General features: G+C 46.7%; 1 protein-coding gene across 3 annotated transcripts; it reads right to left on the reverse strand.

Annotated features, from left to right (window-relative positions):
* Positions 1–9,132: 9,132 nt before the first annotated feature.
* On the reverse strand, positions 9,133–45,272 carry GPATCH1 (G-patch domain containing 1). 3 transcript variants are annotated; one of them, XM_045531896.1, is made up of 20 exons: positions 45,129–45,272; positions 39,503–39,637; positions 36,894–36,979; positions 35,163–35,323; positions 34,419–34,516; positions 33,856–33,914; positions 33,235–33,477; positions 31,358–31,505; positions 28,185–28,264; positions 25,026–25,230; positions 22,629–22,925; positions 21,502–21,680; positions 21,103–21,230; positions 19,936–20,072; positions 19,445–19,611; positions 18,310–18,526; positions 16,871–16,978; positions 14,671–14,768; positions 13,103–13,251; positions 9,133–9,412 (listed from the first exon to the last, which is right to left on the reverse strand). In XM_045531896.1, the coding sequence occupies exons 1-20, from the start codon at positions 45,199–45,201 to the stop codon at positions 9,382–9,384; spliced, it is 2,799 nt and encodes a 932-aa protein (XP_045387852.1). In that variant the 5' UTR covers positions 45,202–45,272; the 3' UTR covers positions 9,133–9,381. The 3 variants fall into 3 exon arrangements, with proteins under 3 accessions (XP_045387852.1, XP_045387853.1, XP_045387851.1); XM_045531897.1 differs by lacking the exon at positions 45,129–45,272 and adding an exon at positions 44,737–45,108; XM_045531895.1 differs by lacking the exons at positions 9,133–9,412; positions 13,103–13,251 and having other exon boundaries at positions 13,602–14,768.
* Between the last annotated feature and the right edge of the window lie 15,676 nt (positions 45,273–60,948).

Below are 60,948 nucleotides of genomic sequence, written 5' to 3' on the forward strand. Positions count from 1 at the left end.
CACACGTACCAGCAGCTTGCCGGTCTCGAGGTCCCAGGCCTGCAACACTTTGTCATAGGATGCTGCAACGATTCTGGAGAAAAAATGACAAACATGGGGTGTTAACGACAGGGACAATCATGCCTACGGTTTCTACAAGGACTTTCTCTTCTTTTTATAATTCAGGACCGAGGTTGCAAGTGATAAAACAGCCTTCAAGAGATGTTCCGTGAGCTGCTGGGAGCATCCTTTGAAAACAGAGAGAACCTAACACACGAGACGCCACAGCACAGTTATCTCCGTGATCCTGCAGCCGCCCAGATATGCTGTTACACTCAGGACTTTAACAGTATCATTTTTGTTGTTGTTGTTCTGTAATTTACTTTTTTCTGCTAAGGGGATCTCTGCAACTCACAAGGATCAATCGCTTCCCTCTCTGCTCACAGGTCTGTGTTTATAGGAAGAGGCTTTAATAGACTGCTCATTTTGTTCTGAAGGATTTTCTTACACATTTAGCAAAAAGATACAAATGTACTTTTGTCTTCTTACATTGTATGTTTCTGTGGAAAGTTTGTCCTGTATATAAGTGGTCTCAACAGCTCCATGAAAGTTAAATTCCCATGCTAGTTGTTTGGGAGTTTTTTTGTTTGTTTGATTTTTGGTTTTTTTTATGGACAGGGTCTCACTCCGTTGCCCTGGCTGGAGTACAGTGGTGCGATCATAGCTCACTGCAGCCTCAAACTCTTGGGCTCAAGCAACCCTCCTGCCTCAGCCTCCCCAGTAGCTAGGACTATAGATATGTGCCACTGAGCCCAGCTAATTTTTCTATTTTATGTAAAGATGGGGTCTTCCTATGATGCCCAGGCTGCTCTTGAACTCCTGATCTCAAGGCATCTTCCCACCTCAGCCTCCCAAAGTGCTGGGATTACAGGTGGGAGCCACTGTGCCCAGTCCCCATGCTAGTTTTCTGCTAACTAGTTTTGCAGCTGCTGTTGACGGTAAAAGTAAATCCATTTTAAAGCAAATTCCCTTGCCTGTTAAAGGCCAATCTCACGTCTGTGTGAGTGGATTGGAGCAAACGCACCCTAGAGGCCCTTCTCTGTGGGCTGTTGCCCCTGAGCCCTAACCCCTCCCAGCCGGCAGCCCGGGCCTGCCGCTGCCTCCCCAGGCCTCACCTTCCCCCCAGAAATGAAGGCTGCAATTGCTAAGGACTAAATTGCTAAATCCTTTGCAGGTGCACCTGTCTACATGCGACTATGGAAAAGAAACTTTGTAAAGAAAATTCAGACTGGCTTTTTATGAGCCACAACAAATTTTCTCTTTTAAGCACTTTATGTTTGCAAAGTGTTGCCACATCTGCTTGATTCTCACAGCGAAAAATGGAAACCAATTTTAGGCCAATATATTGTATATTTGCTTTAAAAACAAAAAGAAACCCCTGCAAAACCAGAAACCACCCCTGACCCGCCTGTAACCGGCCTGCCTGCTCACTCTCACTTTCCCCACTCGGGTTCCTCGAGGGCAAGATCACCTTCTGCTGTCGGCCGTGAGGCTGCACTCTAAAACCGGAGCCTTGGGCTTGGGCTCAAAGTTGCGCACCAGAGATCCATCAACAGCATCCTCAAATCAATGGGAGAGAGAGGGAGAGAGAGAGGTCACTGCCGCGTTTGCAGAAGTCGTGAGCCAAGGTCGACATCAGCCCTTAGCCAGCCTCCAGCAGCGAAGTACAAGAATCCCAAGGTCTTATGACTCACTCCCACTCCAGAGGGGGAAAGGGTTTCCAACGTCTCTCCCCCCACAGGAAGGATGCACCCTCACACGCACAGCCTCCACAGAGAGCTCTCCCACAGTTCCACGGGCACCAGACGGAAACTGGCCACTCTGGGAGCAGAGCTGCAAACAGATACTTTTATGGAGTTTTTTTGTTTGCTTTTTTTTTTTTTTTTTTTAAGAGACAGGGTTTTGCTATGTTTCCCAGGCTGGATTCAAACTCCTGGGTTCAAGGGATCCTCCCACCACAGCCTCCCAAGTAGCTGGGACTACAGGCATGAGTCACTGTGTCCCAAACACATCATTTTTTCATCCTCTACTGGCCAAAGAAGGTTTTCAGAATCTAGCACTATCTTTCAAGAACTTTTTAAAAGTTCACACCCTTTGACCCAACAGTTCTACTCTGATGAGTCTCTCCTAAATAAATAACCAGAACTGCAGTCAAAGACTTATGCACGAAAAGGTTCCTTATGCGTTATGGGTGATGGCAAGACCGTTGGCAACAGTCTAGGTGTTGCCAGTGTTCTAAAGGGGAACGGCTAAAACCAACTGTAGCACACCCGACAGTGGGCACTGGCCCCTGCCAACACTCACGCTGAAGGTCTACAGCGAGGGAATGAGATGAGAGCAAAGCCGGGTGCCAAGGCACAAGGGTGTCTGTGGTAGCAAAGAGAAAATATTTTTAGTAAGAAATGTGCCAAGAGCTTTTCAGGATAGGCAGAGGTGGAAAGTCCTCTTAAAGCAAATGTTATTGGCAAGACAACGAATTACTAGACAGTTTTGCGTTGCTCCAGTGCAAGGGAGATTTTTGGCCTGACAAGGGTAGGCCTGTGACAACAGTCCCTGATATGCAGAAACTACTCTGCATTAGGACCTCAGGATTTTCTGGGAGGCAAAGGACCCTGTGTCCAGGTCCCTACGATCACCCCCAGGTTTGGTGATTCTCCAGGATGCACTGGACACCCCATATAGTGGGCTGTCACGGCTAAGCATTAGTGCAGTGAGAGGACACAAAGTAAAACTGGCAAAGGGAACGGCACCTGGGGTAAAGTCCCGAGGAAACCAGGCGCAGGTTTCCAAGAGTCTTCTCCCATGGAGTCCCTCTGCACCAAAGTTCCAAACTCCCAGAAGGAAAGCAGTTTGCATAAATAGTTGAGGCAGAGTGAGCCTCCCTTATCACCTAGGGAAAATCTCACAGGATTGTTAGGAACTGTTCACCAGTCACTTCCCAGATGCAAGCCAAGGGCAGCCCGGCCAGCAGGCCTTTCTAAAGATAGCAGTCCCAGGCCCGCTATGTGAACTCTCTTGTGCACAGACTCAGAACCCTAACCCCTACTCCTGGCACTTGAAACAATGGGGTTATGTTTGGGTGAACTCAGCAGGCCCTGCTCAAAGCCTAGTGGCTGGAAAGTTCAGCAGGGATCCCAAAGAGGAACTCACCAGGGGAAGACACGTCTAGGCTGCTGGCCTGGGCTCAAGAATCCACCTGTTTCAAGAAGCTACACTAACTTCACCTAGGGTGGGCCCTTAATTTCTCCTCTTTTTTGCACTTTGCTCAAAATGCCTTTACAAACCTTTGGGGTCTGTGAGTCTCTGGGAACTCAGGGGGAACTCTTCACAAGAGGTGTCTAGGCTTACGAGATGTTTTAGTTCCGGGAGAACCTAACACCAGGCCACCTACCCACAGTTTCACGGTGCTGTCATAGGAGCCACTGAGGAGCTTTGTGTCATCCACACAGAAATGGCAGGAACTCACAAAGTGCTCATGCCCACGCAGAATTTTAAATGGGATCTGAAAAAAGGATAGACCAGATGAGTTCAACAAGGTTACAGGATACAAGATCAATATACAAAAACCAATTTGATTTCTAAACACTTGCAATGAACAACTGGAAAAAAATGAATTTAAAAATTCCATTTATAAAAGCATCATAAAGACTAGGTAGGAATAAATTGAACAAGGAAAGTGTAAAACTTATACTCTAAAAATTACAAAATGTTGTTGAAGGAAATTAAAGACCTACATAACTGGAAAGGCATCCCATGTTCATAGATGAGCAGACTTAATTAGTTAAAATGACAATACTCTTCAGATTCAACACCATGCTACCAAAATCCAAGCTGACTTCTTTGTAGAAATTGACAAGCTAATCCTAAAACATATATGAAAATCCAAGATGACTCAAACAGCCAAAACAATGTGAAAAAGAAAAACAAAGACGGAGGACTCACACGTCCTGATTTTGAAACTTTCTACAAAGCAACTAATCAAGACAGTGTAGCAATGGCATAAACGGAGACCTACAGGGTTGTACACCCCTGTGAATACGCTAAAAACCCCGGCGTTGTACACCTACGTGGTTCAATTACGTGGTATGTGAATTACATCTCAGTAAACTGGGGTGGGGGGAGGATAGAGGGAGCAAGTGTGAAAATGTCCCGCTCCCCTTCCTCCCACGGCGACGTTGCGGGGACGTGAGGATGCTGAGCTGCGGGGCCGGGAGAGCAGCGAGGGACCTGGGATGCGGGGACCGCGACCGGCTTGGGCATCGCTTCCGGGCAGCGCCGGTGCGGGGCGCACCAAGACTGCGGGAGGCGCGGGGATGAGGGGATGCCGGCGTGCAGGGCGGGGGCCTGCGGGGTGCGGGTCAGGCGGGGTGTCTGGAGTCACGCAGAGAGGACACCTCGCCTCTAGGGGGAGCGGGGCCACGGGACGTGGGGACATGGGGACGCGGAGCCACGGGGAAGCAGGCTGGCCACCAGGAGACACGGGGACGAGGGGACGCGCGCTTGGCCGCCAGGGGCAGCAGGGAAACGGGCGGGCGGAGGGCGCGGGGAGCACGGGCCGGGGGTCCGGCGTCCGGGGAGCAGCTGCCAAGGGACCGCCCCGGGCCCGGGACGGGACGCCCCAGTCCGCGGCTCCCGGGCCCCGACCCCCGCCCCGGCGGCCCCGGCCCCGCCTGTTCAGCGGGCCCTGGCCGGACGCAGCACCGTCGGATTTGGTTCTTTTCTCTCCTTACAAAGCCAGAATTCCGTCCTGGAAAAGCACAGCAGCAAGAGGGGGACAATCCCGCTGCCCCCGGCGCGGGCCTTTTGGGGACCACCTTTCAGATTTGTTTCTGTGTCCCATGGTCGGCATCCGTTCTGCAGGGGGGACTCAAGCGGCTGCGGAGAGAGGTTCCAAACGCGCATACGTTCCAGAGGCGCTCGAGAAACCTGCGCAGAGGAGCGTCCGATTTGCGTAAAACAAAAACGTTGGTTCTTTCCTCATTAAGCGCAGCGCGCGTTCCTTTACTCAACAAGTGGGTCTTGAGCGCCCCCGCGTGTCGGGCCTGGTCCCAGCGGGCACCAAGCAAGCCCCACCGAGCGCGAGGAGGTGGCCGGCGTGGGGGTGGGGCGCCTGGCAGGGGCTTCTGGCCAGGACAAGAGCTGAGGAAGAGACCAGTGACCCGGGCTTTCTAGAGGGGGGTCAGGGAAGGCTTGCCCAGAGGTGACGTCCCCTGGAGGGAGGCTCTGAACAGAGCCTGACAACGAGGACCCCTGAGGCCGGGTTTGCTCCACCAGTCAGCAAGACAGAGGGAAGCAGGGGACAGGGAGATGCACCTGCCAGATTCGGAACAGTCTGTAAGGCCATCCTAAATGGGGGGAGGTTTTCAATTATTAAAAACACATGTGATTCATCTGTATGTGAGTGTGCATTAAATCAAGACCAAGAATGAAACACTATATATCTGTATGTGATTTTTTAAACTCAACACTAACGAGGAAGGAATGAAACACTATTGAGAATGTTCTTTAACAAATCATCTCAGAGATGTCGATGAAGTTATCTGGAATATTAGTCTTGGAACATTATTCTTTTTGCATTGTGCACCTTTGTTTTAAAGGATCATTTGTTAGCTGGGTGCAGTGGCTCACGCCTGTGATCTCAGCACTTCAGGAGGTGGAGGTGGGAGGATCCCTTCAGCCCAGGAGACAAGCCCAAGCAACATAGAAAAGCAGCCTCTACAAAAATAAAAATAAAAAAGCTAGCAGGGGGTGATAGCACTGCCTGTAGTCTCAGCTACTTGAGAGGCTGAGGCGGGAGGATCACTTGAGCCCAGGAGTTTGAGGCTGCAGTGAGCTACGATGACATCACTGCACTCCAGCCTGGGTGACAGAGTGAGACCCTGTCTCTAAAAGAAAAGTAAAAAAATAAAATAGAAAGGATCGCTTGTTTACATTTCCATTGAGCTATACAACCACATTAACCGCAGTACATAAACATCTGTTTTCAGTCATTGCTTCCCTCTCTTTATTCTAAAGCACTTTCTTTTACTTGTGTTCTTAATTCTGATTTTTCAGTCTTTGCTGGAGTGCTCCCATGAGTAGTTCTTTCCTCAAAGAGAGGCATTTTTTCTGAGTCTTTGCAGCTCTGAAGAAAATGTCTTTCTGTTGCCTTTATTAGGAATCAGCAGTCTGGCCAGGTAGAAGACTCTAGTTCACAAACCTTCCTCTTAGAATTCCCAATTGAATGTGCATTCATAGCAGACTGGTTAAATAAATCAAGGGATGGCTATCCCATGTAATACTATATATTTATCAAAAAAAAGAAGAAGAACAAGGAATCTGTTATGTACTGGTAGGGAAAGATCTCTAAAATACACTAAGTAAAAAAATTAAAAGGTGCAGAATGGGTGTAAGATATGCTTCCACTTATGTTAAAAAAAAAGTGGTGGGAAATATTTCCCCAAGTGTTCAAGTACACCTGCTGCTATGTGCAAAAAATACTTCTGTAAGGATACAGAAGAAACTAGAAACATTTGTTGCCTTTATAGAAAAATGGGAGAGTTGGGGGACAAGAGTGCTGGGGATACTTTTCGTTGTAAAAAACTTTTATACCTATTGAATTTGAGCCTTGGGGATGTATTAAAAATATAAACAAGCAAAATACAATTTCTGCACTCTTCTTTCATCTTACTTGAAAACCAGAATATCACAACTAGAAGCCCAGCAAAGCACTGAAACACAGCCTTCCCCGTGGAGGACCCCCAATACTCTGCTCTAGAGCAGGGAGCTGTCAGCCCATTGACAACTCCTGCTGACTCCGACCTACCGGGTCTTCCGACGGCTGGAGAAGCTGGAGAAGCTGGAGAAGCCCGGCATCTCAGTGCAACCCCAGCTCTTCCGTCTGCCCCTCATCCTTGCAGTCCAGGCACCTGCCAGCTGCGGGTTTCTATTTCCTGCCAGCCCTGCACTGCTCTCTCCGGGAGAGCACCCCAGTCTTTCCTCAGCTCACTGTCTCCTTCCTGTGTTGCTCTTCCTCCTCCCACTCCCCGGCTCTCCAACACCTCTGATGTGCATACTGGCTCTTCTAGAACTTTCCTCTACGCCTGTCCGCTTCTCTCTCTTAGCCCCTGTTTCTTTACATGTTTTCTCTGCCTCTGAGATAATCCATGAGCTTCTTTTCTAATGTTCTGTTTCAGTTTTCTGCTCTGATTTGAAAGCCTTCATGCAGGAGTTGAGTTTGGAAATCCTCTTGCGTTCCCGAGCATTCTCTCTGTTCAGATTATTTTCCTCTCCCAGCCACCAGCCTTGGTTTTACGGACTAATGTCTCGAACATCGCCGGGAATACAAGGTCGTGAGGTTAGGTTTGTGTTTATTTATTTACTTTGACTATTCTAAGTTTTGTTTCTTCTTCGGCTGACTCTATCTCACGGACGGGGGACGGAGCCCCGTCGCCGCCCCTGGGCCTGCCTTTAGGAGCGTCGCGGGGGGCAGCTGGGCCGAGACCGCAGGGTCCGGGTTCAGTTCGGGTTGGGTCTCGATGCGCTGCCCCGCGGAAGGTCCTCATCCCCCAGGGCAGCAGCGCGGGCAGCCGGCCCTGCCCACTGTATGTGCTACCCAGGGGGGCCCAGGGGTTCACGGGGGGGCCTGGTGAAGCCAGGTGGGCCCGCAGTGGGTCCCCTGCCAGCCGGAGCACCCTCCCCACGTGTGGGGAACGGCGCACTTGGCCCCCACCCCACGGGCGGCTCTGACCTTGGAGAGGGGCTCCTGATCGCCCCAGGACGTCTCCACCGGTATCTGGTGTTTCTTGGGCAGCGGGCAGCAACTGCTTGTCCAAGGCCAGGGGGGTCGACGGTGGGCAGCAGCAGGTTTCGGTTCCCTGTCGGGGACCGACAGCTTGAAGCAGCCCACGTCTCTCACCACGACGCTCCAGGACAGCCTGCGGGAAGCCTGCGCTCTGGCCCGGGCCCGAAAGCGGCGGGCCCGCGCTCCTGCTCCGGGGCTGTCCCCGGACACGGCGGCCGGGAGGCCATCTCGGAGCCCCGGTCGGGGGGCTGCCCGCAGGCCTGGCCGGAACGGTGGCTCCGCGCGCCGGCACCGCGCACCGGGCCCTCGGCCCGCGCAAACTGGCTTCGCGTTCTGGACGCGAGCAGTGAGGCACGAGCGGGCAAAACCAGGGCCCTACCCTCCTGCTCTCCCTTCGGGTTTTCCCAGCTCCCTGGCACAGGGTGATTTCTGTGTCCTTTGCCGTGTTGGGGCTCCTGGCCAACCCCCTCCTGTCAACGACAGACAGACGGCCAGTAAGTTGTGGAATGACCCCTGCACAAAACAGGATGCAGCTATAGGGGGTGGGTTCACCCCCCTCATAAGAGCGTGAGGAAACTTTCACGATGCCCGTGGAAGTAACCGAGATCAAAATGTCACCACTAGTCAGATAATAGTCCCATGGCTAGAAAAAGGCCAGACTGGACCCATGGTGACAGCTCAGGCCTGTAACCCCAGCGCTCTGGGAGGCCAAGGCAGGAGGATCCCTTGAGCTCAGGAGTTTGAGATCAGCCTGAGCAAGAGCAAGACCCCATCTCTACTACAATAAAAAAAATTAGCCAATTAGCCAGACAGTGAGAGTGAGACTCTGTCTCAAAAAGAAAAAAATAAAAGAAAGAAAAAGACTAAATGGAATTATTCAAAAATATTGAGGGCTTGTCACCTCTGGGGTGGTAAAACTAGAAGTGATTTTCTTCCTTCTTCTTTCTCCTTTTAAAATTGTTCTCATCTGTGAAGTGACTTTCCTAATGTAAAGACCCTCTACACTTTACTTTTTGAAAAGGTCTCCTCAGTGCACATGGGGTGGTCCCAGAGTTGGGACCTAGAGCCATGTGACCCAGCAGTGTGTGATTCCCGCACTTGGTCTCCAGGCCTACCCCAGACGCTTCAGGGACATCTACCCTGAGAGCCTGAGGCAGCAGGAAGGAAACCGCCCACCTCCCTCTCCCAGGTGTCCTCCAGAGAGTCTGGGCTGTCCTTATCTGGACTCAGCTCCCTTCATCACAAAACCAGAGAAAAGCCTTCACTTTTCATTTACTTTTAAAGTTTCTGGAAATTAAAAAATCAAGAAGAAAATAGAAAAATTCCATTTTAATTAAACTGTTCAGTCTGGATTTTTCCCCTGACACTAAGTGAACTTAAAAATAGAAATCAATTTCTGCAACCTTTCAAGGCAGTCTTTGAAATGTCAAGGTTTTAAAAATTATTTTACAGCAGGAATTTACATATAAATACAATCTGTACAATGTATTAACTGAACAATCAACGAGCTTCCATCATGGAAGAGATGTGATTCTGGGACAAGGCTAGGCAGAATTCAATTACTGCCTCCTTAGTGGGAGACATTTCAGCCTGGAAAAGAAAACAGAAAAGAGAAAGAAAGTTAGACATGAACTGAAAAACCAAACAGCTTCCCGAGGGCTGAGAGTGCGAGAGCTCCCCAAGTCAGAGTGGCACTTCTGCACCGATAAATACAGAGGATGACCACCCATGCTGAAGCATCGTTTAATCTGTATTCTGAAAATGTGGCTTCTGTTACCCCAGAACACACACAGCCTCACTCACCCACATCTCCCATCAGGACTGTGTATAAAAGCAACTTCTAATCCCGGTTTCACTAACCTACCTCATCCGCTGTAAGACCTTGGGAGGAACTAAAACATGTCCACTCCAGGGCCCAGCGCCCCCAAGCTGTCAGTCTTAGATCCCAACTTCATAAACGCAAGAATGTCTGTGGCGGCTGTACTCGAAGTCGAGCTGGGTCCATTGGTTGTAGGTCCCTGCTCCACAGCCCCAAAGTAGAAAGCTAAATGCCCGCAAGCTAGATAAATACACTGTGGTGTATTCACAGAAAGGAACATTCCACAGCTCTGACAACGAGCCAGGAGCTGTTGCTTAAGATGATACAGAGGCATTTCGTAAACTGGACACACGAGAGTTCATACAACACGATTCCTCTCAGTAAAGACTGGCCAGAGTAACCAATGGTGACAGAAGCCAGAAGAACAGCTACCTTTGGGGAGGAGAGTGGGAAAGGTAAGTAGGAGACAGGAGGGGCTTCTAGGGAGCTCATTTACACCCTGCTCTGGGGATGCATCCTCCATGAGTGTAGCCAGGGAGTGGAGATGTGTGGAGCTGTGAGCTTCTGCTCTCTGCAATAAAAAGTTTACGTAACTGTCGGATTCCATTTTTATCACATTCCACACAATGGGCAAAACTAACCTACAGCGAGCGACAGGACCAGGGTCTCCTGGGCAGGGGGTGGAGGGGGCAGACTGCGGTTCCAACCAGACCGGGTTGTGCTGCCACTGAGGTCCAGTATCAGGGGCCCTCGCCAGGTGAGAGACCCCGTGCCAGGTGCAGGGAGTGCAGATAAGACCCATGTGGTTGAGGCCACCAAACACCCATTCCAGGAGGCAGACGCAGATAGTGGTGCACGGAGTGGAGCAAGGTGCTTCTTTGGTTATGGCACCTCCCCCAGCTTTCTTGGGGACAACTGGGAGGCTTGGGGGTGAGGGGCTGTGGGAACTACACCTTTAGCGACCACAAGAGTAATATTCAAATACACTTCACACCTCAGACCCTCCCTTCCACCATCCCAGGCCCTTCCTCCAAAATAAGTGCTCTCATGTGCAGTGAGAATCCCGCCAGCCGTCTTCCTATGCAAGAGTGTACATACATGCACGTGTGCGCGCAGGGAAATCCAAAGGCCTCGGGGCGACTTCCTAACGTCAGCAGTACTGACTGTATACACTGTTCTTCAACTTTTGGTCTCTTAACAATAAGTTTTAGACGCTAATCAGCACACGGCTATCTGGCCATGTTTCCTGACAACGCTCCAACCCGACCCCCCCACCCTCCTGGGGGGACACTGACAGGCTTCTGCCTGCGTGTCCCAGGTGTGCAGGTGCAAGTTGTCCTGTAGGAATGACTCCTCCGATGGCCAAAACTGGTCACAAGTGATAAAATCAGGTGTTGGTGAGGTTACGCAGGCTTGAGCAAGTGACCTTACCTCCTGTGCCTTGCGTTCCCTGTCTGTGAGATGGAGTGACCCAAGTGTGGGCCTTACAGGGTGGTGTGCAGATCAAATGAGCAAGTGCCGGCAGTGCCCTCCACAGCCCTCCATCCCTGTCACCACTCGCACACCAGGACGGGGACATGTGAACCAGCACAACTACTTCAGGGGACTCTGGATGAAATCTACATGCTCACATCCTTTCCACTTTTGAATCATGAGAATATACTGTCCATTGTAAAGAAATAAATGAAAAAGAACAAGGGATGACACTTGTCTTTCCAAACAGCAAAATGTACTATAAAGCCACAGTATTAAAACAAACTGGGCAGAAAGATACAAAATGGCTGAGAAATGAGAACAGAGACTCCAGGAACAGACCCATATGGGCACCAGGATTGAGAACACGATCAAGTCACACTTCCCTGAAGGAGCCACGAAACTGGGTAGGGCCAGGGGAACTGGGTTTACCCCGATGTTTCCCCCTTCATCCTGGGCCACAGCTGGGCTCGCCCCTTCCCAGTCCCACGGTGGCTGGGCGGGACCACGCAGCTGGCTCCAGCCCATGGGCTGTGGGTGGAAACAAAGACTGCGGTTTCCAGGCAGGACTGTGGCAAATGCCATCCTCCAACCGGGCCCCTCCTGTGAAGACCACATACTCAAGTGGAAGCAAACTGGGATCCACACTGACTTCCTCAATTATAGTGATGCTTCATGTGCTAAGCCACTGGGATTTGGGGTTCTTTTCAACTGCAGCTGGCTACTTACGCTAATACAACTGGCTACCCACTTGGAGAAAAACAAGTTAGAACCTCACTCTGTTCACAAAAAGCAAAACCAAACAATCCAAATAGATTAAACAAAAACAGAACTATGAAAAGCATTAGGGAAGCATATGTGTGTGTGTGTGTGTATGTGTGTGGGGTGTGTACATGTATATACATGTGTATGTGTGTGTGTGTATACATACATATACACACAAATAAAACCTTGGGGGCCGGGCACAGTAGCTCACGCCTGTAATCCTAGCAGTCTGGGAGGCCGAAGCAGGAGGATCAATTGAGCCTGAGCAAGAGTGAGACCCGGTCTCTACTAAAAATAGAAAAGTTAGCCAGGCGCAGTGGTACGAGCCTGTAGTCCCAGCTACTCAGGAGGATCGCCTGGCCCAGGGGTTTGAGGTTGCAGTGAGCTGTCCTGACGCCACTGCACTCTAGCTGGGGCGACAGAGCAAGAATGTCTCAAAAAAAAACAAAAAAAAACAAAAAAAGCCATATGATAGGTAAGACACTAAAACACAAAGAATCAATATTCAGAAATATTTTTTAATTTCTAAAATCAGTAAAGCAGTACCTAACTATCAGTGAAACAAACACCGCCACGGAAACCAGAACAGCGAGCGGAAGGCACTCGAGGGCCGTCCACAGAAGGGCCGGCAGCAAAGACTGGGCAACGTGAAACGATGCTCAACCTCATTAACAACCGAGCCAATGTAAATTAAAGCGTGATACCATTTTTCACCCATCGTAATGGCAAATACTTCTGTAATTTTTATAAATGATACAATAACCAGGAACTTTCATAATTTAAATGGATACAGCTACTTTGGGAAGCAATTTGGCACTATTTATTCATTATTAATGTTCCTACCCTATAAATTTATGCTATAAAAATTATTTATATGAAAAGTGTGCACAAAATTGTGTGTATAACATATGTCCACGCATCGTGTGTGTGTGGCTGCACAAAACAGTCCTGAAGGTGACGCGTGAAACTGAGGGCAGAAGTTACCGTGGAGAAAGAGGAGGTTTGGAGAAGTGACCAAGAACCACGTTAAGCTTTATCTGTAGGGTCTGAATTTTCATAACGATAATATACCCACGTATTACTTATGTAATTAAATATTAAAACTTTTTAAAAAGCCTAGTTAATGTACAAATTTCTCACTTCTGACATTTGCCCCTAAGCGAGTACATTAAGGATTCAGAAGGCCTTTAGAGGCTGCTGAAACCCCAGCTCCCACCGCCTACCGTCTCAGCAGCTCCCGCGGTGACACGTCTTTGGTTCCTTCTTCATCGCTCTGGCTGTCACTGCTCTCGGTACTTTCAGAACTACTGCTTTTCTCGGATTTTTTATTCTTTTGCTTGCTTTTGTGTTTGTGCTTCCTGTGTTTCTTTTTCTGTAAGACAAAAAAGTGGGGTGGGGGGACAAATGGGTGTTTTCCTCCCTAATCCTGCACAATGAAAGGCTAATGAGGCATTTGGTTGATGGAGTCATTCAAAAACAAAATTACTGTTATTATTATTTTTAGAGACAGGGTCTTGTTCTGTCTCCCAGGCTGCGGTGCAGTGGTGTAATCATAGCTCACTGTAACCTCAACCTCCTGGGCTCAAGCGATCCTCCTTCCTCAGCCTCCCCAGTAGCTGAAACTACGGGTGCATGCCCCTTCACCGGGCTAATTGTTTTTTTTGCAGAGACCAGGTCTCATTATGTTGCCCGGGCTGGTGTTGAACTTCCAGCCTCAAGCAATCCTCCCACCTTGGCCTCGCAAAATGCTGAGATTACAGGCATGAGTCACTGTGCCCAGCCAAATCCAAAATTTTTTAACCTCATTTAGAGCAAGCGTTAGCCTAACAAGGGCAGACCAGGGGCGGACGGCTGTGCACACTCTCAACTCTGCGCACTGAGCCGACCCGTCCTCTAGCGACAGACACAACAGAACCAAGCAGGCACGGGCAGGACCCCACCTTGACCTTGAGCTGCCTGTGCTACCTCCCATGAACACGACTGGTTTATTTGGTTAGGCGTCTGAGGAACTACACATCAGGATGGCACGCAGCCTGGAAAAGCACACATTAGACACTGGCAGATGGTTCGCACGCAGAAGGTACACGGGTGAGAACAAAAGGATTCGGTGTTTAAGCCTTTTAACTTCAGTCACCCTCCGTGCTCGGGAATCCTTTTTCCTGGCAGCCAATAGTGGCGCTGTTTCCATCTTTTTCCCCACCAGCGCAGACCACTGCGGGTACCCAACAATGACATTAACCTACTGAGAAGCCCGTGCCAAACCCCAGAAGACCTGGATGATGAGGTAAGAGAGGCAGGCAGTGAAAGCACAGGCTACTCCTTCTATCCAAGTTTCCTTTTACTTCAAATGGCAAGTGACAGGCTAAAGTCTCAAATTGTAATAATGACAAAGAAGTTGAGAAATGTTCAAAATAATACTTGCATTTAACATGGAATGAATAATCAATAAATACTGCTTTATTATTTGGTACCCAACCGTTGCTCTAAGATCCTTAAATGCCCTTTCTCCTACTTTTTAAGGTTCACAAAAAAATTTTTTTGAAGTACAACTGCACAAATTAAAATATTCTGCTCTGAAAGAAAAACAAGGTTTCTGAAAAATCAAACATTTGTACTGAATGTCAACATTTTTGTTAAGGCCCAGAGAGACCTGTGTAGCATCATCTTGGTCACAAGATACTGTCTTCGACTGGAGACTGGCGTTCTGTGCCACCCCCGGGGGCTCATCTGGCCAGCAGAAGCAGGAGCATCGGACCCTAAACTGACCCTGGCACACCCAGAAGTCTCTCACCTTCTCTTTCTTTCGTTTGTGCTCTTTCTTGGTCTTGTGTTTTTCTTTGGTTTTTTTATGTTTGTCTTTTTGAGGTTCCTCAAGTTTCTGACGAGCATCTGAAATACAAATGTAATAAACACAGGACCTACAGGAGAAAAATAAAGACTATAAAAAAAAGTAAGTTCCTAAATTACTGAATCAGAGCCTGATGTACGAGAGATGTGTATCGCTGAGGAAGAACTCTTGCCCTTTGATTTGCATCTGCCTGATCTGCAAACAGATGAGCACACGCTTTGCAGCTGTATTTAGAAAGCAGCCAGACACTTCAACAAAGCTGATGCAATCAGCATCCAGTCACAGCCTCATCTGCCAGGTGAAGGTAAGTCAGACCAGAATGCCCACAAGCCTTCTGTAACTGAACATCCTCAGGTAAGCTCAGACACAGGCTGGACGTGGACACAGCGCTGTCTCAGCTCTGTGATCTTTCGTGCATTGCCTGACATCCCCAAGCCTCAGTTTCCCCGTGTATAAAATGGGCATAATAAGAATCCCTGTCCATTTAGGGACACAGAATAGATTAGACAGGACCATGCACATGAATACCACAGCCCGGAACCTGGCACATAAATGTCAGCTCTTCTTACATTATCCTCTCTTTACAAAAATACGTTTTATAAGAATTTGTCTTTTAAGTGGAAACACTGAAAAAGTGGCATCAAAACAACATAATGTACGTAATCATTAAAAGTAACTAAAGCAGAGGCATGTGCCGAGATTCTCTGTCTCCAAATTCAGACCAAAATGTGTTCATGGGTCATTAATTGCCAATCAAAACAAAAATTCACAACAGTAGAAGCAGGGCGAGTCATTGGATCATTTTTTTCAAGATGCTTCAGTAGTCTGCATATTTTCCAAACCCAGTTAAGAGGCGCCTGTGACTTTCTAGTCCTACAGTTTGTCAGATTTTTCAAAATTTGACCTCCCCAAACTTTTCTTTTAATGCTAGTTTTTGGAAAACCATTCCCCTAAATAACCCATAGACCAAATTAAGTTATTAACTGTTATAAGGGTATCAAGGGCATTATGGGAAAAGAACACAAACAACTTAGCTCTCAAATGCTGACACCAATTTTAAACTAAGGATCTGAATTACTAAAGCAAATGAGAAATATTTTCACTGAAATTTTTCAAAACTTCATGCTTTTTTGTCTCTGCTTTTTATATTTGTACGTGGGTACTGTAGGAAACTATAAAGTGAATAATAAAGTCATATGTTATTTGTACATCTGGGCCATCTTACAGAAGTTCATTAACCCAGCCCTTAAGGAGAAGATAACCCAGTCTACATATTTTAACACGAAATGCCAATTTAAGATGGTACTGCAGGCTGGGCGCGGTGGCTCACGCCTGTAATCCGGCCGAGGCGGGTGGATCGCTCGAGGTCAGGAGTTCGAGACCAGCCTGAGCGAGAACCCCTCTCTACTAAAAATAGAAACAAATTATCTGGCCAACTAAAAATATATATAGAAAAAAATTAGCCGGGCATGGTGGTGCATGCCTGTAGTCCCAGCTACTCGGGAGGCTGAGGCAAGAGGATTGCTTAAGCCCAGGAGTTTGAGGTTGCTGTGAGCTGGGCTGACGCCACGGCACTCACTCTAGCCCAGGCAACAGAGTGAGACTCTGTCTCAAAAAAAAAAAAAAAAGATGGCACTGCACAGAAGTTGTTAATAGATACTGTGGGAGGGGGTGGGCTGTATTAACTTCTGAAACAACAGATTTTATTTTATTTGTTATATTAGTCAAAGGAAAAAAGAGTCTTAAAATACCCTTCTCCCTGCAATTCCCCTCCCATCTTTGCATGCTAGATTTTTACTTTTTTCTTCCTTTCTGTTTTCATTAAGCTCTGTCAGACATGAAAAGTTTTATCTCTGTAAGTGACAAAATTTAAGATACTTAGGACCCTACCGTAAACATCTAAAATGAAGAGAAAAAAGTTTAAAGGTCTCTGAAGCTACACAGCAACAACCACCATTCAGGCATTAGGTGGAGACACCGGGCTTCAAAGCCTGCCTGGGAACAGCTTGGTCCCCTCATGGCCTCCTGTCCCATGGCCTCGTGTGGATTGAAGGGGCAGGCATAACAGCACTATTAGAGCTGCCACATCGCAGGGGAGACATGTGTCCATGCAAAGAGGCGAACCAAAGAGACGGGCACTCACTGGGGCAGAAGACAGGAGGCAGGCGTGGGCCGAACTCTTCCCTTTCATCGATCTGCATCTTTCGTATCGGGAAGGAAAGTGCCGGCTCCTGGGGTGCTGGCTCAAGAGCTGAAAAACACCAGGGTATTAATGTCGTTCATTTGCCCAATATTAATGTGTCTGAGCCTTTCGTTAATGTCTGTTGCCACCAGATCACGTGTGCTTTTCTTCACCACTTTGCTTAGCTAGACCACGTGCATCCGGGACCAGTGGGCACGCACTCCGAGTCCCCTGAGACCTAAGGGGTCAAAACATGTCCCCGAGGAAGGGCCATCTGAGAAGAAATAAGAACGTATAAACAGGGATATAAGACTATGTCCCAGCCCAGAAAACTGCAGGAGACTAATTTCACTCAATATCACTTATCAAAGAAAAAAAATGAAGCTAAATGATCGTGTTCACAATAACCTTGTTTTTTACTGTTTTCAGACAGAAGAGATATAAAAATGGAAAAAGTCTGGAAAACACATGAAAGCATTAACAGTGATTATTTCTGGGAAGTAGAATTACAAAGGATTCAAGCTTTCTATATTCCCATACTTTTAAAATTTTAAAATTTAAGTACATATGACTTTGTAATTAAAAAAATACATTTTTTTCCATCGAAAAAAAGAAATAGGCTGCTATTTGCAATCAGCCAAGGAGAAAGAAAATTTTATATTTCTTTTTTTTTATGATGAGAACTGTCAAACTAAAAAATACTTTATATTTCTATATAACTTTTTGGAGAAAGCCCCTTAAAAATTACACCCAAGTGCACCATCAACTGACAGGCGCAGGCAGAACACGCCAAGGCTTACCTGGCAAAGTGTGCCCACCCAGCCAGGCGTCTGAAAACTCTCTCTCCCCTGCAAGTGCCAGAGGCCCCCCTTTTCTGGGCCTGAAACTCCTGGCAGAGGTGGACAAAACAAGTAGGAGAGGCTGCTAACCCAGTGTCAGACCTACAGCAACGGGAACAGATACCGTTTACTGAGACCTACTATGCCCCAGGCAGTGCCCGCCAGATTGTTGATCCGGAGCGCACGATTTGTGGTACGGCGAGGAAAGCAGGCAGAAGCCCCGCACACTTCATGACCAAAATGTTCCCTAACAATCCTCACATCAGCTAGGTTTTTTTAAAAAATAGCTATCTTTTTAAATGAAATTTTTTTCTGTTTTTTAATTCTTCTCACCTAGGATAAGTTGGAAAATTACCAAACACAGCTAGCTAAAAAATAAAGACTTATACCAGATAGAAAAAAAAAAAAAACTCTGCTCCATCCAATTAGAAACATAAAAGATTAGACATCCTTGATTGCTAGTTATCCTGGTTTAAAGTTGTAGACTAAACCAAGCAGCAGCTTCCCGGGAGACACCACCCTTTCCTCCCTCAGATCCCCAAGTCTGAAACATTGACGGACCCTGTGCCACAGACGATGTTTCCCCTAAGTCGGTCTCCTGGGAACTTGGGAAGTTGGCTTCCCCAGTAACGGCCTGATCGTCGTCACTGCCACCCTGCTCATCCTCAGAGGATGAGGACTTCTCATCCGAGGAGCTGGCAAATATGGCCTTGAACAAGTCCATGGACGGGCGGCTCTCTTCCCCCTCCGTCTGCGGATCCACACCTTTGTTCACCACCTGTATTAGCAGTGAAGTGAGAGTTAGGAAGAAAGAAACAAGGGTAAAAGGAGCAAACATTCTAGAACACACTCACAGATGCACACGCACACGTATCTATGTTTACGCTCGTGTACATGGGTATCCAGAACCACACACCACCTAACTAAGCAATGATTGCTCACACAGCATTGGTTTTTGTGGGGTTTCTGGGTCAATAATTGTAGAATGTGTTGATTAGCTCAAAGCAACTGGAGCCTCTCATGGAGACTGGTCATTAATTGGAACTGCAAAGGATGCACATGGTAGAGCCCAGTGCCTCTCTGTCCTGTTTTCAAACTTAGAGACTCAAGCAACTCAGCAAACCCCACACAAAGTAAACTCAAATTTTTTAAATATAACAACCATTTTTAAATGAAGCTATTGTTAGAAATTAAGTTTAACTTTTAATCATTAAAACAGTAATTTTAACAACTCCAATGGATATTTTCTCTCTTTTTTCTGCAAGAGAATACTTACTATTTGGCAAATTATATTGTCCAACACAAATACATTGAATTTTGCTTCTACGGTTAAGCTAAGTAATAGCCATGCTAGGGAGAGAGTTATACACCTCTCCTGAAATGACTAAAGCTATGATTGAATTGTTAGACTGTAAAGCAGGTGTTAGCAAACTATAGCCCATGGGCCAAATCCGACCTGCTGCTTGTCACCGTGAATAGAGTTTCATACCCAGTGGTTCACAAATTTGACTATTTCTGTTGCACTCCACAGCAGAAATGAATGGTTGCGACAGGGACTGCGGGGCCCACAAAGCCCGGGGTGTTCCTGGCCCTTCCCAGGGGGCTGCCCCTGCTACCGAGTGATGAGGAGAAAGCATCGCCTTAGAGAAAGGCAAAGGCCACAGCCTGGCAAAGAGAACCTGGAAGCCCCAAATACCTTATCCGAGAGTGATTCCGGCACACACTCTTTCTCTTTGTTTACCAAGGGACTGGACTCTTGTTTAGGTGGACCAACTTTTGATCGAGCCAAACTTAAAAATTCACTAATGGAATCTTCTTTCTTTTCTTGTTGAGATGTATCCCACCTGGATGGTTTCCTTGATTCTAAAAGGTAGGACACAGGCACGTCAGAATTTTAGCAAGCAGAAGGCCAGTTCTTCACCACTGCTCTTCCATGCCCTTAGGACATCAGTGTGTCTGCCACGGGCTGCGTGCTGTGTGAGGCAAGGGCTGTGGCAGAGGCAGCGTCAACCCCAGGGCGTAAACATCTGGACCAACATGAGCTCATTTATTAATGCGAGTGAGTCTCTTACAGAGGGAGAGTGCACCATGTGCACCTTGAGGACCAGACGGCCCTTTACCTTGTCCTCCCAGCGGGCTAAGGGTGACGCCCTGGTCGGCCCGAGACCCGGGGGAGCCCCTACTCACTGTTGGGACCTTGGTGCTGTGGCGCTTTTTCACTCAGTGTTTGAGTTGTGGGCAAGGAGGCCGGCTCTGGCAGGGTCAGAAAGTTGAAGACTGAGTATTTGTCACGCTTCACTCTTGGTAAGCCAACTACAGTGGAACTGAGAGTTGAAAAGAAGGATATCGTTTTAATAACAACTGCCAGGATAAAATCCACTTTCCATCTCACATTTCCCACCAGCTATTCTGTGTGGCCAGAAGCTCCCCTAAGATGCTTTTGCTTCTCAAGGCAGTTTGAGAATTCAGAATGGTTGCCTAGAGGTGTACTGAGTTTTCTTCCTTATTATGGTAAGGGCAAGAATTTTTATAATCACTTCATTTTTTTTTTTTTTTTTGGAGACAGAGTCTCACTCTGTTACCCAGGCTAGAGTGCCGTGGCGTCAGCCTAGCTCACAGCAACCTCAAACTCCTGGGCTCAAGTGATCCTCCTGCCTCAGCCTCCCGAGTAGCTGGGACTACAGGCCTGCGCCACCGTGCCCAGCTAATTTTTTATATTTTTAGTTGTTTGGCTAATTTCTTTCTATTTATAGTAGAGGGGTCTCGCTCTTGCTTAGGTCTTCGGCTCCTGAGCTCAAGCAATCTGCCTGCCTCAGCCTCCCAGAGTGCTAGGATTACAGGCTGGCCTTGCCCAGCCAGAGGCAAGAATTTAACTGTGAAAATGGATCGTCATTAAGGAAAAGTTCTACCGATAAAAATATACCTAAATTTTATGACAGAGTCTCTGGTTCAACTGTATATGCTTTTGTGAAGTGTTTAAAATCAGATATGAAGGTGTTGAACTTTCATAAACAGCATCAGAGAATTAGAAACCATCAGTAGCACTTTAAATAGAAGCCACGTGAGCAGCATTAAAAAGGCAGCAAGCAGGAGGGGCGCTACACTTTTGTGACGAGATGTATCTGAGTTTTGTATCTTCGAGACAAAGTGAGGTTTGCCATCTGGGTGTTTGTCTTTTTAGTAACAAATTATAGCAGTAATTTACTAAAGCAAATCTGCAAATTTGCACCTCCACCGATATACAAGGAAGTTCATTTAGGAAAAGGCAGTTTATGTGAGTATGTAAGAGGAAAGTTGGCTTTGACGTGATGAACGTTTCGTACTGCTGTACACCGGCAGGTTTATCCAACTTACTCTGGATAAGGGTCAGGGACATTAAACCTCTTACACAGAAGCTTGTCAGGGTGCCACTCAAACGTGTCTCGGGTGAGCTTCCCGAACATCTTCATCTTCACGGCTGACTGTTTGTCACCGACATCGTTCTGGGAAAAGACATCATTCTGTTTCATCAAGTGGTCACTCATTTGACCTGACCGCTCTTCCATATAAAAATTGTCAAGCAATCTTCCAGAACTACGAAAGAGCTCCTGCTGTAACATTTTGCTCAGCTACGTTGGAAACTAAGGCATAAAACAGTTTCCTACTCTACTATGCAACATATATTTTGATCTTTTCACTGAGGGATTTAAAGTATTTGGCTATACAGTGTTTTCATTTTGAAGGTCACCAGGTAGGGACAGGATGGCAACAGACCTCCTGGTCTCGAGGGACTTCAACCTGGTCTGAGTCATCGTCCTCCTTGGCGTGAGTGAACCTGGAGGACAAGGTCGAATGGGAAGACACGTACAGCAGGGCCGCCCGAGCAAACTCGTCCCGCTCCCGGCCGCGCTCCCACTCGGTCATGCTGGGATCCAGACAGCGCTCCAGGGCGTCTGCGGTGCAGAGAACCAGAAACGGTTTCACTTCTAGGAAAAACACGGGGCTTAAAGGAGAACACCTGCTGGGCACCACTACCTCCCTGTGCATCTCAGGGGGAGGTACTTGGCAGGTAATATTCCTCTTTCCTTCAACGTGATGCTCTTACTCAATTCTGTCTACCAAATATAAAAGAGAGAACAATCTGGGAGGCTAATGCTTGGTTAAACGTTCAGAAGCAAGGAACTTGTCACCACCCCCAGACAGTGATAAGTTCATCCAACTACATCTCTATGTTTGGGCAGGAAAACACTCTTGTCCCCAACCTTTTTTTTTAATTTAACAAATAAACATTAGTGATATGGGTTGTTAGTGGAGAGTAAAGGCACAATAAATGGAATTTATATTCCCCAAAGATCTGTTTTTGAAAAACAACACGATTAGCTGACAGCCTCTCACAAGGACTACTGCATGTAATGGCAGTCTCTCTCCTTATCCTCGCCATCTTTACTTGGTGGATCACAGAGTGATTTCCCCCCCATGTAATGGTTCAACAGCCAACTACCTTTCTAAGTCCAATTTATGATTAGGACTGGAGAGTTAGGATCTAAAGATAAAGCGGGAGATGGCACTGGTGTGAAATGTGAAATGCAACACTTAAAGAAGCCAAGCGTTTGCAAACAGCAAATGGTCTGTAATTCAGCATTAGCCATGCCAAGGCATAGGCACGTTCTCTACTCAAATAGCTATCTTTGGGCCTGAGACATAGAGAAACAAAAGCTAGTTGTTCTTGCTTTCTGAGGTCAAGAGCCAGGGCCTGAAACCTATGCACTGTTTGCAGCAGGATGAGGCAAAAACACTGACAGAATAGGAAATCTTAACTTTAAAGCTGGGACTAGGATGAGAACAGTGAGAACGCTACCCTTGCCTGGCTGAGAAGTGGGAGATCCAGGCCTAGCACCCACCTTTCTGACCCTGTTTCATATGCAGTAAGAACTCTTCGTATCGTTTTTGCTTTTTGGGATCTTTTGCGAAAGGTTTGAAGTTGCTAGCTCTTGCGGTGGCTGTCGCGCCACCCAGTGGCACGTGCCAAGAGCAGTGTCCAGCATCTGGCGTGGAGGGCTGGGGTCTGCTGCTTCGGGCATTCTGGGCCAGACTCCTGGCCTTGAGTTGAGCCGCTTTAAGGTCGGTTGCCTGCTTCACTTCTTTGATTCTCTCTTTGTCTTTTTGAGACAGAAATTCTAACACTGAAGTAGCTGAGCCTAAATAAAGACAGTAATAAGAAGAGATGAAAAGTGTCACAGAACAACTATACATACATTTCTCCATCATACATTTTCAATATCAAAAACTTACATAATTGGAGATGAATTTTTTAAGTTTAATATTTCATTTATATTCATATATCTCTATGAAATATGCAGTAATAAAATAATCAGACTCCTATTTTACAGTTGGAAAGGACAGAGGTTAACATCTGGCCATTCACAGGGCACGTGAGAGGTCCCAGCATGAGGAACCTCACGTCGTGGGCACCGGACCTCCAGCCTGCGGTGGCCGCCACTGTCACGGTCCTGCCAGCACGAGCCCTGCTTCAGAGCACAGCTGTCCACCACGCACACGCTCACCGCGTGCCGACCCCTCCCCACGCCCTGGCCCAGGGGCTAGGAGGACAATGTTAATGAGGTCACCGTCTCACTAGTGAGGGAGACGGACAGGAAAGAAGCCAAAGATCAACACCGTACAGGGGTGCTCTGAAAAAAACAGGGTGATGTGACTGAGCGTGACCTAGATGAGGGGGCAGGCAGTGGGGGGAGGCATAACTAGCTTGTATGGTAGTCAGGAAAGGTCTGGAAGGCCTCTCAAAAGAGATTATATTTGAGATAAGTCCTAAATGTAAAACAAAAAAAAAGAGCCAGGCCAGGCGCTGTGCTCACATCTGTAATTCTAGCACTTTGGGAGGCCAACACACAAGGATCGCTTGAGGCCAGGAATTCAAGACCAGCCTGGGCAACATAGCAAGACCCCATTTCTATAAAAAACAAGAGAAATTAGCCAGGGGTGGTGGCACCAGCCTGTAGTTCTAGCTACTCGGGAGGCTGAGACAGGAGGATTTGTTGAGCCCCAAAATTCGAAGTTACAGTAAGCTATGATTGGGCCATGGAACTCCAAACTGGGCAACTCTGTCTCTTAAAAAAAAAAGAAGAGCCAGACTCACAAAAATATAGGGGAAGAACAGAGGCAGAGGAAACAGGAAACACAAAGGCCCTGAGGTGGCATCATGGGTGGCAGGTCCAAGGGGCAAAAAGGAGGAGGACGAGGCTGGACTGCAGGAGGGTTACGGGACGGTGGCATAAGCTGTGGCTTGAGAGGCAGGCGGCAGCTGGATGGCGCAGGGCCTTGCGGGGAGTCTGGACTGTTAAGTGTCAGAGGTACTGGGCAGTGTTGAGGGTGGTACTGACATAATCTGCTCGTCTAACTGCTGCTGAGGGGCATGGATCACAGAGGGGAAGGAGGAGACCAGAGGGTGGCTGCTGCAGCTGTCCAGGTGAGAAAAGGTGGGCTCGGACCAGACTGGGAGCAACAGGAACGCAGACAGAGGGAAGGAGCCCCCAGGCGTGTTGGGGGTAGAGCAGAGAGCGCTACTGAGGGACCGGGCAGGGCTGGGGAGGGAGGGAAGGGAACAGCTGAGAATCAGGATTCCCACGTCTGGACTGAGTGGTGGGTCACTGGTGACGCCGTTTACTGAGATGGGCAGACGGAAGAAGAGCGAGGGTGGGAAGGAGGTGGGGAAGCAAGAGTTCTATTTCGGTCAGTTCTATCTAAGATACCTCTTGGGCTCCCCAGTGGCAATGACGCTACATAGCATGAGCCCCTACAGTCAAGTCCCCTCTCACAGTAGGGCTCTCTGCTGCACCCCACAAGGGACTCTCCACGCCCTTCTGCGCTTTCAGGCACACTCGCTCCTTTCAGGCTTTTGGGAGAAGAGCTCCGCTGCCCTTTGCCCATGAGGAAAGAAAGATTCTTTCCCAGGCTGTGCAGAGAAGGTGAAGGTGCACATGTCCCTGGTCGGAACCACATTCCCAGATAATTATCAAAAGTCTGAAAACAGCTGAGCTTACAATAAGGGCTGTGATTTTAGCGGCACAACCCAGACTGAAGGTGGAAACACAAGTCTGAAGACGTAAAGGACATGTACACCATTACAGACGCCGCTTACAATAAACAATGTTATTCCCACAGTTTGAAAATCCGAAATCATGTAAAAAAGCTTCAGTGGGAAAACAACAACTTTCCATTTTGATTTTGATAACTCCGATTATTTTAGATGTAATGATTTCCATCTTCTCCGTGACACATACCTTTAACAGGTGTCTCTCCTAGCAATTCTGCCCGTTTGGAGGCATTCAGCTGGTGCCTGCTCTGTGTCCCCGGGTCCTGTGTTGCCTTTCCAGCTGACTCGGATAATACCTGGAGCAAGTGGGAGTTCTCGGAGCTTGCAGCCACCACGGGTCTGAAATAATGCACCGGTCGATAGTCTCTAGGCAACTGAGGGGGTGGATAGATCTTAAAACAAAACAAAGCCCAGAAAACACAGGTTTCAAGACCACGTTTGATTTAGCCAGGAAAACCCATTAGCCCTGAGCACTGTTGACCCCACCCCTTCCCGGGCCAACACCCGGCAGGGAGGCAGCACTGGACTAGCCTGGCCAGGCGCCCAGCCAGCACCCGTTCTGGATCGCAGCCACGTCATCCAGTGCTCAGACGCTGTACCCCCTGCCCGCGTCTACGGAGGGATGCCAACATGCAAGTTCCACCTTATGGGAGCAATAAAGATGGTAACAGATCACACAAGGTAATGGCCTACATGCAGAACTGGCCTGCTGTAACTGAGCAAATTTAGAAAACTGTGATTCAAAGAATAGAAAAAAAATAACTGGTTACTTTTAAATTCAGGATCTTTTTTTTTCTGGTTACATTTCAGTTCCAAGTTGAAGCTGCAGGTCTTACTTTTTGATCCAAGGTATTTTTAATTTAAAAGCTAATGGACCCGGTGCGGTGGCCGAGGCGGGTGGATCGCTCGAGGTCAGGAGTTCGAGACCAGCCTGAGTGAGACCCCGTCTCTACTAAAAATAGAAATAAATTATCTGGACAACTAAAAGTATATACAGAAAAAATTAGCTGGGCATGTGGTGCATGCCTGTAGTCCCAGCTACTCGGGAGGCTGAGGCAGTAGGATCACTTAAGCCCAGGAGTTTGAGGTTGCTGTGAGCTAGGCTGACGCCACGGCACTCTAGCCTAGGTAACAGAGTGAGACTCTGTCTCAAAAAAAAAAAAAAAGCTAATGGACAGGCCAGATGCGGTGGCTCATACCTATAATCCTAGCACTCTGGGAGGCCGAGGCGGGTGGATCATTTGAGCTCAGGAGTTCGAGACCAGCCTGAGCAAGAGTGAGACCCCGTCTCTACTAAAAATAGAAAGAAATTATATGGACATCTAAAAATATACATAGAAAAATTAGCCGGGCATGGTGGTACATGCCTGTAGTCCCAGCTACTCGGGAGGCTGAGGCAGGAGGATTGCTTGAGCCCAGGAGTTTGAGGTTGCTGTGAGATAGGCTGATGCCACGGCACTCTAGCCTGGGTAACAGAGTGAGACTCTGTCTCAAAAAAAAAAAAAAAAAAAAAAAAAGCTAATGGAACTAAAATTGAAATATATTCGGGAAATTTGGGCATTTCTATTACTGACGGGCATTATTGATAGCTGAACAGATAAGTTTAAAGAAAGTATTAGATAATTTTAAGTTGCTGTACTAAATGCCCTCCCTTGCTCTTGCTCTAACAAACACATGTTTTAGGACATTGCTATGTAAGCTGTTTTCTAGATTTTTAAGCTACCTGAAAGCTGGAGCGGAGTCAACTGTGAACTTGGTAGCAGGAAAGCACCGACCCCTCCCTGCCTGTGGGTCTTAGTCCCAGGTGCACAGTGGACTCACCTGAGGAGCTTTAACCATACTGATGCCTGCATCCCACCCCCAGAAAGTCTCATATGATTGGAGTATCCCACCCTCCCCAGGTGGTTTGTAAGGTGTAGACTGGGTTAAGCACCTAGCATGAAGAAAGTCCATAAAAGAGTAGTGTTATTGGCCAGGCACAGTGGCTCATGCCTGTAATCCCAGCACTCTGGGAGGCCGAGGCAGGAGAATCACTTGAGGTCAGGAGTTGGAGACCAGCCTGAGCAGGAGTAAGACCCCATCTCTACTAAAAATAGAAAAAACAGCCAAGCGTGGTGGCTATGGTCCCATCTACTTGGGAGGCTGAGGCAGGAGGATAAGGAGTTAGAGGTTGCAGTGAGCTATGATCAGGCCAATGCACTCTAACTGGGGTGACGGGGTGAGATCTTATCTCAAAAAAAAAAAGAGTGGTATTAACCTTGTCAAAAACCCTATGTCTTATCCTCTTAGCCCAATCACCTTCTTGAAACAGACTTCCGAATCAGCCAGAAAATACTCTCGTGTCACGTCCTCACAAAACCCAGGGGAGCGAGGCAGAAAGGAGGGGGTGTCGCGACTACTCTCATCTCCTCCATTAGGCCAGAAGCATTTCTCTCCCTCTGCCAAGTTGTTGCTCTGTGTGGCCTCCAGACCCAGATCTAGAGCACCTGCCCGTCCGTGAGAGGCTGGGTGACAGCCCTCGCTTGAATCGTTCCTCCCAAAGCCCTACTCGGCCAGGAGCTCCCCAGGAACCCCTGGCCTCCCCTGCTCCGGACAACCACAGGCCACGCTTTAGAGGTACTTAGCAAATGTTGACTGAATGAAAAACAAAAAGCTGATTAAAGGGTGGGACGATGGGAAACAGGATTGCTGACGAGGCAAATGGCCAGGCGCCCCTCCCGAGCCGGCCAGCACCCCACTCCCTCCTGAGCACGTGCTCGTGAGCAGGTGGCTTTGATGGGGGTTAAAAGACGAGCACTACTAGGCCTAAGAGCAGAAACTCGCAAAACTCCCTAAAACACGACTGTCTGGGAAAGTACGCGGAGCTTTCCTCAGGACTTGACCCACCTGCATGCAGCTTCCATCCCCTCTGCGGGGGCCGCTGCTGGGGAGGGCAGGCACCGAGCCATGCAGCTGCAGAACACCAGCAGCCAGGGCTGGGAGCCACTATGCCTTTTGAACGTTTTCTACTCTGCCTCGGCTTACCTTGCCCCTAGGGTTATATCAATTTTATTCTTTGACCAATTTCTTATGTATGTCCCATTTAATGCAAATAACCACTCACTTGAAGTTTGGATTTAAAACATCAGCAATCAGCTGTTTTGAACACAGTGTGGCCACTGACTGACATTTCTAGTAGTCAGCCTATGGCTTTTTTCCCCTTACCTATGCGTCAAGAAGCAAAGCTGTTGGCTTCTTGAAAACAGAATTTACTTTTCTTTTCAATTGTTAATATAATAACTCAGATTACATAGCAGCAAATATTTCAAGAACTAATCTAGTAAAAAAAAAAAAAAAGTTTTCTTACTTTCTTAGAAGATAAAGGTTTAGACGCCAAGGAAAATCCATCCAAAATTTTGCCAATGTATCGAAGATCTTTCTCTGATTCTACAAAAATGATGTAACAGATTAATTCCAGAAGTAGAGACAATTAGAATAAGACAGAAGACATCAGCTTTTTATCTCCAAGAACATAAATAGCGCATGTCATACGTGACATCACCCAAAGAGGAAGAAGGAACGGCAGGCACAGCCCTCACACCTCTGTTGACTCAGTGACTGGCGCCCGGCCACCCCACCCTCAGCGACCCGGCTCCCCGCGACCGCGGCTCTCCAAGACAAGCATCTCCACGTTACTCCCAGAAGTCCTAAGGTCCTAAGCTGAGGGGCACCCAGGGACATTCTCTATGGAGCAAAAGATCTCAAGAAAAACCGCGCAGAGGACAAGCTGGGTAAGAACAAAATCACAACTTGAGAGGAACTGGGTGCGGAGCCACGGGGATTACCGCCCGCGTTCCTTAGCAACGGTCCCAACAGGACACAGAGGCCAACACACCCGGAGGCCCCTAATCTAATCTGAGCACAAACTGAAAGGTGCTTTGTCTTTCTCTCAAATGAAATTCTGACAAGAGATAACGATCAGAAACTTTGGAAGCTGGATGACCAACGCCCTCTGACTTGGAGCTGGGGCTTGTCCACTGGCCAAGGGACTCCCGGTCGACAGAGGCCCTTCGGCTCGGTTCTTAAGGCCTCCCTGCATGGCGGGGCTGCCAGACGCCTGTACACAGAACTGCCTTTCGGTACCAAGAAGCCCTTTCTACACGACAGCCATGAGCTCACACAAGCCAGGCGACCATCCTAACGCAGGGACAGCCACAGTGCAGACCAGCTAAGGCTTTTCATGGCTGAGGACTCCGCACCTGCACCACCACCCTCCCCACAAAGTCATTCCTCCTCCTGCAACCCACTGAACCTTTCTACCAGCTTCTACAACTCCCTAAAATTCTGCAGGGTAATTTGGGATTAAATTTTGCATTCTTAGAAATCTGTATTCTTTTAAAACCCAGAAATTTCATTTTTATGGATTTACTCTGAAGAAATAAACAAATGTACATAGATTAGAAGCACAAGATTATTCATTATAGCCTGTTGATCATGGAACAAAGGGGGGGAAACAATTCCAAAATCAACTGTGGAGACCAGGTAAAATACAGATTCACGGAATGAAAAAGCATCAGAACCACAGACGTCATGGCTCTGGGGGAGGGGGCCACAGCAGGGATGGCTAAGGGGGTGGCAGGGCTCAGGGGAGGCACTTGCCCAGGTTTGATGGGGGCGGGGTGGGAATCGATCAGCCGGGCAGAGGTGCTGTATAAGGGAAAGTGAAAGATGTGGCTCAGAGGCAGATTTAAATATATATGTTATTATACGTTATGAATTATTATAGAATTGCATGTTAATGTTATTGATATTATTAATATATTATTGATAACATAACTGGTATTAATATATTAATAGATATATTATCAATTTCATTCTCCTACCAGTTTCTAATGTATGTTTAATAATACATATCAATTTATGTTATATATTATTGAAAATATTAATAAAGTATTAATGGTTCCACAAATAATATATTATCTATAATTATAGATTAATTATAGCATAATGATTAATATATTAATATTATATGTCTTTTTTTAAGTTGTAAAAATAACTCACAGTCTTGCTAGAAAAATCGGAAACTGTAGGTAGAAGACAGCACCAGCACTAACTGCCACCCAGAGGCAACACCTGCTAACACTGGGCGCACCCCTTCCAGCATCTCGTACAAAACCCTGGGTCCATTTTGTGGCAGTGACGACACAGGCCTCCAAGACCTAGACATGCTTGCTGGGTGCCAGGCCCACGCTAAGCCCCTTATATACAGTACAGTCTCCATGAGCTGGCATGTCACCGTCATCCTCTTTTCCAGACAGGGACTCCGGGCCCAGAGCAGCTAAGTAGCTCGCCCAAGGTGACAGCGGATAAATGGGGAGGCCAGGACTGGCTCCCAGGCGGACGGTCTTCAGAGTTCGTGTTCACAACCATTACACAGGCTACGTCTAAACACTGCTTGCACTGCTTTACTTCTTCTAGAAACGTAAAGCAGACATTACTGCGGGGGTGATGCTCACACTCATGTATTCTTCTGTGATACTTACATTATTGCAGTAGGTATATTTTTCCAGATGCATTTGACAATCTAAAAAATTAGATCAACTTTATCTCAATGCAGCTACGAATGCCTGAATAGATTGTTTTATCTCAGCTCCCTATTTAGGTTGTTGTTTTTACAGTCACGTGCCACATAACGACATTTCAGTCCACACACATACAACGGTGGTCCCACAAGGTCATAATGGAGCTGAAAAATTCCTGTCACCTGGTGATATCGTAGCTGCCATAACGTCATAGCTCAGCGCATGACTCACATGTTTGCAATGCTGCTGGGGTAACCAAACCTACTGCTCTGCCAGTCATATAAAGGTCTGGCACTACAATTATGTGCAGTACATAATACTTGATGATGACAATAAATGACTATGTTACTGGTTTATGTATGTACTACACTATACTTTTTACCATTAACTTTGAGTGTATGCCTATTTATAAAAACAGTTAACTGTAAAACAGCCTCAGACAGGTCCTTCGGAAGGCATTCCAGAAGGCACTGCTATCACAGACGATATGACATTGCCATGCGTGTTTCTGCCCCTGAAGACCTTCCAGGGGGACAAGATGGGGAAGTGGAAGGCAGTGATATTGATGATCCTGACCCTGGGTAGGCCTAGGCTAATATGTATGTTTGTGTCTTAGTTTTCAACAAAAAAGCTTAAAAAGTAAAAAATAAATTTAAAAATATTAATAGAAAGAAGCTTATAGAATAAGGATATAAAAAGAAGAAAATATTTTTGTACAGCTGCCTCCCTGCCTCAGCCCTGTCTTGACAGCTGGCTTTGGCCTTGACCTGGTCTACACCCTGCTTCTGTATTACCACCTACACTGCGCCTCTCTTCTCTCTATGTGTTTCTCACCCTGCATCTTTGACCAGCAACCCCCTAATGCACAGAGGCTGACACTCCAGTACCAACATGACAATCCCTCCTCCCTGATATCCTGACGCTGGCCCTACCGTCGAGTATGGGTCTGTGGAATTACCTTTCTGGCTTTTATATTGCCTGGGTGCTGTCCAACCATAGAGTCCATCTCCAGGCTCCTCGTCCTTCAAAACAGTGTCATACTTGGATAGAGTTTCTGTGGCATAGATATCATCATCTTCCTCTTCCAGGGCACCTACACCAAAAGCCTTCAAAAAACAAGGTTTCAATTTGAACTATTAAAACTTTCAGGTATGTTTACACTGAAGGATAAAGCTACATTAAGGATGTGATCAAAGAGACCACACGAGCACTTCAAGATCACCAAGAGAGAAACAAATGGGACCCTCAGATTAACACAGACTCAAGTCTCTTGGAAAACAATGTCCAGAAGTGGGCCGGGCATGGTGGCTCACGCTTGTAATCCTAGCACTTTGGGAGGTTGAGATGGGAGGATTGTTTGAGCTCAGAAGTTCAAGACCAGCCTGAGTGAGAGCGAGACCCCGTCTCTACTAAAAATAGAAAGAAATTAGCTGGACAACTAAAAATATATAGAAAAAATTAGCCAACTATAGACATGGTGGCACATGCCTGTAGTCCCAGCTACTCGGGAGGCTGAGGCAGGAGGATCGCTTGAGCCCAGGAGTTTGAGGTTGCTGAGAACTAGGCTAACGCCACAGCACTCTAGCCCGGGCAACAGAGTGAGACTCTGTCTCAAAAAAAAAAAAAAAAAAAACAATGACCAGAAGTGAATGCCACTTCTCAGTGCTGGGGCTGTCCTCCAGCTCCTGTGGCAGCCGTGGTGCCAGGTCAGGTCTGAGCACAGGAAGAGGAGTACGAAACACACCCCAGTAGCAGAGCAGAGGCGGAAATGGGGACTCCAAAAGCAGAAAGGCAAAAATGTTCCTCTACTGATCAATGTGGCCTGGGGTCAGTGCTAGAGACCAGAGTTTGCAGACTACCGGTACTCTAATGGCTGCTGTAAGAACTAACCTTTGTGGGAAATAGCCTCCAAGAAGTATCATTTTTATTAAAAGGATGGGGGAAAAAAATGATTGAAAAGAAAAGGTAATAATGAAATGACAAAGTGACATTTTCTAAATGCATGTTAAGAAAGAACCTCTGGGCGGGGCACGGTGGCTCACGCCTATAATCCTAGCACTCTGGGAGGCCCAGGCGGGAGAATCGCTCAAGGTCAGGAGTTTAAGACCAGAGTGAGCATGAGCGAGATCCCGTCTCTACTAAACATAGAAAGAAATTATATGGACAACTAAAAATATACATAGAAAAAATTAGCCGGGCATGGTGGTGCATGCCTGTAGTCCCAGCTACTCGGGAGGCTGAAGCAGGAGGATCGCTGGAGCCCAGGAGTTTGAGGTTGCTGTGAGCTAGGCTGACACATGGCACTCACTCTAGCCCGGGCAACAGAGCAAGACTCTGTCTCAAAAAAAAAAAAAAGAAAGAAAGAAAGAAAGAACCTCTGAATCAATTTGAGAGAATGGGCAATCCATAAAAGCTCTCTATCCTCCCAAAAGTAAAAAAGAAAGTCTCCTGAGTAAAACTTACCCCAGTGTTCCTGAAGTGAGGCTTGCAGCACTAGGAAATAGCCCAAGAGGTCCTATAAGTCGGACCTAAACTCAGAGAGGCAGACTGCAGTTTGACTATTACTAAATCAAAGGGGTGGGAGCTGTTTCCTACTCAGCGCCACTGGAGTGAGAAGGCGACCCTCTTCCCTGAGAACACACAACCTCCACCAAGAACATCAGGCACGGGCTCTCAGGAGCTGATTATTAAAATCTGGAAGGTATGTTTTACATGTTTCCAGTATCAATCCTAAGGAAAACATAACCTTCACACGCCTGCCATGGGGCAAATCTGATCAGGAAAGCGCTCGCATTTGTCAGTGGCTCCACCTTTATGACACAGAAACCCGTTTACCTGGCCTGAAATTCCCAATTTTCTTCCTTTACTCAGTCCAATATCTCCAAGGAGATTGCCGGCTCCCTCAGATCCCCCACTGAAAAGATTGAAATGTTCTCCCGACGTTCCAAACAGTGCTTGGTGGGGGTCCAGGCCCTTGTAAGCCAGTCCATGCACATTATCCTTAGGTGTAAAATCCACAGGTGTGACATCTTTGGGTGCAAAGGTCACATTATCAGGCAAGTAGTCATCATCTTCATCCTATTTCCAATGGGTAAAGTGGAATTAGGGTGAGTCACTGCATGGCGCAAAGTAAACCCATAAAATACTATGTTAAATACGGTGATTAATTCCAAACAGAACAATTATCAAGCTTTCATTTATGCTGCTACAAATGACTAAATCATGTCCCTGTGTCACAAACGACACTAACGCAAACAACTCCAGTTTATGACTAATCAATCAGATTCGGGACGTCTATGGTGTTGGCATAATACATTATCTGACGTAACGAGGATAGTGTTTTAGGGTACGACTATTCCACTGTACACTAATGGGATCTGATTTCTCAAATTATTTCTCTGACCTTAAAATTTCACAATCATAAAGTAATTGAAGGTCGGACATCCCAAAAAATACCTCAGATCCCTCAGAGCCTCCAGGGGGTAACGCGCAGCCGTAGATTTTGACTCCAGGATCTGTTAAAAAAGATTTCAAACGTGTTTGTCATGAGCGACTAAAAATAAAAAACCCAACTCACTGACCCTCCACAGAGGCACGTGGCTGTGCTTATAGTAGGTTCTACAACTTTCAAGTGAGAGGCGGATCACTAGGGAATCGCTTTCCGTCAGCCCCTATGCTCCACGAGTAGCCACTACTGCCCCAACACCAAGGAGAGGCAGAAAGAAATGATCACTGCCCTCAAAGAGTCCACTCACAGTCTGGCTGGGGGACTAAGGGCAAGGAATAAGTAGAAAATAAACATATTAAACTGTGACACGGTTTTGACAAGGGCAGGAAACAAACTTTTCGCAGGCTGCTGGTGGGAACGTAAACGAGTATTCCCCTTCTGGAAGCTATTGTGCATTACACATTAAAAGCCGTGAGATACGTGCATACCAGTTGGCCCAGCAATTCCGTTTCCTGGAACTCGTAGCCACTGAAAAGTATGCTGCAGAATTAACGACAACCAACATACACACCAGGTTTCTGTCGGCGCGGCCTTCTCTTCACTCGAGGACCGACTCCTTGTCCTTCTTTCCAGCCCATTTTTCTTAGCAATTCGAAACCAACAGATAATCTAGGATAAGGAGGAATTGAAAAACGACTTTAAAAAAAAATAACATTAGCGAACAGTCTGACATAAGCAGCTTCTGAGTTCCTGCCCGGCTCCTATGTGTCTTGCCTCGGCCCTTTCCCGCACCGACCGACGTCGGAACTGCACGACCTGGCACTCCAGCCACAGCTGGCTGCACTTGGGGTGCACGCCTGACCTGGGGAAGTCAATCAGATGTCCTCTCTCCTGGGCCTTTGGAACGGGCACACAGGGAATCTGGATAGTCCTTGTCAAGGACCATGAAGGTCTGAGGCTGCCACATCAGGTCACATGCCCAGGAGCAGAACAAGGAGGTACACAGAGAGGGTAGAATGAGGGGACAGGAGAGGACCCACAAGGCCTGGGAGGAGAGTGGGGAAGGGAAGCCACTGAGGTTCCTAACAGTTCTCCGGCCCCCGTGAGCCCCAGCAGTGGGGCTCGTGGCCAGAGCTCTTGAGTACTCTGCGCAGTCACGTGCAAGACCCTTTTGGCAAAACCCCCTTTTTCTCTTAGACTTTTCACCTAAGAAGTCTTCTCTTACTTGCGGTCGAGCTATCCCTAAGTAAGATGATCATACATGCGCAAAACACGGACGCTAAGATCACAACGGTCAGAATGAAATTCTTCTCACTTTGCTGGCGTTACGAAGTCATCAAGCAGGGTGGCTCCAGGAATGGGGGCAGCAGCAGCTGCCAACTGCCTGGCCTTTTCTCGTATTCTATCTTTGGTTTTTGAAGCAAAATCATCCGTGGTAACAATCGCTTTAGGTGCTATCCCAAATTCACTGAGATCCTTCAAAAAAAAAATTCAAACAGAATTGCATTATTTGGGAAGTAATCAAACATGATATATCATATAGCTTTATTTCTTAAGAAAAAAAAAAAGTTAAAATGACAAAATTTAGCTCTGGATCAGCAGAGCAGCAGACTCCACAAGCTGACTTTGGAACCTCATCCCCACATAAGGTAAGACCAGTGGCTAAGGGCAGAGAATGACAGTTGCTGTTCAGCGGGGCCACAACAGGCACTGCCAAGCTGGAAAGATGGGAAGAAAGGGCCCTGTTCTTCCCGACAATATTCCAAAAGTCAGTGTGAAGAGGACAAAGCTGAGATTCACAGTCACTGAACATTTGTGAGAGCCACGGGCCAGGCCTTGGGTCAGGCGCTTTTGCATGGGCCGGAGCAGCTGTTACTGTGGCTCGCCCGGCTGCTTTGCCCTCCTCTTTCCCTGCACAGCCCTGACACTGTCCAGGCACCGGCCTTCCTCTGTGCCACCACGCACTTCAGGAGTGGTGCCCCAGTGTCGGGGGCAGAAGGGCAGGCTTAGGGATGGGGCTTTGTGTCTTATCTAAGCCAGTCGTTGTGATCCCATTTTCCTTGCCAGGGACTGCTTTAGGAATGGGCATGTCAAACAATTTGCCCAGGCAGATGTAGAGAAAATTCACTGTAGGACTTATGTGAAAGGTTTCTTTGCTCCCCAGGAAAGAAACCAAGAGTAGCCAGACATGGTGGCGCGTGCCTGTAGTCCCAGCTACTCAGGAGGCTGAGGCAGGAGGATTGCTTGAACCTAGGAGATTGAGGTTGCTGTGAGCCAGGCTGATGCCATGGCACTGTAGCCCAGGCAACAGAGTGAGACTCTGCCTCAAAAAAAATAAAAAATAAATAAAGAAACCAAGAGGAAACTCCTATTGGGTAATGTCACTCTGGATGTGCCACCTGGAACTACTGCTGCCGTCTTGCAGCCACAAGGACAGGTAGTGTAAGGACAAGCTGACATGCAGAAAATGACTGAGAAGAGTGCCTGGAGCCTCACTAACATCTAACTTCTTGCTACATGAGATACGTTTTCTTACGGATTATGCTACTCAAAAAATGAAGGCGACCTCTTTTCCTCTTACCTTCAGCCTAAAGCATGCTGATATAAGTATTTTATCATGGATATGTAAGTATTTTATCATGGATAAATCCATGATTAGGCTCTAAGGCAACAGAAGTTTAATTTGGGTCCGGTCACTCACTGTTCCTTAAACTGCAGTGTGCCTAAGTTACTGTGGAAAGCTGCCGATTCAGCACCACGGATTCTGCGCTTTTGGGGCAACTGGGGCTTTACTGAGCAAATTTGCCAGTACGTGACTTTCCCTTTATACTCCTGACTTTAGAAACTGGCCACATCATAAAATGCTGCTCCAGTGAACAAGAACCCACCGGCGAACAGGGCACTGTAGTCCAAATACCTAAAAGACTAAGCCTTCCAAACAAAGAGGAAATTGTACATCGGACTTTCTGGGGAGGGAGAAGGCACTTCAACAACCCACCACGCACAGTCCACCATCTAACTGGCAATTAAAGCTTTGCACACCCACCTCTTCATCCATAAAATCTTCAGGACCAAGAACAGATTTGTCTGCCCTGTTCTGTCGGGAAGACACAAAGGTAGAAGGTGTCCATCCTAGAAAGAAAAGAGTTTAGAACTTTATAATATTAGACAGCATTCTGGTCTATAACTAAATAATTAAATAACACATATGGACTTAAACTCCACATAATTACAAACTCTTAGCTACTTCCCATCTCACTGCTTATATATGCACAATTACTCCACATAAACTTGTCTTTAATTCCTATATCCCCTGTTGTCAGAACTTAACAGATACAGTGAGCTTTCCCTGTAAAAACGTAAAACCAAGAGAAAACAAATTATACGTTGAAAGTTAAACTGTGAAATGAACACAGAAAGATACAAGGTCACCTTAAAGTGCAAGACCACTCTGAGGCCAGCAGGATAGCAGTCTGCATTAACACATTAACATATTTAAAGAAACAATCTGTCAAGGTGTAATAGCCACAAAAGGATGGATGGGCAGAGTCACAGAAACAATCTAGGCGGCATTCAGGGTACCCTGGCCCAAAGACTCAACCTGGCTGGTCCAAGGGCAATGGCTGTGCCCCAAATGCCATCAAACACCTGATGTCCTATAACTAACACCCTTGTTCCCTGACCATGGTCACCAAGCAGGTGCCATGTCTATAGAGAGAGAATGCTCCGGAGGTCAAACATATCTGTAACCTCTGCAGATAAACATTTTTAGTTTTCTCTACGAGTGATGCACCTCCTTTCTGATTCCGTCCAAGGGTCTTGCGGAGCTAAGGAATTTGGGGAAGGTCTACTCTCAGCGGGTGGGTAGAGCAGGCTTCTGAGTCATCCTGGGAGATACCCCAGATGGTGAGACCCAGCTCTCCTGGGTAACACCCTCAGCCCAGCATCTTCCTCACTTTGGATTTCTAGAGTCTTTGTTCTACTTCTGTACAGACTTTGAGTCTGTCGCTCCTGACGATAAAGAGATATCCCAGTGTACTAACTTATCACAGTCTCCCTGATTAATTTCCCATAAGGAAACATTTGAGTCGGTTCTACTTTTGAATTATGATATACAGAGTAGTTATAATTATAATACACAGATGGGGTTGTTTCCTTTTTTGAAAAAAAATTTCTTTAGAATAAAGTGCCCAAAGTAGCATTATCAGATCAAACTACTTTCCAGAAATACTGTCTACAATTACCCAAGAGCCAGCCACATATTAGTGTGCTTCTTTCTTTGCAAATCCTTCTGTCATTTTTACCATTTTAATAGGTGTTTTAGTTTAACAGTGTCCTGGTTATTTCAATTTGCTTAATAAGAAGGCTGAATATTCTACATATCATTTCTATCTCCTCTCAAGTAAACTGTTCAAATACTTCAACCATTTGCTCATTAGGGACTGATGTTTATACATTCTAGATATTGAACTTTAACCGTCTTATTTACCCCAAGTATTTTTCTTGTGTTACCTTTTTTTCTTTCTTACACTGCCTTTCATCTTTATTTTACTAGTACAGCTGCATACAAGTTCTTTTTAAATACACACACACACGTACATGTGTGTGTGTATATATAAAAATATATAAATACTTATATATATATATAAAAGACCTGGCCCATCTTTTTCTTTTCTTTTCTTTTTTTTTTTTTCTTGAGACAGAGTCTTGCTCTGTTGCCCGGGCTAGAATGAGTGCTGTGGCATCAGCCTAGCTCACAGCAACCTCAAACTCCTGGGCTCAAGCGATCTTTCTGCCTCAGCCTCCCGAGTAGCTGAGACTACAGACATGCGCCACCATGCCTGGCTAGAGATGGGGTCTCGATCTTGCTCAGGCTGGTCTCGAACTCCTGACCTCGAGCGATCCACCCGCCTCAGCCTCCCAGAGTGCTAGGATTACAGGCGTGACCCACCACGTCTGGCTATTTCTTGATAATTTCTATGTGAATTAATCAGTTCATCTTCTATTCATAACTGAAACATACAAAGCCATCTTCTTCCAGTTCAAAAAAATGCTTCTAGGTTAAAACATTAAAAAAAAATACTTTAAACAATATGGAATTTATTATACTACATAATGTGAAAAATATAATTGATTTTTCTCCAGGTCAAGAGCATGTAGGAACCAGTCACATGCTGTGGTTCCCAGTGACTGGGGAGAGCAGCTGGTGACACTATGCTGGCTCCTTAACTTCTCTGATGCTCGGTAGGTAGCCTCATCTGCAAGGCAACCATGACACCTGTCCTCCTTACTCACTCACTGAGTCAAGAGAGACAGTCAATAATTAACAGAGAGAATCTATGTAAGAGTACTTTGTGCATGGCAAGAAAATACAAAACCAAAGTCACTATCATCATTTAGTCATCTGGTTAGAATGTATCTATTTTTTTACAAAGTGAAAGAAAACTCTTTCACCTTCCGCTTGCAATCACTAAACAACACACAAATTGACTCTGTAAACACTTCAAACATCCTAACAACACAAAAGACTACAATGTATGTACTAAAATGTTTAAAGAAGAAGTTTAAAAAAAGTGGGGGGTGGGGTAGGGTCTTACAATAATATTTCAATCATTTGCTTTTGCAATATAATAGCTATAAGAAGGAAAATCATACCTTCTTTTGAGCCAACAGTGTTGAAGTACCCAGCAGAGAAACCTCCGCTAAAGGCTCCATGAAATCGTTTATATCTTCCTTTTTCATCTCTGACAGTCTGATCCTGAAGAGGAATTGGTTTCTTTGGTCTTTCACCTGAAAAAAAATTTTTTTTGAACAAAAAAGAGAGGAGGGGATGGTGAGTTAGAATTTAGGGAAAATGACGTTTCTTAAACATAATGAGTTGTTCACTTCTTATAACTTCAAATATAACCATTTTTTATAAATTGTTATTCTTACACTTTACTAGTTTATATGGTCTAGAAAACACTATATTTTATCAAGCTTATGTTAGAACTATGTTTTAGTAAAAATGGGCTGCTTTTCCCACTAAATGGCATTACAAAAACCAGATTATACTGGGGGGAGGGCTCAAATAGACGAATTAAAATCTCCTGGCGCTGAAGGAGGCAAGATTCGGGTGTGATACGCGGCAAATAGAGGTCTGTGACAGAAGGAATACTTCCATACCTCTTCTAGGACTTCACAGCATCCCTGACTCCAGAATTTTTCCTTAGGTATTGCTCATTTTCCACAACTGTTAAGAGTTTCCTTAATTTCTGTGAATCTCCTGATTCCATAATTACTGTTCTTTAAACTTTTCCTACTTTGTTGAAAGGGCTGGGGTGTTACATCACACAAGCAAAAGGAGTTTAATACATTTCAGGCCTAGTCTAAAAATTCCTTAGGTTTAAAGTTCCAGGTACTATGGCACAAATTACTGCCTAATTTTATCTACTCCAATCCAAAATCCTGAATTTATTTAAAAAAAGATCAAGTTATCTTCAAAGGTTCAGAACAGAAAGTAGGTTATACAATGGTTAAGGGTATGGGGTTGAGAGTCATAGTGCTCTGGATTTTAAAGCCACTCCACCTTTACTGGCAGTGGACTTTGGACAACTTCACCTCTTTGTGACTGAATTTTCCGCTGTATAATGGGAATGAGATTCATAGTAATAGCTATTTCATACAGTTGTTAGCAAATTAAATAAACTCATAAAGTGCTTAGCAAGAAGACACACAATAAGTACTTTTAAAAGTGCTGGCTTCTATTGCTAGTGTTATCATATACAGGAGGTAAGAGATGCCCTAAAGTCCATGTATGCCTGTTACTTCAATAATTAAGCCAGTTCCTACTTTTGAAAAGGAGAACAAAATGTAAAGGAACTTCTAACCTCACAGTCCTAAATTCTTACTTACAGCTTGTAAGGTCTTTGGGTCATACCTGGAATAACCCACAGCAAGGTAGTCAAGAGCTCAGGATCAAAGGCCAGGAGATCCGAGTTCAAATCCCCTTGCTTACTACTCGTTAGCTTTGTGGTCTTGGGCAAGTTACTTAGTTTCTCTAAGCCTCGGCCTCCACAACTGCAAAATTAGGGTAATAATAAAGCCCATCTTTGTAAGGTGGTAACAACGATTAAATACCATGTGTAGACAGTTAAGCTCAGTGCCTGGTGGTAGTGAAGCTCAGTCAATATCAGCTACAATGTCTTTTCACTCTAAAGAACCAAATTACAACTTTGGTCCCATAATCCAAGATTTTTACTATTTCTTAGAACTGCAGCTCATATACTCCATTACTGCATGTGCACCTGGCATGAGTCTTGGCTAAGGCGGAGTTTCTCAATCGCAGCACTATTGGCAGTTTGTGCCTGATAATTCGTTGTTGTGGGGGGATGTTCTGTGCGCTGTAGGATGTTTAGCAGCATCCCTGGCTGTAACACTAGGTTCCAGTAGCAGCTTCCCCCGCCTGCACAAGCAAGACAACCAAATGTCCCCACACTGCCAATTGTTCCCAGCTGAGACCCCCTGGGCTAAGGTGAGAGACAGCAGGTCCTGCCAGTGCTAGGTGCTGTGCTTGCTCTGTTCTCCAAGTGCTGCTGATCTGGAAGGGGAGATAAGATCTGCAGACAACTAAGTGGAGCCTGTGGTGGCAGGGGACGAGGGCCAGCAAGCATGGCCAGCTATGTCCCACGGGGCTCCTGAGGAGAAGGCTCCGCCTCTAACCACCCTCTAACCACAGTGGACACGAAAACTCCAGGGGGGAGGCGGTATTTTAACCAGCCCAGGTTGTAATTACTGCTACTAATAACAAGGAATCCCTTCCCTTCAAACATATTATCTCAGTTATCACACCCTGATAAGGACACTGATGGGGTAACTGCCCTGAGGTCCACAGTTAATAAGCACAAAGCTGAAACCAGATCTCAACTCTGTCTGCAAGCCAGGGATGCCACCCATACTGTCCCTCACTCATTCCCCAACCAAAAGTTTACTGGGGGCTTGCTATGGAAGTGACCTGGTTCTAAACTCCAGTGGTAGAAAACTAAACACAACTCTGTCCCTGTTCTCAGTGTGCTCAGAGCCCAGCAGAAGAGACCTGCATGTACTGGAGCACATCTGACAGTGTGAAGGACCACATCAGCCACCCTCAGGCATGAGCAGCACGTTGGTAGCTGCAGACAGGGACATGATTTCCAAGGAGGCATTGACTCCCATCAGTAAACAGGAGATACAAAAGGGCAACATCAGGTGTATTGTTAAAGTAGTCCAGTTTGACTAGAGGACAGGGAAGGAGTGGAAGATGGAACCAGAAGGGGACATAGTCCAGAGAGCCTTGAACATGGTGCTACAGGGTCTATGGCATGTTTTGTGGGAGAGGGAAGCTGTGGGTAGTTTTAAGTGAGAGTCACAGCATCAAGGAGGAGGAAAATGGCCCTAAAATTAATCTGGATACAAGATGAGCTGGAGATAAGAACTCTACAACCAACTGAAACTGTCTAAGGAAAGAGTAGGTTAGTACTTGTGCCCCCTTCTTTTCAGCTCAGAAGGCCTTTGTCTATAAAGTTTAGCCACTGTCCCTAGGCCACGCCCCCTGGCTAATTCTTAACTAATAAATCTTTCTGTTAGGGCCAGAAACTTTAATTAAGGTGTAGAGTCTCTCCTCTACCAATGTTTGCCTAACCTGTCACTAAAACTTCAAAGCAAAGAGTACAAGTGATTATTGGTCTAGTATGTTTCTTTTTTCTTTCTTTCTAAATCAAGTCCTCTTTGAAGAGGTCCAGTATGTTATATTGTAAAATGAAGTCAAGAGTGCATTTAAACTTCAAAGTACTTAGAAAACAATGAACTGATCCTCAAAAATTTCTATTGCTGAGAAGTTAAAGGATACTTTTAGGCCAGAAAAAAAAAAGTCTACAAATCGAAATTCCCTTCTTTCCACCTCACAAGCATGGTTGGATCATTGGGCTTCATTTCAGAATTTTTGTGCACCATCAAAAGAGGAAGAATTAGAAAAATATAAGGTCAAATAGTTGAGGACTTACCAACCTATCACTTCATAAGGAAGCAGCTATGAGACCAGAAATATAGAAATGGTATGAATAGCTGCTTAGCACGACTGTAATCACCCTACCCATGCATGCTTCTCTCTCGACCAATTCTTGCATAGCTAAATTCTAACCAGTCCGCAAGGAGCCCACCATGCCTCCTCAGGCTCCCTGTCAGCTTGTGTAGGTTATCTCCGGTCCACGCCACACATTTTAGCACCTGCAAACCTTATAATTTTGTTTTCAATTAGATCTGGAACTCCTCCTCTAATAAAGGATCTTTAACATATTCTTTCAGATCATGGAGTGATATGCTTTGCCAATAAAGCTAATGTGGTCTTAGGCTATGCTAAAGAAATACAATCTGGAATGAGGGACACACTGGTGATGATGGCCCTGCTTTACCCACAGTCTGGTATACTTGAAGATAGATCTTTAATAAACGAGGGCTGAGGGGACTTTAAACTGAATGTGTTACAGCACTGAGGATATTGAGTGTCGGACAAGGGCTGTCTCAGAGGAAATGCAAGAGCTATCTTCAAACATATAAAAAGCATTCGGGGCCGGGCATGGTGGCTCACGCCTGTAATCCTAGCCCTCTGGGAGGCCGAGGCGGGTGGATCACTCGAGGTCAGGAGTTCGAGACCAGCCTGAGCAACAGCGAGACCCCCGTCTCTACTAAAAATAGAAAGAAATTATCTGGACAACTAAAATATATATAGAAAAAATTAGCTGGGCATGGTGGCACATGCCTGTAGTCCCAGCTACTCAGGAGGCTGAGGCAGGAGGATCACTTAAGCGCAGGAGTTTGAGGTTGCTGTGAGCTAGGCTGACGCCACAGCACTCACTCTAGCCAGGGCAACAGAGCGACACTCTGTCTCAAAAAAAAAAAAAAAGCATTCGGGGCAGAGCATGGTGGCTCAGGCCCATAATCCCAGCACTCTGGGTGGCTGAGGCAGGAGGATTGCCTGAGGCCAGGAGTTTGAGACCAGCCTGAGCAGTACAGAGAGACTTCCTCTCTACAAAAAACTTTAAAAATTAGCTGGGCATGGTGGTGTGTGCCCGAAGTCCTAGCTATTCGGGAGGCTGAGGCAGGAGGATCTCTTGAGCCAAGGAGTTTGAGGCTGCAGGTGCCACTGCATTCCAGCCTAGGTGACAGAGTGACTGCCTGTCTCAAAAAAAAAAAAAAAAAAAATGATTCAGTAGTACTGGCCCTACTTCTGTCCTTTCTCAGCCTTTTGTAAGCTGAGGGCAGAATTTTCTAATAATTAAAACTGTCTGTATGAGATAAAAGGGGCATCAGTGGAGATATCCCAGAAGAAGAATGACCAGCCTGGCAGGATGCAGTCAGAGTGGGAAGAGGGAGGGGACTCCCACCAACAGGAGATCTGCAAGTAAATTCTGGACCAACAATTCCACCATGCTTCCTCTGTCTTCCCCACAGGGCTAGCACAGCCATTGGCCCTCACTGGACACTCAATACATAATTTGCTGAACAAATCAAGTCATTAAGTGGAACAGACCAGAAACACTGGAGAGAACCTTGATTCATCTTGACCTCACCCCCACATTCCACGAACAAGTCCACTCATCTGTTCTTTCAAAGTACATCTGCACCCAGACCCCTACTTACCACCACATCTTCTAATTCTCCAGTCCTCTTTTTGCTAATCTTGCTTTACTCTTACCCACCCCTAACCAGCCTGTTCTCAAAATCAAAAATAGGATAATATTAAAAATACACGTCTCCCTGTGTAAACCGGCCCCCATGACTTTCCTACACTTAATATAAGATCCAGCCCTGCCTGACCCTCTGGCATCATCTTCTACCTGTCTCTCCCTCTCCTCCCCCCACACCAGTCCTACCTGTCCTTCAATTTGCTAAACTGGCTCCCACTTCAGGGTCTTTGCTGTTTCCTCCCAGAAGTGCTTCCCCGCCACTCCACTCCACGCCCGATCCCCATGGTTGGCTTCTTCCTCGTTTTCAAGTCTGAGGTCAAACACCTGGTCCTGGAAAAGACATTGCCTGGCCGCCCCCCGTCTCACACGAGCTGTTTTGTCATTTTCCTATCTCCCGTCAGTCTCCTTGTCCCCCTAGAACGGGAGCGCCCGAGGGCGCGGCGCACGCCCTCCTAGTCGCCGCGTCCCCAGCGCTGGCAGCGATCAAGCCACGCCCAGCTCCGAATTGCGCGTCTGTGCACCCATCCTGCACCCCTGGCCTGTCGCTGACAGACTCTGTCGCCCACTCTGGCCCGCACCTTCTTCCAGAGGCTCCAGGCCGGTCCCATAGCTGACCAGGTCCTCGTCGCTGTCACTATGCAGCGCCGCCATCCTGCTCGTTTCCGGGCCCCGCCCCTCGCTACGGCGGCCTCGGAGGCCCAGAAACCGTTCGCTCTTTCTCCTCCGCGGTCGAAGCGAGGCTCCAAGGCTACGGTGGGCAGGCCCTGAGGGTGACCCCTCGCCTGACACTGCCTCTCGCCCCAGCCTGCGCCCCGGGTCCTTAGGCCTGTCCTGTGGGAGGCGGTGGAGCCCCCTTTCAGACCTCTGAAGGAGTCACAGACACGGGGAACCCCGTGCCCACGGTGTCAGCAGCTAGGGACAATACTTGGTCAAAGAGAAAAAGGAAAGGAAGAAAATCAGAAAAGAATTTTTTTAACTTTTTTTTTTTTTTGACAGAGACGGGGTCTTACTGTGCTCAGGCTGGTGTCGAACCCTTGAGCTGCAGCCTCGGCCTCCCAGAGAGGTAGGATTAGAGGCATGAGCCACTGCATCTGGCCAGAAAAGAACGTTTATCTGTGGAATGTGTGTCCTTTTAAATTATCAGGCCCAGAGAGACATTAAAATGAGACAGCAATCACATCCTACTCCTCCCTTTGAGCTCTGTGTTCCTCTCTTGAAACTGCTTGTTATTGACACAAGGAGCTATAAATTAACCCAATAATGCACCAGACACAATAGTGACACACTTAACAATGTCTAACCAATCACTAATCAATGTTATTTCTGTAAACCAGTGAAAATTCCTAACAAATTTTGTACCAGCCCACTCCCTATCCACCTATTTTGCCTTTAAAAACTTGCTTATGGGCTGGGCACTGTGGCTGACGCCTGTAATCCCAGCACTGTGGGAGGCCGAGGTCAGAGGATTGCTTGAGGCTAGGAGTTCAAGACCAGCCTGAGCAACACAGCAAGACCCCATCTCTACAAAAATAGAAACGAAACAAAAACCTGGCCAGGTGCAGTGGCTTACATGTCTCTAATCCTGGCATTTTGGGAGGCTGAGGTGGGAGGATCGCTTGAGCCCAGAAGTTTGAGGTTGCAGTGAGCTATGATGACACCAATGCACCCTAGGCTGGGGACAGAGCAAGACTCTGTCTCATAAAAAAACCAAAATACCCTGCTTGTAACTGAAGGCCAAATGGGGCTATATCCAAGTTGACTTGGGTCTGAGTCCTGTTGCCATTTTGGCTCAAGTAAACTCTTTAAATTATATTTTGTGCCTCAGCCTCTTCCTTTTATTTATTTATTTATTTATTTTTACAGAGTCTCGCTCTGTCGCCCAGGCTAGAGTGCAGTGGTGTCACATAGCTCACTGCAACCTCAAACTCCTGGGGTCAAGCGATCTTCCTGCCTCAGCCTCGCAGAGTGCTAGGATTACAGCCACGAGCTCCCAGGCCTGGCAGCCTCTTCCTTTCAGATTGACATTTCTGGTGCTGTGGGCAAGATTCAGAGCCACACACCCCTGACCATCAACATTCCTCTGGGACTCAGCCCCTGGCCAGCTTTGAACACCTCGTGTTCTGATTCGTAGAGAAATCGTTGGATATAAAGTGGTAAGTCCTACTGAAAATCCAGACCTATCCCACTCTTGAGTTGAAGGTCTAGACTTGGCTCGAGCTGTTCTTTCAAACCCTCCTTTTCTAGAACAGAGGTTTTCCATCTTTACACTGCGGATAAGAGATTTGGGTTACAGGATAAAACTACCTTTTCCACCTCTGCCTTAGGATCAGGTCAGGGCCAGGCAGAAAGCTCTGCATAGGACATTTGGTGTTGCGTCTCTGTCCCACAACAGTAAGGTCTGGGTCGCATATTGGCAGGCAGGCTACTGCCAATACTACTGGTCTACTTTTACACACTTTAAAAATTGCAGCTGCTTTCCTCTTGTTTGAAATTCAGGCTTGATGGTTCTTTGGTGACCAACCCCTGCTAGTTAAACACCAGGTGGTTTTATATGCACCACTTACGGAGCACCCTCTTGTAGACATCTAGGAAAGTGGACCCACCTAACCCAGGATGGTCCTGAGTAGCAATGACCTAAATGGAGGTCTTTTGAAATATCTAAAATAATTTATTTGCGCACACAGTTAGAAAAAGCTGGTTTTAGAAGTAAACAAATTTCATAGGAGACTTATTTCCAATGACACCTAAGAAGAAGCTTCTAAAAGAAATTCTGAGAAAATTGCTTCCATGCAGGAGGTAAACAGAAAGACACCCATCACTACCACCTGAGGAAATTCTCCAGGTCTTTGATCCCTTCCCTATGTTAATGGAAAAACCCCAAACTCTGTAAAATAAAGAGGTTTATTCTGAACCTGCTTGTGTGACCTCTGGCCCAGAGCACAGGGCCTCAAGAGGTCCTGAAAAAATGTGCCCCAGGCGATTGCATTAAGTTTGGTTTTATACATTCCCCACGGAGACAAGAATTGCATGTAAAATCATAAATCAATATATGGAAGGTGTCCATTGGTTAGGCCAGAAAAGGTGAGACATCGCAAAGCCCGAGCAGGGGAGGGGAGGAGGAGGTTTACAGGTTATATAGGTAAGTTCAAAGATTTTTTGATGTATAAATGGTTAAAGAAATGAAGCTTTGTCTAAAGCCTTGGACTGTTTTAAATTAAGATTAGGAAGTCTGTTAATCAGAGACATGCCACCAGACATATAGTTCCCCCCGAACTCAGTAATTTTAGCTAAGAAACAAAAGCTAAATTAAAAAGACCACTCATTGAACAAGACGGTTCTCCAAAACACAGCTTTCTGGCATTTAGTTGGCTATTATGAAACTGTTTGGAAAAACGTTTAACTTCTATAAAAGAAATCTCCATTTACAAGGATGTCTCCCTCACTGTACCAAAACCACTAGAAAATTTACTGGGCTTAAAGTTTACATAACAAACCTTACCTTTGTTGAAGGTACTTTTCCTGGCCACCTTGCCTAGACTAAGCCTTCTCCTTAAATCCTCCTTTTATCTCAGCAAATAATGGTGTTTAGATCTAAGCCTTGTGTCTTTGAGATGTAAATTTTCACCCAAAAAGTCATGTCTTTAGAAGTAAAGATCTCGGATTGCCCAGCTAACAATCTTTTAGGGCTTCATAGTCTATGAGGGGGGGAAAAAACTATTTGAATCCTGGCAAGTGAAGAATCTTATAAAGCCATAAGATCTGGTCATGTCTGTATGTCTATGTTTTATGTGTTATGTGTATGTGATCTTTCACTACCAAAATATATAAAGAGCTTTATTTATTTGGCTTTAAAAATAAGTGTTTATATTTTATCAGAAAAATAGAAACTAACTTAAATGCATTTTAGTTCACATGACTTTAATAATTTTTGGTACATAAAACTAGTTTTTAACATATTAACTGCCATGTGAGTTGTATTTAACTCATGCTAGTTTTGAGCACGGGGCCTCGTGAAGCAAAACTTGGGCAAAACCCTGCAGCTGGTTTGTGAAAATCTTACTTGTTCTTATTGTTACAATTAATATTGATTGGCCAGGCATGGTGGCTTAAGCGTGTAATCTGAGTACTCTGGGAGGCCGAGGTGGGAGGATCACTTGAGGTCAACAGTTGGAGACCAGCCTCAGCAAGAGTGAGACCCCCATCTCTACTAAAAATAGAAAGAAATTAGCCAGGCAACTAAAAATAGAAAAATTAGCCTGGCGTGGTGGTACATGCCTGTAGCCCCAGCTACTTGGGAGGCTGAGGCAGGAGGATCGCTTGAGCCCAGGAGTTTGAGGTTGCTGTGAGCTAGGCTGATGCCACAGCACTTTACCCCAGGTAACACAGCAAGACTGTCTAAAAAAAAAAAAACGAAAACAAAATCAATTAATATTGATTAATTCTAAAAACGAGGATTAAATGAATAAAAGTCAATACATTTTATTTTTCATTAAATTAGAAAGGATTGTTTTGTTTTCTAAATTTTTTTAATGATTTTTTATTTTAAATTGTTTTTCTTTACAGGTAGTTAATTCGGCAGGCGAGTTGTTACACACTCTTTAGCGGATTCCAGCTTCCATGGCCACTGTCCTGCTTGTTTTCTAAGTTTTTATTCTATTTTAGTAATAAAACACTGTGGCCCCAAGGAAAAACAAATTTTTTTTCTAGTGTGGCAGTTAATGTGTTCAATTGCTTGTAGAATAAAATAGAATTGTCTTCAGAATTGTTAATATTGAGGGAAATTAGAAATATTTTTACCCCCAAATATGGCATTTTGACATGCTGGACACACAGAAGAAGCCTCAAGTTCTCTCTGATCTTCCCACCCCCACCCATCACCAACTGGGACTCACCCCAAATTCTTGGAGTTTCTTTCTCTGTCTGAGTTCCAGACCCACCTAGGGGAATAATTTTTCTTTTCTTCTCCTCCCTGTAAGACCAGGGATGTGACCACACCTGAACTGACTCTTTAAGATAAAGTCCTGTCTCTCAGACTCATTCAAATTCCAAAGAGAACTATTTACCAGTTAATATTCGTTCCCCATCCATACAGCCTCCCAGCGATCCTTTATCACCCCTCAACACAATTCCTCTTTTTCCCTCTCCCATAACCTGTTTTGTGGAAAGACATATAAGCATCCAAACTCCATGGGGGTGGCCAATCCTCAATTTCTGAGGTTTCCTGTGTACACATGTTAACATTGGTACTTTTTCTCTTATTCATCTAACTTATTGTGAGTTGATTTTTCAGCAAAACTTCCTGGAGCAAAGGGGAAGTTTTGTCTCTGCCCAACAGTATTAAATAATGATTTTAGATTTTTTTTGCCTGGGTCTACTAGTCAGACAAATTTATACTGTCTCTGTTAGACGTTTTGAGGTCAAGAAACTATTGTTTCTATGGTATTTTTTGATACTTGCTTGATTTGTCTATAAGCTGAAGCTATGAAGATTGGCTGTGGGGCTTCCCTGGAAGCTTGTCTTTAGTTTTGAGCCTCTGGATGCTGGGTCTAGACAGGTGATCATGGTGAGGCCTGGGGACATGTCCTCAGCGCCTAGACCACCAGCTGCAAGGCAGAGCCAAGCCTGATACGGCCCTTTCTGGCCCAGCTCTGCCTCTGTGCCGTGCTGGGGGAGTCGGATCCTCCAGGCATCCTCTTAACAGCTCTGTCCTCTGTCCTGAGCTCTACACTTGGTGTGTAATAGAGTCAGAACCCAGATGGCCCCTGCTCTTCATGACCACCCTTGGGTGCCACGTGGATGTTGGTGACTCAGGACAACGGGACGACATTAGAGAGGGTACCTGCGTGACAGTTTCAAAATTTTTTTCAGTGACTTAAAATCATAAAGTCATGTTATGTTAAGTAACAGATAATCATAAAATGTCTGAGTCATTTCTAAGTTAAAATACTGAAATGTTAATTAGTAAACATAAGTTTATATACTTTGGCATCATATTTTTATATGACATAGAAAAGCTAAATATATTAGATCTGGTAGTAAACAAAAAAATGAAGGCTAAAAATTATAAAATGGTTTTCATCTACAAACACTGGTATAAAACAGTTCAAAATCACTTCTCTGTTTTTCACTGGACTAGGAGTTAACATTGTAATTAATGTATGTAATTAAAACTTCCTGATAAAAGACAATTCTATATGCAAAGCATATAAGAAAAGTAAGATGGGTTTTTTGGTAAAGAAAGTTGAAAAGAGAGAGGAATTATTTTTTTCTTCTTTTGCATGAGAGAGAACTTCATGTGGCAAAATGATACGGAGGAAAGGAAAGGAAATCTTTGTCCTAAGGTACAATGCCAGTATGAAAAGAAAGTATAGGGCAAGACTGAAGGCTTAGGCAAGTTGTAGAAGGTTTATGGAAGATTAATCTAGTGAAAGGAATTTTGTTTGTGATCAAGTTGGCTAAAATTGGAAGGGAATTATTTATAAGTTTTTCTAAAAATTGAGTATTAATTGGAGGTTGATTAAAAAAGAAAGAAAAAGAGGGAAAAAATGAGTATTAATATTCAAAAGCACACCCATGTAAGGCTAGAGGATCACCTGAGCCCAGGAGTTGGAGGCTGTAGTGAGCTATGATGTTGCCACCGCACTCTAGCCCAGGCAACAAAGCAAGACCCTGTCTCCAAAAGTAAATAAATAAAATAAAATAAAAGGTAGATGGAAATCTTACTTTGTGTGGTCAAAGCTGATTTGCCACTGCATTCTAGCCCAGGCAACAAAGCAAGACCCTGTCTCAAAAAGTAAATAAATAAAATAAAATAAAAGGTAGATGGAAATCTTACTTTGTGTGGTCAAAGCTGATTGAGATTGGGTGGGTTTGTTTATAAGGTTTTATGAAGATTAGCTCTAGCATTAATAATATACTCATACAAAGGTAGAATTTGGTTTTCTCTTTTGAACAAGATTTTCATATAATAATCATGAGAGACAATTAAAGAATTTTGTTCACCTTTTGAGTAAACTGCAGGAAAAAAAAGTGAAAGATTCTATTTGTCTCATGCTGCCTTTATTAGGTCTTTTGATTGTTGAGAAAACTAAGTCTCCTCTCTATTAAAGAGTAAAGTTTTTTTTTTGTTTTTGAGACAGATTCTCGCTCTGTCACCCTGGCTAGAGTGCCGTGACGTCAGCCTAGCTCACAGCAACCTCAAACTCCTGGGCTCAAGCGATCCTCCTGCCTCAGCCTCCCGAGTAGCTGGGACTACAGGCATGCGCAACCATGCCCAGCTAATTTTTTTCTATATATATTTTTAGATGTCCATATAACTTCTTTGTATTTTTAGTAGAGACGGGGGTCTCGCTCTTGCTCAGGCTGGTCTCGAACTCCTGACCTCGAGCGATCCACCCACCTCGGCCTCCCAGAGTGCTAGGATTACAGGCGTGAGCCACTCACCTCGCCCAGCCAAGAGTAAAGGTTTTTGCTGTTTGTGATCTTTGACATCACTTTGGCTAAATGAATGACTATTACTTTACAGTGACCTGTGATCTTATTTTCAGAGGTTGTTTTGGAGGGAGCTCAACTATTCATATAACTTTGAACATAGAATGGTGGTCCTCCTTTGTTGGGGAAGGTCATCCTCTTCTACTAAGCACACACAGCTTCAGGAGGGAAGCCCATGGAGTGGTGAGGGAGGAAGGGGACTCTGTCCTAGCCAGCCATATCAGCTGAATCAACCCGGGCCATCAATGGGATGACAGCTGTGGCAGCCAGATCGCCCTCACATTCCTGTGATCTTATTTTGATAAAGTGTTTTAAACCTTTGATATTTGACATGTAGAGTAGGACTAAAACAATATTTTAGTTTGTTTGATGGTGACTTGGTTTTTTTGCTCTTAGCTAACAGCCAAATTCCGCTTCCGTACACAAAGCTTGCTTGCTTATTGCTTGATTATGATAAAGAGCTAAAACCATGCTCAAATGCAGTTAAAAAAAGAAAAAAAACCGCACCGCAGGTGGCTTCCTGGTAGGGAGGCCGGCTGTGCAGGGCGAGTGTCCTTGGGGAGAGAATCTCCTGGGAGGGAATCTCTTGGGAAAGAGTCTCTTATCAGAAATAACTAGCAACAGACTCCAGCAAAAAAAAAGTATAAAAGCTTTGGGCGGGGTCCTGGTGTAGAACAGGACTGAAACAATATTTTAGTTAATTCTGTGATGGCTTGCTTAACTTATAGCTAACAGCCAGAGTCCGCTTTTGTATACAAGGCTTGCTTGCTTAATTTATAGCTAATAGCCAAAGTCCGCTTTTGTATACAAGGCCTGCTTGCTTAACTTATAGCTAACAGCCAAAGTCCGCTTTTGCATACAAGGCTTGCTTGCTTAACGCTTGGTTGCGATAAAGAGCTAAAAAAAAAAAAAATATATAAAAGACCTGTACTCCCGCTGCGCGGGGTCCCTGCCCATAGAAAGAGACCACTGCGTTGGTGCTCGGGGCTTGGACCCTAGTTCGAACTAGTCAATAAACTCCTTTGCCTTTTACAGCCTCAGTGACTCTGTCATTCTGTTCCCGGGGCCGAGGGAATCTGGCTCTAACATTTTGGGGGCTCGTCCGGGATCCCAAATCCCCTGGAACAGAATCCGGATCCGAGGAGGAGTTGGAACTCTTGAAATCCGTACGGTGTAGGTGATTGGGCCCTGGAAAGAGACCGGCAGAAGACTTAGGCGGACGCGCTGGTGGGTCGCTGGTCGGGAGTGACAGGAGACGTCCGTCACCCCCACGGTTGGTTTTGCTTTTTTTTGGTTTCCAGTCAGTGGGAGGCACTCCCGAGAGGGGAGATAAGTCCGGGGCCACTTGATGGAAACGGTGTTTAGAAAGGCGAAACCAGGTGGATCCGTTTGACGAGGAATCCAAAGGGTAGCCGGCTAAGTTGTGTGTTGCGGGAGGCCCCCCGAAAGGGGATAAGTCCGGGGCCGCTGTTTGTCATTCTGTCTTTGTTTGTTCCCCCGTTGTCGTTACTTTGTCGTCTCGTCTGTGTTTTTCGCTTCTATGACGCGCCTGGTCTTGGAAGGTGCAGTGTTCTGGGTGCAGCTCTTCCTCCTCTGTTCACTAGCCCTGGTGTTTGGTGTCGGTCTATACACTGTAGCACCCCAGTCTTGGAGTACTCCACAGAAGTGTGCATTTACATTCTTCTACTGGGTCGTAGTGGGAGTCCTAGTGTGGCTTCGGATCGACCCTCCCTTCTAAGAGGTAAAGTCTGTCTGTCTGACTGAGTGAATGAAGTGTGACTGTATGAGGTTCCATGGCTGCAGCTACGGAATCTGAGTGGGTCCTAACCTGCGTTTCTGTGGCGACGTCGTACGGCATAACGGTGATTCACTCCCCTAAAAAGGAGTGACCGGGCCCGGGCTCTATACGGGTACACCTTAGCCAAGACGCGCCTAAGTTCCCGCGAGGGACGCAGCCAGGCGGACACCTGAAAGAACTCCCTCCCCTGATACCCTTGTGAGCATGGGACAGACTCAGACAACGCCTCTATCTATCCTCATTGATCATTTCAAAAATGTTAAGGAAAGGGTACACAGTCTTTCCTTGGATATAAAGAAAAATAAATTTATCACTTTGTGTGAGGCAGAGTGGCCAGCCTTCGGGGTAGGATGGCCACAGGAAGGAACATTTGATGCTGAGCTTATTGAAAAAATAAAAGGGATAGTCTTTGGTCATCACGGTCATCTGGACCAAGCCCCCTATATTATAGTCTGGCAAGACTTGGTCCAGGATCCGCCACCTTGGCTAAGGGCCCTCCTGCCAGCATCAAGGAAGAAGACACAAGCCCTAGTTACCAAAGAGATAAAGAAGAGTGGGGTGCAGAATCCTCAGCCCACAGGGTCACCTGTGCTACCAGACTCTAATCTATATCCAGATTTAATAGACCTAGAGTGGCATACACCCCCACCTTATGATCCCAGGGTGGCCCAGGGGGCCCAGGCGGCTCCTGCGGCTCCCGCGGCCCAGGGGAGGACGGGGCCTCCGACGGGGGGGCCAGCGTACGGCACTAGACAACGGACTGGACAAACTCCAGATCTTGAACCAGTGAGGGCGCTTCCCTTGAGGGCCGTGGGACCCCCGGGAGTGGATGGGGAGCAGGCACATCAGTACTGGCCCTTCTCCACCAGTGATCTTTATAATTGGAAATCTCAAAATGCGAATTTCTCTGATAATCCGAGAGATCTAATTAACCTTTTAGATTCTGTCCTTTTCACTCATCAGCCCACATGGGACGACTGCCAACAGTTACTTAAGGTTCTCTTTACCACGGAGGAGAGGGAGCGAATCCAGGGGGAGGCTCGAAAGTTAGTTCCTGGAGAGGACGGCAGGCCTACTGTCAACCCTCGGGTCATCGACCAGACCTTTCCCCTTGAACGGCCGCCATGGGACTACAATGAGGCTGAAGGTAGGGAGCGTCTCCGGGTCTACCGCCAGACTCTGATGGCCGGTCTCCGGGCGGCGGCACGGAAGCCGACCAATTTGGCTAAGGTAGGGGATGTTCGGCAGGGGCCCGAGGAGAGTCCAGCGGCTTATCTAGAAAGGATTATGGAGGCTTTCAGACAGTACACACCCATAGATCCCACTGCAGAAGAGAGCAAGGCGGCAGTAATGATGGCTTTTGTTAACCAGGCAGCCCCGGACATTAGGCGTAAAGTGCAAAAAATAGAAAGGCTGAGTGAGAAAACTTTGAAAGACCTGCTGGAAGTGGCGGAAAAAGTCTATAACTATAGGGAGACGCCGGAAGAAAAGTTAGAAAGAATGAGACAGGAAGATAGGAAGTTCCAGGCGGGTAAGGCAAATAAGGAGATGGCTAAGATCCTACTTGCAGCCATGGGAAGGGGACAGTCAGGGGCAGATGGCAAAGAACGACCCTGGAGGGAAAGACTAGGCAAGGATCAGTGCGCCCACTGCAAGGAGCATGGACATTGGGCTAGAGAATGTCCCAAGAAAAAGGGGGGCCCAGGGAGGAGAGCATCGCCTAAGAGAGTCTTACTAGCAGGGCAAGGAGAAGATAGTGAATAGGGAAGACAGGGTTCGGTGCCCCTCCCCAAGCCCAGGGTAACTTTGCAAGTGGAGGGGAACCCAGTTAGCTTCCTGGTGGACACAGGGGCAGAATACTCGGTGATTACCAAAACTACTGGAAAACTATCCAATAAGACTAGCTGGGTACAGGGGGCGACTGGAACTAAGCCCTACCAATGGACCACTCAACGAAAGTTAGATTTGAGCTCGGGGCAAGTGAGTCATGCTTTTATGGTCATTCCAGAATGCCCCACCCCATTATTAGGAAGGGACATACTCACAAAATTAAAGGCCCGTATCTACTTTGAAGAAGAAGGAATAATAATAACTGATAATAAAGGCAATCTTATCAGTAGCCCCCGGGTTACTCAAATCTTGACCTTGGCTCAGGCAGACGAGTACCGACTGTATCAGCCCATGAAGATCAATCAGGAAGGGGAAATGAGCTACTGGCTTCATGAGTTTCCTGAAGCCTGGGCTGAGACAGGCGGAGCAGGATGGGCAAAGCATCGGCCGCCTCTCTATATTGAACTGAAACCAGGAGCTGAACCAGCCCGGGTCAGGCAATATCCTATGCCCCAGGAGGCCAAGATGGGCATAATGCCCCACATTCGAAGGCTTCTAGATGCTGGAATCCTCCGAAAGTGCCAGTCAGCTTGGAACACTCCGTTGTTGCCAGTGAGGAAACCGGGTGGGAAAGATTATCGGCCGGTGCAGGACCTCAGGGAGGTCAACGCGCGGGTCCTAGACATCCACCCTACGGTTCCCAACCCTTATACCCTGCTAAGCACCCTTCCCCCGACACAAACCTGGTACACTGTCCTGGATTTAAAGGACGCTTTCTTCAGTTTGGCAGTAGCCCCACGCAGCCAGGAAATATTTGCCTTTGAATGGCAAGATGAGGAAAGGGGAATTCAGGGGCAACTGACCTGGACAAGGCTGCCTCAAGGGTTTAAGAACTCACCCACCTTGTTCAATGAGGCCCTTCATGATGATTTGGGTGAATACCGTGCCAACCACCCAAAAGTGACTTTGCTGCAGTATGTAGATGATCTGCTACTAGCTGCCCCAACCCCACAGACCTGCTTGAAAGGCACTAAGGACCTGCTTAGGGTGCTAAGTGAACGGGGATATCGGGCCAGTGCTAAAAAGGCCCAGATCTGCAAAGAAGAAGTCACTTATCTAGGATATAAAATAAAAGGAGGTCAGCAATGGCTGACTGAGGCAATGAAACAGACTGTGTTAGGGATTCCCACTCCAACTTCATGTCAAGAAGTGCGAGAATTCCTGGGGTCAGTAGGGTACTGCCGTCTCTGGATCCCAGGTTTTGCAGAAAAAGCTCGGCCCTTATATGAAGGCTGTAAAGTGGGCCAGAAATGGGAATGGACTATGCAAATGGAAGACGCCTTCCGGGCCCTAAAAAAAGCTATGTTAGAGGCCCCGGCCTTGGCGCTCCCTGACCTCACAAAGGAGTTCCACCTGTTTATAGATGAGAGAAAGGGAATAGCCAAGGGAGTGCTTACACAGACATTAGGACCTTGGAAACGGCCAGTAGCGTACCTGTCCAAAAAGCTAGACCCGGTGGCAGCAGGGTGGCCTGCGTGCCTGCGAATCATTGCAGCTACTGCTTTGCTGGTCAAAGATGCCAACAAGCTCACCCTGGGCCAGCGTCTGCACATCACCACCCCTCACGCCATAGAGGGGATCTTGAAGCAGCCGCCGGGATGATGGATCACAAACGCGAGGCTGACTCACTACCAGGGGCTTCTGTTAGACGCCCCTCGCATCGGATTCCGGACTCCTGCCATCCTGAACCTAGCCACGCTTCTGCCAGATCCGGTGCCAACAATGCCTGAACACAGCTGCCTTGAGATCCTGGCTGAGACCCAGATGGCCCGGAGTGATCTGCGAGACCGCCCCCTCACAAACAGCGACCTGATCTGGTTCATGGATGGGAGCAGCTTCGTCCGGGATGGACACAGGTATGCAGGGGCGGCCATAGTAGATGAGCAAGGCAGGCTTATCTGGGCCACACGCCTTCCACAGGGGACCTCGGCCCAGAAGGCTGAACTGGTTGCATTGACAGAAGCCCTTCGTCGGGCCCAGGGGAAGAGGCTGACGGTGTATACTGACAGCCGCTATGCCTTCGGGACAGTACATATACACGGAGCCCTCTATAGGGAAAGGGGCTTCATTACAGCTGAAGGCAAGGAAATTAAGCACAAATTGGAGATACTCCAATTACTGGAAGCCATCCTGCTACCCAAGGCAGTGGCTGTAGTCCATACCCCGGGGCACCAGAGGGGGGACTCCTTGAGACCAGGGACAACCGGGCCGCGGACATTGAGGCAAAAAGGGCTGCGGAAGGGCCGGTACTAACCGATGTTCTGCATCTGAGCTTGCCGCCCCCTGGGATGGGAAAGATGCCCCCCCAACCGGACTATTCCAGCACGGACATAAGGTGGGCCACAGAAAAGCTGCAGGCGACGCCGAACAAGGACGGCTGGTTCCAAGACGGAGAACATCGCCTGATAGTCCCTGAGGCCTTAGGGAATCACCTACTAGGGCACTTGCACCAGACAACGCATCTTGGCAAAAAGAAGATGTTACAGCTGCTGGCCACGGCACGACTCAGATTCAAATCACAAGAGAAGACGGCAGAGGACATTGTAAAAAACTGCCGTGTCTGCCAGGTTATACAGCCGGGGAGGATCAGAGGGACTCATACAGGTACCAGGGAACGGGGGAGGCAACCTGGGTTGTTTTGGGAAATAGATTTTACAGAGGTAAGACCAGGGAAATATGGGTACAAATACTTACTGGTCATGGTAGATACCTTCTCAGGGTGGGTAGAAGCCTTTCCTACTAAAGGAGAAACTGCTTTAATAGTGGCAAAGAAAATATTAGAGGAAATAGTTCCCAGGTATGGGCTGCCAGAGAGCATAGGGTCTGACAATGGACCAGCCTTCACAAGTCAAGTTAGTCAGGGACTAGCCCGGGCGCTGGGGACAGATTGGAAATTACATTGTGCATATAATCCCCAGAGCTCAGGGCAGGTAGAAAGAATGAACAGAACCCTGAAGGAGACTTTGACTAAATTGGTCCTAGAGACTGGCGGAGACTGGGTGACCCTCCTTCCCTTCGCCCTGTTCCGAGCACGGAACACCCCCTATCATTTAGGCCTAACCCCCTTTGAGATTGTGTATGGTGCTCCTCCACCAGTAGTGCCAAAAATAACTTTTGGGGCTGCGCCTGAAGCCCCAAAAGAGGTGCTACAGGCTGTACAGGCTCTACAGCGAGTCCAGGGCCAGATTTGGCCTGCGCTCCGAGCTTTTTACCAGACAACCCAAGAGGGGAAGAGAGAGGATACTGGGCACCTTTACCAGCCGGGAGACTGGATTATGGGTGAAAAGGCATAATAATAAAACCCTAGAGCCCAGGTGGAAGGGACCTTTTCAGATTATTCTTGTCACCCCCCCTGCCCTAAAGGTTGATGGTGTGGCAACCTGGATACACCACTCTCACGTGAGACCTGCCAGCGAGGGTGAACAAGAGCAGCAGCAAGATCAGTGGAGGGCCTCAGCAGATCCAAAGAATCCCCTGAAGACCAGACTGACTCGTGTGGCCCAGTGATAGAAGTGCCTGGAACAAAGATGCTTGTGGTGACTGTTATAATTGTGACTCTTGTGGGAACGCTAGTGACTGATCCGAATCCCCACGTGCCTTATAACCTCACCTGGGAAATCACTAACTTGGAAACCCATGAAGTTTATAATAGGACTTCAGGGACGACCCCACTAAACACTTGGTGGCCGGACCTATATTTCAACTTAGAACAATTACCGGGCATTGACGTGGACTATAACCCTGCAAAGCACAACAGGTGGATAGGAGGAACCGCGGGGGGGGGGGGGGGGGGGGAGGATGGTGTGGCACCAAGATGGCGAATTTACTCAACGCCAGGCCCGGATAGAGTTAAGTAGAAATGGGTTTTTTGTATGTCCAGGATTTAGAACAGGGGAAATGAGACGCACATGCGGGGGAATTGAGTCCCTCTACTGTGCATCCTGGAGATGTGTGACCACCAATGATGGAGAGTGGAAATGGCAGGTCCAATCTCTTCTCATCGAAATGTCTTTTGTCCGGCCGTGCTCATGAACCAAGTATGCCTCTGACTGTAACTTAGTACGTGTGAGGTTTACGGAGGAAGGAAAGAAGGACAGACGGTGGGTCACGGGATTATATTGGGGATTCACCCTCTATGATCACAGCAAAGGGGGACGAGGCACTGTAATACAAATTAAGCTGCGGGTTTCTCCCATCCAAGGCGCTGTAGGGCCCAATAGGGGGCTGACAGAAAAACAGTATACCCAGTGCCCGACAACCCAGAAACCCACCAGCACCCCACTCATACCTTCAGAGGCAACTCAGGTGGCCCCCAGAACACAGGCTCCGGTAGCAAAGAACCTTCTATGGAAAGTGCAAGAGCCACAGGACCCTTTATGGAAAATGCTGATCGCGGCATATGGGGCTTTAAATCGCTCCGACCCCAATGCTACGGCAGCTTGCTGGTTATGCTATGATATTAGACCCCCTTTCTATGAAGCAGTTGGATTAACTGCTCCCTTCAACTACTCAGAGGAAGAAGCCCCTGGATCTTGCATATGGGACCACAAGGGCCCCAGGCTAACACTTCAGGTAGTTGCCAAGAGTGGAATCTGTATAGGAAAGGTAACCCCCACTCATACACAGTTCTGTGCCAAAATCCACCCTTTGGTAAACCGGACTGTAAAGACAAAATGGATCGTTCCAGCACTCAATGGGTGGTGGCTCTGTTCTGAAGTAGGCCTGACTCCATGTCTTAGCCTGTCTGTGTTTAATGAGTCTAAGGAATTCTGTGTCCAGGTGTTAGTATTCCCTAAGGTTATTTACCATCAAGAAGATATAGTATACGATGCATGGACAAAGGGCACAGGCAGAGCCAGGTTAGCTAGAAAAAGGAGAGAGCCCCTTACAGCAATAACCGTGGCTACCCTTTTTGGCCTGGGTGTAATAGGAGCAGGGACAGGCATCTCAGCCTTAGCCATGCAACATAGAGGATTTGACCATCTAAGGGCTGCCGTAGATGAAGACATAACCAGAATTGAAAAATCCATCTCCCTTTTAGAAAAGTCTCTAAGCTCACTGTCTGAGGTGGTGCTGCAAAACCGGAGGGGACTGGACCTTGTATTCCTCCAACAAGGAGGGCTATGTGCGGCCCTTGGAGAAGAGTGCTGCTTTTACGCTGACCACACTGGAGTAGTTAGAGATACTATGGCTAAAGTCAGAGAGGGACTAGTAAAGCG

The sequence above is a fragment of the Lemur catta genome, chromosome 19 (assembly GCF_020740605.2).
Source record: "Lemur catta isolate mLemCat1 chromosome 19, mLemCat1.pri, whole genome shotgun sequence".
NCBI classification, from domain to species: domain Eukaryota; kingdom Metazoa; phylum Chordata; class Mammalia; order Primates; family Lemuridae; genus Lemur; species Lemur catta.

Excerpts from the sequence above, each read along its gene's own strand:
- GPATCH1 (XM_045531895.1), bottom strand. The coding sequence starts at position 45,201 with ATGGCGGCGCTGCATAGTGACAGCGACGAGGACCTGGTCAGCTATGGG. Across the intron at positions 33,478-33,855 it reads GAGGCTCTGAGGGATCTGAG|GATGAAGATGATGACTACTT; the intron begins GTATTTTTTGGG and ends CATTGGAAATAG. Across the intron at positions 22,926-25,025 it reads AGGAGAGACACCTGTTAAAG|GCTCAGCTACTTCAGTGTTA; the intron begins GTATGTGTCACG and ends GTCTTTATTTAG.